This window comes from Heloderma suspectum, chromosome 1 (genome assembly GCF_057233095.1).
Source record: "Heloderma suspectum isolate Gila_16-S chromosome 1, 16-S_ref, whole genome shotgun sequence".
NCBI lineage: Eukaryota > Metazoa > Chordata > Lepidosauria > Squamata > Helodermatidae > Heloderma > Heloderma suspectum.
The window spans coordinates 55,048,014-55,120,102 of record NC_139458.1 but is presented as its reverse complement, the minus strand read 5'-3'; the positions used below and the strand labels follow the sequence as shown (position 1 = coordinate 55,120,102).

The 72,089-nt window shown below is 43.0% G+C and overlaps 1 protein-coding gene across 1 annotated transcript; it reads right to left on the bottom strand.

The window, feature by feature from the left end:
• Positions 1–13,085: 13,085 nt before the first annotated feature.
• EGLN3 (egl-9 family hypoxia inducible factor 3) lies at positions 13,086–62,733 on the bottom strand. The gene is made up of 5 exons (XM_084843900.1): positions 61,897–62,733; positions 25,174–25,293; positions 22,542–22,678; positions 17,349–17,422; positions 13,086–14,646 (listed from the first exon to the last, which is right to left on the bottom strand). The coding sequence occupies exons 1-5, from the start codon at positions 62,494–62,496 to the stop codon at positions 14,609–14,611; spliced, it is 969 nt and encodes a 322-aa protein (XP_084700026.1). The 5' UTR covers positions 62,497–62,733; the 3' UTR covers positions 13,086–14,608.
• Between the last annotated feature and the right edge of the window lie 9,356 nt (positions 62,734–72,089).

The window sequence follows — 72,089 nt, the reverse complement described above, 5'->3', positions numbered from 1 at the left end:
TTAATGTCCCTGATAGCCATGATTACTATCATGGCTATCAGGGACATTAAGATCTTTCCTGTATACAGTCAGGACCAGAAATATTGGAACAAGGATAACTGTTCTGGCAGTTGGCCTCTGTACACCACCACACTGAAATTGAAGGGAAACACACCTAGATGGGAGCGAAGTCAGGACTTTCAGCTGTAATTCAAGGGGTTTTACAAAAGTGAGGCACTAACCATTCAGGAAGGACAGCCAGTGGCATACACACACACCCATCGTTGGTGCTTCAGAAGTAATGGAACAAACCAACATCATTTCAAATGTAAGGATTACCTTTAATACCTGGATGAAAATCCTTTGCAGTCAATGACTGCCTGAAGTCTGGAACTCATGGACATGAACAGATGCTGAGTTTCCTCCCTCGAGATGCTTTGCCAGGCCTTTACTGCAGCTGCCTTCAGCTGCTTCTTGTTTGTGGGTCTTTCTGCCTTCAGTCTTGTCTTCAGTAAGTGAGAAGCATGCTCTATTGGGTTGAGTTCAGGTGATTGACTTGGCCATTGAAGAACATCCCACTTCTTTGCCTTCAGAAACTCCTGGGTAGCTTTTGCTGTATATTTTGGGTCATTATCCATCTGCCATATGAAGCGGCGTCCTATCAGTTTGGCAGCATTTGGCTGAATCTGAGCAGAAAGTATAGCCCTATACACTTCAGAATTCATCCTGCTGCTTTTATCAGCAGTCAGGTCATCAATAAACACCAGTGACCTGGTTCCATTGGCAGCCATACATGCCCATGCCATAACACTGCCTCCACCATGTTTGACAGATGATGTGGTATGCTTTGGATCATGAGCTGTTCCTTTCCTTCTCCATACTTTTCTCTTCCCATCATTCTGGTACAAGTTAATCTTGGTTTCATCAGTCCAAAGAATCTTATTCCAAAACTGGGCAGGCTTTTTTAGGTGTTTGCTGGCAAAGGCTAATCTGGCCTGTCTGTTCTTGAGCGTTACCAGTGGTTGGCACCTTGTTGTGAAGCCTCTGTATTTACATTCATAAAGCCGTCTCTTGACTGTAGATGTTGACAATGACATGCCTACCTCTGCAAGAGCATTCTTGACCTGGCTAGATGTTGTGAAAAGGTTCCTCTTCACCATGAGCAGAATTCTGTGGTCATCCACTTTAGTTGTCTTCCGTGGTCTTCCAGGCCTTTTGCTGTTGCTGAGCTTGCCAGTTAATGCCTTCTTTTTCAGGATGTTCCAGACTGTTGTGCTGGCCACTCCCACTGTTTTTGCTATCTCTCTGATGGGTTTATTTTGTTTCCTCAGCCTAATGATGGCCTCCTTCACTCGCATGGACACCTCTGTGGACCTCATGTTGGGAGTTCCAGTGAACAGTTACCACATGCAAATGTAACACTCAGAACCACCTCCAGGCCTTTTATCTGCTTGATTGGTCATGGGGCACCCAGGAAACAGGCCACACCTGGCCATGCAGCTGCTTGTCAGCCATTCATTCCATTACTTATGAGCCCCCAACGATGGGTGTGTGTGTATGCCACTGGCTGTCCTTCCTGAATGATTAGTGCCCCACTTTTGTCAAGTCCCTTGAATTACAGCTGAAAGTCCTGACTTCGCTCCCATCTGGGTGTGTTTCCTTTCAACTTCAATGTGGTGGTGTACAGAGACCAACTGCCAAAACAGTTATCTTTGTTCCAATATTTCTGGCCCTGACTGTATGTTGGTATACCATCGGAAGATGGGACACCCAGGTCGGAAGATGGTCAAAATGCTACTGGGGCTGACAGGAAGCTCTGGCATGGGCTGGTCCATTAAGTCACGAAGAGTCAGAAGCGACTGAACGAATAAACAACAAAACAAGCTCATCCAGCCACTGTCTTCATAGAGATCAAGTTTAGACTTGTCAGGTGCTAGAGCCAAGTCCCATTGGGACTGTATGGCCCACAGATTTTCATGACACCAAAGAGGGTGGGGGAAGCTTGAGCAGTCAGTCAAAATGTGCCATCTGGCAAGTTTGCTCATGATACCTTGTAATTATTGTAATAATTGTTGATCTTCTGTAAACGCCAGGAGGAACAACTAGGATATTAATACAAGGCTCCATCAGAAACATACCCACTTCAGATACGTAGACATAAAACATGACTCTTTAGGTTCTCTTTTTCTCTCAATTCGACATTTACTGCTTCTATTGATTGACTGACTGACTGACTGACTGACTGACTGATTTAATTTATAGACTGCTTTTCCCTTTACAGTCCCAGGTGGGGTACATACATATCAATAAAATAATAAAGAACAACTACAATTGAAGCTCAGTTCACATTAATTCAGTACACAGCTTCAGTACGGGGGGAAAACAACAGTATCTCACTTCCTTCATCCACTTCCAATGGTGTGGGTCAGAGGTGCATTTTTACTTGCTGATGAAATGTGTACAATGGAGGTACCAGACGTACCTCAGAGAGGAACAGTGGAAGCTGGTGGGTCCAATGTCAGTGGGGCAGTGAATCCACTCTGGGTTTCAGTCAGAACCTTGGATATCTCCTTTAGAGTTCTGACTGAAACCCAGACCGGATTCCCTGCCCCACTGACATCGGAGCCACCAGCCTCCACTAGAAAGGAGGGAATTCCACAATCTTCAAGTCATCACAAGACAAATAGATGAAGCTGAACAGATGAACCTGCTTTATGTTGAGTTGTACCATCTATCCAAGTTTTGTCTACTCTACCTGCAGCTTTCCAACTTCTCAGGCAGAAGTTTTTGTTTCCTAGCCTTGCTGCTAGAGATGTGCTACATTATCCTTGTGATACTCCATTCTGCATGGAAAGGGTGCATATTATTATCGTAACCTGAGAATTACTAGAAAACGACCAATTCCTAAAATGTGGCAACCTTGAATTCTATCTACCTTGCCTGCCCTGCTTCCATGCACTTAGAACCAGATCCCTTCCTATACACTATGCCAGTGCTCTTCAACCTTTCCAGACTCAGAACCTACCTTTAACCTTAATACTGAATTTAGCCATTCAACAGTGGGAACCAACATTAGAGGAAGATGATTTTACACCACCTGAAGCTGAGGTTTTATTCTCTGGGGGTTCATCCCCTCCAACAACTAGGAGGAACCTGTGGGGCTGTTCAGACAACACGCTAAAAACTGCATGGCGCACTGTGGTTTACTTACCCATCCCCAGTCTGTGGTTACTGCGTCATCCTCCAGCCACTGCTGCTAGTTATCCCAGTTGCTGTTGCGCTGGGAAATCGTGCTCACTGGCTGCTCCATTCATTACTATGAGATGATGACTATAGAGTCTGGCCGTGCTGCCTAGAGCACTGCCAGAAGTGGTGGATTTTCTAAGCTGCCGTCTCTATGGTCACTGTGTTTTTGCATGGAGAGGGCATTATTAACAGAGAACCTGCCACACAACACTGTAAGCCCCCCCAGCCCCCCCTTAGCCCCATTACAGAGGAATGGTTAGCCAGGGTGGTTTCCTAGCCATCGTGGTCAGGATTTTGATCCCACACACAACACACTAAACCACCATGGTTTTCTCAAAAATGCGAACCACAGTGGCTTAGTGTGATATCTAAACAGGCCCTTAGGTGTGTTTCACCTAAGATAAAGACAGTTCTGAGTAACAGCTGGATTTTATATTTTCAAAAACTGGGGGAGGGGTGTGTGTCAGCCATTGTTTCATTTGTTTCTTCATCCCAGTGATCGTAGGGGCACTCTCAGATGCAACCTACACCATCACATCACCTGGTAGAGCCTAATTTGAATGCCTGCGGCTTCCTCCCACATTTCATCTTAAGACTCTAACAATGCAGACTTCATGACTTTACCATTAAGTTTGTCTTTTCCCTCCTCTTCTGCTGCACCCCCCCCCCAATTTTTGTAACTTCGTGTGTAATCTAGATATTTTGAAAGTTTGCACATTTTGGGGCGACCTTTCAATAAGCCTAATAAATTGGCCACCCTAATATGGATTTTGGAATGTTTGATCTTACTACCTTTCTCCCTCTTTCTCTCCAACTGACAATAAAGAACAAAGACTAGAGGAAAAGAGCAGTGTTGTGCGGGAAGAGATAATAGTAGAAGCACTCCTCCTGTGAACCACCTTAGGTCAGTTTGTGGCCAAGACTCTAGGGTGTTTGCCAATATCTGTTGACCTGGGTAACTATTGTATGCTGAAAGAGATTAGTATGCTTGCATATTGACCCTAAGGCTAGTCCTGAATTAGTCCTTTAAAAGGTCACTTCTTTGGGGGGGTCAACTAATGCCAATACATCTATGCAGATCCATTTTTACAGAACCAACACAATTCAGGGCAGTAGGATTAAATTATACTTTAATTAGGTGATGTGCTGGCTTGCCACTTGGAGTTAGTTTTAAAGCATAGTGTCAGATGATATCTGAACTATCCTCCATTTTTGTGTGCCATCCTAGTCATATAAAAAGTCATATACCAGGCATACTGAATATTACCTGGAGTTTTTAAGGAAAAGGGAGTGGTGTGACACACTCTTCAAGGTTGTGTTCCTTCTGGAGTGAAGACACTCTAATACAGTGGAGGCTGGTGGCTCCAATGTCAGTGGGGCAGTAAATCCACTCTGAGTTTCAGTCAGAACTCTGAAGAAGCTATCCAAGGTGCCTTGGATAGCTCCTTTAGAGTTCTGACTGGTTCTGACTGAAACCCGGAGTGGATGCACTGCCCCACTCACATCAGAGCCACCAGCCTCCACTGCTCTACTGGAAGACATTCTAATTTCCACAAGCTCCCACCATGGTCACCAATTCAAATGCAACTTAGGGCACAATCCTATGCATGTTTAGATATAAAGAAGTCCTTAAACTCCCAGCATTCCCCAGCCAGAACGTAGGATTGCACCCTTAATAGATCATCTTTACCCCCCCTCCCCCAAGTGTAAGACAACTACAACAATGCCTGCAATATGATAGTACCACAGGTAGAGGAGGAAATGCTTTGGTTTTATACTCAGAATTAGTAAATAAATGGCCAATGTTGGATGTAGTTTTCATGCACTGTATGATCTGGCTCTGTTAAGCTTCCTCCAGAAGCTGATTAGAAGATTTACACTGACGTTATAGGAATGGAAGAGAACTTTCAGAACTGAAGACATCAAGAATAATACCATACAGAAAGGGCAATGATCATTGCAATGCTTCTTCAGCCTGGACGAATTCTCTCGTTGGGTTGATGCTCGCTGTCCTTAATCACAATCCGCAGATAGATTCTTCCAGATGCAAAGTATCACCACAGCAGCTCTGAGGCAACCCAGTCACTCTCTCATCTCTCATTCCTCTCCAGAGAAATCAGACTCCTCTTGTAAAAGCCCCTCCGGCTAGGATCAAGGACCAAATATCTCATATCTTTGCTGTACTGGGAGGATTTGCCTCTGTGGGAGTCCAGCAGAGGAACTGAATAAGATGTTGCTGTTAACTAGGGTTGTCAGCCTGAGAGAATTGCTATATTGAGATCTTTAGTTCAGGGGTTGTAATATTTCCTATAGTCTCCCTCCCTCCCTCCCCCTCTCTCTCTTTTAAAAAAGAACTCTTGTGCTGTCTTTTTTTTTCACAGAATGTCTCTACCAGTGAGCAGTGAAAGGCATTCTCTACACTTTTATATATAACTCAACAGAGTGCTACCTTAACTGTGGAAAAACTTTTCTGTTACAATTGTAACCCTGTGTGTTCGTTTTAGCCCATTCTTTAACTGCTTTCTTTATGAGACAGAGCAGTTTCTTCTCTCCCTGCATCACCACAGGCTCCTAAATTGTCCTCTTTGTGAAGCTTCTCATTTTCCAGATGGACTCCATAGCACTTCCTCCTCTCTCTGAACTGCATAGCACAGGGGCTGTTCTCTCTCTCTCTCTCTCTGTGTGTGTGTGTGTGTGTACATACCCCATCTCTGTCCCTCTTCTTCTTGTTTCCCCATGACCCACAGTCTCATATCTGAGTTACGTATTTCTTCTTGCAGTCCAAAGTATTCGCACCTCTGAGCCTCCATCTCCTACTCTGCTCTGCTTTCTCACCAAACCTCACAGCTTTCTTCATCCCCATCGCTTGGCTAATGTTCTTTCCCCACCCATAGATCTCTCTCTGCAGTTCAGTCTCTCTGCGATCTCCTCTTTCTCTCTTTTCCCACTGCTCAGGTCTATCACTCATGTGATTATCTCCTTTTACCCCTACAGTTCATAGGATTGTCTCTATTGTCTGCACCACCACAGATAATTCTGAACTCTATCAGTTCCCTCCTTATCCTTAAATCCCTCCTTATCCTTCCTGAACACATACTCTCTGGGCTCTGTTTCTGGCTCACCCATGTCTATATTCTCCTTGCCAAGGTTGGTGGCAGCATCATACAAGGCATTCACTCTTTCAGAAATTCTCATAGTTAGTGTGGGAGTCTCAGATGCAAGTGGTTTGTGCAGCAGGGGTCAGTGGCTGCAATAGATTGGGGGCAGGGGCAGGGAATGGATGTCACCTCTACTACATGCCAGTAAATCCAGGGACAGGTGTAGCAACGCAGGTCTAACGATGCAGATGATGCCACCAAATGCCTCTGGGAAGCCCACAAGCAGGACACAAACACAACAGTTTGTGAACCGCCCAGAGAACTTCGGCTGTTGGGTAGTATAGGAATTACATAAACAAATGAACAGCACTCTTCTGCTCATGTTCCCCAACAGCTGGTGTTCAGAGATGTACTGCCTCTACGCTCTGTAAATTTGTCTAATCCCATTTCTAAAGCTTGGTAGCCATCATCACTATATCTTGTGGTTTAACCCATTCTGTGGTGTAACTATTTGCAGGGTTCATTCCATCTGTTCTGAATCCCCCACCACCCAGCTTCATTGGGTGCCCCAGATTCTAGTACCGTGAGGGAGAAAAACTTCTCCCTGTATACTTCCTTCACACCATGCATACTTTTATACACCTCTATGATGTTGCTACCTCACTTGCCTTTTTTCTAAGGTAAAAAGCCTCAGACATTATAACCTTTTCTGACAGGGAAATTGCTTCAGCCCCTTGATCATTTGGTTGCCCCTTTCTGTACCTTTTCCAGATCTACAACTGCAGTCCAGCGGTAGTTTACTATTTTGATGTTGGGCATGAAACTTGTTCATCAGCATTCAAAGATAAACTGATAGCGCTCTAAATAATGGAACTGCCCTAAAGCTTAAGAGATGTTTGAATGGAAAATGAAGAACCTTGTTTAGCATCATAATGGGGTGGATAACATTTATCTATATTGATCAGCATAGCTCCCTCAGTGTCAAGATGGTGTCTTCCCTAAATGTATCCAGGGTTTCTTAATCAGACACCACAGCTTGAGGAAACTGAAACATTCCAGGATTTGCCTTCTACTAACAGGAGATGCCTCTGCCTGATTTTCAAGGATCTCCCCCCCCCCACTGCTCACCCCATTCAGCAAGGTCCATGACCCTTTGGGCCTGGAGGGGCTGCTGTGGGAAGGAGGGGTGGGGAAGTCCACTTTGCACAGCCTGATTTGGACATTACTTTGCCCCCGCCTTGTCTAACCACACACACGAAAGACCCCCCTCCCCCACATGATCAAATAGCCTCCACACAATGATCCCTTGTGACCACCCCTAGGTATACAGAAAAGTGTAGACTCCCCCAATTTCCAGGGTTTTTTGCAATTACAGAAATTGCAGCAGGAGTATATTCATCCATGGAACATTGGTTATGTTGTTGTTATATTTGTTAATGGTCAAAAGATGGTTTTTTGAGAACAGAAATAGTGGCAACCGTGCCAGAGGAGTGAGGTGGATAATGTGGTGGGGAGAAAACGTAATGGGAGATGGCATCCAGATGGGAGGAGTTGAGTTCAGTGGGGTACATGGAGAAGTTAAAGGAGCCTATGGGCCAGTTCGCATTGCCCCAACAGCCCATTGTGAGTTGATGAATATGCAAAGCCCTGGCTGCGGGATGCTGTGGCTTGTCATGCTATCCAAACCTAGGTGGCAGGGGCTATTTGAGGGTTAAAGAATCCTCACACAACTCTAAAACAGAGTGGCTGTGTTCCAACAATGGTGGGGCGAAAGAAACCACTGTGGTTTCTTTCCTCACCCCTGCACGTGCTGTGCACGGACTGCAATTTGCATAATTACTTGTGATGCAGCACAGGTTGCCATGTCTTCCAAACCCAGTGCAGGGGTGCATGACGGCGATGGCGTCTTATTAACACCAGGACCCTACTACAAGCCAGGGGTTGTGACATGGGTAAGAAGCCCCCCCACCGCACACCGCCATGATGAATGTGCAGGTAATAATGCAAATTGTGGTTGCGGACACCATGTCTGGGGGTGGGGGAAGCCAAGATGGCTTCTTTTGCCTGCGCAATCCTCCGAACCCAGTCAATGGGTTATGTGAGGGTTGTTTAACCCTCAAACAACCCCCATCACTCGGGTTCAGATGACACAAGCTACAGCAACCCGCAGCCAGGGCTTGCATATTCATCATGGCAGACAGCATGTGCTGCAGCCGCGCCCCAAGGGTTAGTCAACCGACAGTAGCTTCGTGTCATCCGAACCAGATCTTTATAATGCAAAATGAGATGCTAGAAAAAGGGATGTGGTCTTTCATCCAACTCAAATGAAACTGATTAGAAAATGTCCGCCAGAAGTGTGGAAATGCACTGACACTGAGGCAATAGTAAGTAGCTAGACAAACACAGGGCAGGATAGGGGGAAACAGCTCTTTCCACCCTCTTTTTGGGATAAAAATTCTCTCCTATTGTCTCCAATGGGGGAGGCGAATTCACTATGCCAGGTTGAAGGCTAGCAGTTCTCCCTCAGCTCCCTTGTGGGGGGAGCATGCTGGGGGAGCAAGGGGGCTTTAGATCTGACAGATCCAAGGACTGCACCGACATGCATCTTTCAATCATCAGAGCAGTGATGGTGGAGGAGCAAAGGCAGTGAAGCTTTCCACTGCTGTACCAGCGATGAGCCTCCCTTTCCACAAACAGAGGGGGAGTTCCACATCTTCCGATGGGCGTCCTCAGGGACCTAGGATTGCTTTCTCACTGGTACAAACTTTTTTTTTATTGGCAGCTTCTCTGGGTTGCCTATGAACTCAAGGTTCAACCACAATGGTCTATGATAAATGGATGATTATGAATTACAGTTTCATGTCTCACAGAAATGTCTAACACTATAAATCCAGGTATGCTCCTGGCTTGACAGTAGACACAACACAGAAAAGAATTATTGAGGCAGTACAGAATATGATGTGACCCAGTGTTTATTGACTCCTGCAACCCTTTATTTTATTCAATTTTTTAAAAAATAACATGAACACAAAATGTGGGTTGGATGGTAAAATACCACAGTATGTTTCAATATCCAGCCCACCTGCCAGCAACAATGACCAGCATGCAACCTGGCAAAAAGTATGCCAAAAAAATGCACTCCCAGAGATATTCTTGGGAAGTAAGTTACAGAAGAAATAAAAAGAGATATTTGCCAGCAAATAGATGCACTTTCCATGCAAGCAGTATTAGAACCAATTAAAGTAATACCAATACTATCTAATCAACAGGGTTGGAACAAAACATTAGTATGAGATACAAAAACAAAGATAGAACTTCTGAACTCTTTTTTCAGAAATCACTACCTTGTGGAAACAAAGGAAACATTGAAGGAAATTTGAGATTAGTAACAGCCCTTTCAGCATATCAAGTCTCCAAATATGTATCCAGCTTAAAAAAAATACATAGCCTTTTTCTTAGATGGGCCTGTTCACATGATTATGGAACCATAAAATAGCCCATTGGTTCAGGGTGGCTTATTAGTCATGGCAACAAGCCACCCTCATCAGGTTTGCAAGACATGGCAAGCTGTTCCAGCGAGGGTAATTATGCGAATTCCCTCAGCACGTGACTGGCACAAACACTGAGGGAAATAAACCACCATGACTTATTTCCCCTGCTGTGACTGTGAAAACCAAACCTGGTTGGCCTTTTTTTGCTCAACATTTATTCCACTGTAAACATAGCTTGTTTTGAAAAATGATGTTGCAAAGTGTGCTTAATATGCAAAGAAATCAGATTTGGAAAGACAATTATTGGACTGCATTCTTTTAATGGAGTTAACCATTAATCAATACAGGCTGCAATTCTATGGACGTAATGATGCACACAACATGGTGTCTACTTTTTTTGGACACAGAGACTTATGGTGTCATTCCATGTCATGTTGAATTGCAATACTTTACCTTAGGTAAGAGGATCTGATATAAAACTACAGTGTCTAGTAATCATACTTTATTATTCCTAATGCACTGAAACTATTTCACTCTGCTGTCTAAACCCCCACACCCCTTCCAAGTCCAGCCTCCAACTGATGGCTACAAGGACAGTGATAGTAAAAAGTACCTTTGACCTCTAGACTCTATAAACAAGACAATCAACACTTTTTCCTGTTGTTCCAATAATGTCATTGGAGCTCTGTTACAATTTCCCTAACAGGCTACCTATTGAAACTGGACACAGTACCATGCAAAATGTTTTACCCTTTTTTTGGTAATAATCTGCTTGGTATCATCAAATGTGCATAAATATAACTCAATAAAACATTCAAATAATACTTCACCATTCCTAAAACCTGATGAGCACACCAGCAGTTCAAGTTTTGAAATGCTTAAGTGGTTAAAAGGGATGAGCAAATGGGGGTAGTAGTTTTATAGAAATGAAAAAGAGGCAACATGCCTTTACACAGGATATTACATATAGTTACCATATACGAATAGGCCTCCAGCAAACCACTCCAGGAACGTGGTACTTCTCCCTGACAAGACTTGAGCAGCTGCCGAGAGGCAAACCTCTTCCACAACAATTCCTCCTTTTTCCATTTTGATTTGTATCTCAATTAAGCCAGGAACATTAAGACTGATCCACAGATGAGATTCCTCATACAGGTGCATTAGGGAGGGTCGGGGGACACATGCCTGCCAGGACGTTATGGCAAAATAAGGAATTTGTGTATTCTGCCACGTGTGGATCGGATGGCAGCTTGTTACAAACCTGATGTTGTATCCAGTGCTGCCCTTCCAGTGCTGGCTCATGGATCCAGAGGTGGCTTCCACAAACTGAAGAGGGAGGGAGATTTACACAAATTAATTTCTTTTACTCCAGCAGCCCTATGCCAACCTCTGCCATTCCAGTGGGTCTCCCAAACATCTTGAGCAGAGTTTGGGGGGCACAGGGGCTGTAGAGGTAATAGCAAAAATGTCCTCTCCACCCCCCTTCTATTCACAGAAGCCTCTACTAAATCAAAAGCCTTCTGTGAGCAGGACACCTCTGGATGGAACCTGTTTTCCCAACCCACATTCACACAGATATGTCTGTGATCTTCACATATGCTAGTATACCTGTTTGTTTTTTAGGACACCCATAAAGCAGACTTGAGTGTTATCCGACTCCAACCCATTCACTGCAACACAGGTGCCTGTGGGGTGACCCTCGGATTATGCCTGGACTTGACATTGCTGACAGTGCTAGGGAGATAACCCTTCATTCTTTATGTATTTTATATTTACTTATTACATTTCTATACTGCCTAGTAGCCAGAACTCTCTGGCTTTCTGCAATTCCTCAAGGAAACCTGAAGTGCACCACAGACACCGCCCCCCCCCCCCCGCTGTGTCCCTGAACATGCATTGAGCTGTCTTTGTGAGAGCACCTCAGACCCTGTACTTGGTCATAAGACAGCTTGGGAACCCCAACATAAGTGCAATAGAATTAAGTATGCCTATACTGGTGACTCTCAATTAGTTTCCAGAGGGGTAGCAATGTTAGCCTGTTGCAGCAAAAACAATGGTATTTGTAGCATTTTAAGACTATCAAATTTATTATCTGATAAAGTGGATTATAGTTCCTGAAATTCGATGCCATAAGAGATTTGTTAGTCTTCAAGGTGCCACAAGACCCTTCGCTGTTTTCTTTTGATTAACACTCTCATCTTCTCTTGATTCATAAAGTTTCACTCTGATGTCTATAGAACTTTGCTGGTACATATATATGTAGAATCTACAGCCTTTTGAACTGATGTGAGCTATTTAGGTGTCATCCACAAGAATGGGGGGTGGGGAAGTTTGATCACTCACTAACACAAATGGAATGAATTGGCTCCCATGGCTTATGTATAGGAGTCTCATTTGGGGTGATTACTTCTTCCTGAAATAAAACAGGCTCTGTGTGCTGAAGTTATACAGCAATCTCAAGAAAGTGTGTGAAACCCTGTAATCAAACAAGAAACTTCAAGGGAAAATCTGAGACGAAAGAGAATCATTCAGAAGCATCTTAAAAATGTAGACTTCAAATGCAGACAGGAATATATTCCCTTCCTCTGAATGGAACAAGTGTTGTTTTGCTATAGAATATGCTGCATTTACATGCTGTGTTGCATGTAACACAGATGTACTAAGCCTGGATAATGTCTAAATATTAGTTTTGCTCACTAGCTCAAATTCTGGGGAAGCAGCTTGCTTATCCAGGAAAAAGGGGACATAAAGAGGGCCATCCCTTCTTTAGCTATAGAAAGGGTAACACAGGGAAGAGAACTGGTTGAAGCAAACACTGGTTAGCATGAGAAAGAAAAATGAAAATTTCCAGAGTAGATTAAGTTATTGGAAGGATCTGAAATGTGGAGGAAAATACACACACACACACACACACACACACACACGGAAGAACAAAGCAGAATCTCCAATACAATGTTCACAACATCGCTAGAGATATCAGTGGAGAGTACATTTATCCCCAGAGGTTCTAACATTACATATTTTAGTGAAAAACAAGAATACTTCGTAAAATAACTATTATATTTCTTCCATCCTAAGCATGAGTGCTAAGTGCCAAGTGTTCAGGTTTCTGCTACTGAGAATAGAAAAGTTGTTCATTAGAGTTGGGGTTTTCTTTCTTTTAAAAAAGTGTAACTAGGATAAGGAAATGTGTGCTTGATCATTACTAATCTGTACAACTCATGGCTCAAATGCAGGAAGGAGATATTTTCCTGAAGTAATGTAACAGCTGGGGCTGAATAATTTTTTTCATTCAAATTACATATGCATCGAAATAAAATTACACAAACATCTCACTTGCTGACATGGCTGTATAGCGACTATGGATCTTACTCCAAAACATTGTCATAGTGTGCCTGCCAGCAAGGTAATGCTTTATCATACTGCGTAGGTACAAAACTGGTATATCCCCTTCTGTCAATTTTTCGTTTTGTTTTGCTGGCACAACCCATCTTAAGATTGAACTGTAAGGCTCCAATACTGAACACGCTTTCTCAACGATTCAAACACAACAGCGATTAGGCTTGAGCTGTACAATCCTAGCCCCATTAATGCCAGATCAATCATGTGCGATTGTATACAAGCCTCCTTAGAAGTAATTGCCACTGAGTTTAATGGGGCTTACTCCCATGTAAGCTACTCCCATGCAGAATTGCAGTGTAAATCACAGATACGAAGTGATTCAAGATGGCATCCCATGTCTCTCAGTGGGCCACAGTTATCCATCATCCATTTTGCCAGACTAACATACACACAGTGGATTATCAGAGTTCCATTTCTCACATACAAACCGTGGCTGGTGGAAGATCAGTTAAAAAAAATAAAAATAAAGTTTCACTAGATGAATTCTTGGCATACGTGCATTTAGTATGTCATAAATTTTTCCTAAAACTTTACACATTTGGGCAGGAGTTGGTGGGGCTGACTGCTTCGTAAAATGAACTTTTAAAAAATATGATGAAAATCATACACAGATCCTTCACACTCCAAGAAGAAAAGCCTTTTCACACAGAACAGTGTACAGCTGCACAACTGCGTCCACCTCTGTTCTGGTGCTCTAAAAGGCAAAGTGACGGAACCACTGCTGCTTGGCTTTATAAATGTGGATAAAATCCAGGCAATTTTATGGCAAGTGAGAGGCTTATCCTTTTTAGAAATTAATGAAAGAGGCCAGCGAAGCCAATAGTCTGTGCAGCGAAGTGATGAGGCAGCCCATCAAAAGACCCCACGTCGAACATAAGGAACTTGGCTCTTGACAAATGCGTAGTTCCGTTTTGCAGCTCTGATTGCTTGTGTTGCCCATCTGCAGTCTTACCATAGAGGATTCTTTGTAAAACTCCTTCCCATTGAACTACAACATATAAATAAAGTGCAAATAAGACTCAGGTTTCCCCAACTTTTTTTTTTTTTTTCCGAATTCTTAGTTTCTTTATTATCAGTATATTGCCAACTTGGTCTTGACATTAGCGGGAGGCTTGGTGATAATAGCCACTTCCTAAAGGCCTGGTGGCATTCTTCAGTTAAAGGCAAGTAGAAAACAGGGGTGCTTTATGCCAAAGATGTGTGATACGAAGGTGCCATGAGTACCATCACTGCAATATGCAAATACTAGACAGTGCCAAAAAATAGTGCATTTCTGCAAGTAAGAAGTGTCCAATAATCGCCGGAAACACACTGTGTTGTCTTTGGATCTTATTGCTTGCAAACAGTCCCCAAATCATCACTACAGAACAGTCGCATTGGGTAAACCACTGCTCAGTGTTCATTGAGAACTGCTTCTGTCTTCCCTGCATCTACAAAGACAAATTGAAGACATGATTAAATGCCAGAAGAAATATTGGGGACAGACCTATGCCATGTTTACAAGCCCAAATATTTGACATGTCCTTGATTATTTATTTAAAACCCTTTAATAATGCTCCTTCATTACCAAAGATGTACATAAAATTATTAAAAGAAAACCTAGTGCTGTGCTGAAACCACACTTGTCCTTTTGCAAACTCTTCATTTCCCAGTAAAACAGGCAGTCATTTTTCTGCCACTTTTGCAGGGATGTTGAGAATTTCAGAGAAATCTTTCAGGATGCAGGGCTTCAGTGCTTACTTTACTGGGGGGGGGGGGGCGATGTGTGCTTTTAATTTTATAGTTTTTATCCCATTCTGTCTTTGTAGCTTCTCCGACTGGTTGAGCTTTCTGAAAAGTGAGGCATTTTTGTTTTGGTTGTTGTTGTTGTTAAAAGTCCTTAGAACAAGAAGGAGGAGGAAAGGGAGAACTCCTCACTCAGCTTTCAGGCACACAGCAGGCAGCAGCCCTGGAAAGCTCCAAGGGAGGAAGTCCTGCTTAAGTCCTCTAGGAGGCTTTTCAGTAAGTTCAAGCAGACAGAGGCTGCAAGGACAGAACGAGATAAAAACGTGTAAGATAAGAATGCACACATAACTACCACCACCACCCTCAGCCACGTCTTATAGTAAGGTAAGCACTGAAGTCTTGCACACTGAGACAGCAGCATAAAAACTGTAAAACTAGCAAATACAAAACAATATAAAATTAAATTAGATGGTACATTGAGTTCAATTTCAGAATTCTCCTTAAAATGCTTGGGCAAACAGATGCATTTTTGGTGCTGAAAAGAATGCAAAGTCAGCACTCAGGCGTATCTCTCTCTGAAGGGCATTCCAAAGTTGAAGCACTAGCACAGAGAGAAAACTCCCTTCAGTAAATGCATAATATAATTCCCCCACTGATGGTACTCAGAGAAGGGCCTCTTATGAAGATCTCAATACATGGGCAGGATGGTATGAAAGGAGGCGCCCCTTCAGATATTTGGGCCCCAAGCCATTCAGGGGTTTAAAGGTGATCACCAGTATCTTGAATTCTGCACAGAAGTGAATATGGAGCTGATGTTATTCTTTTAGAATTGATATAATGTGGCTCCATCGATGTCAACTAGTCAGAATCCTAGCACACAAATTCTGAACATGTTGAAGTTTCCAAGGGCAGTTCCACATATAAGACATTACAAGCAATCCATCCACAGCATGGATCGTTGTGGCCAGGTTATCCCTATCCAGAAATGGCAGCTGGTGAACCACCTAAGTTGGTAAAAGGTGCTGGGAGCCACTGAGACCACTTGATGGCTGGTTGGTTCAAGGAGCAATGTTGTATCAAGGAGCACTCCCCAAGCTGTGCACATGCTCCTTCACGGCAAGTGCAACCCCCTCCAGAACTGGTTGAACACTAGCTTCCCAGACCTGGGAACCACCCACCCATCCACAGTGCCTTGTCTTGTCAGGAATCAGGTTCCATTTATTGGCCCTCATCCATCTCATTACTGGTCACGTCAACAGTTCAGCACATCCCCAGCCTCACCTGATCGAGATGACACTGAGAAAGAGAGCTGTGACATCAGTACACTGATACCAAATTCCAAATCCCTCACCCAGAAACTTTATATAGATACTAAAAAACATGGAGGTCAAGATGGAGGACTCCACAGCTCAAATGCCATTAGGATAAGGTTCTCTTTCTTAGGCATTTTTGATATTCATGTGAGCTTTGCTCTTGATTTCAGTTAAGGTCCCCATTCTGACCTCCCTGATATAGGTTACAGAGACAAATGGCTGTTAGAAACCCACAGCCCAAAATGTGCAGGTCACTATGCACAGGTGCTTCATGAACTGTTAATCTGCCCCAGGCATCCAAGGGCCTCAGCTCCACTTCTGTACAGCTGACAAATAGGGGGCAGGGGTGGATCATTTTTTAAATTATTATTATTATTATTGCTTATATTTTTATCCTGCCCTTCCCTCCGAAGAGCTCACAGCGACATATGCAGACTCCCTTTTATCTTCACAGCAACACTGAGAAATTGTGAGAAATTGCTGAGAAATTATTACTGGCCGAGGGTAAGCTTTGCAGCTTGTCAGAGATTTGAATCCAGGGCTTGACGGTCTAAGTCCAACACTCTAAGAACTACATCATACGCTTGAAAACTGCAGCCAAAACCTGGTCTTGCTACTGATTATGGCTCCTCCCTCATTATTATTTTAAAACATTTCCCAAATGCTAATTACCCAGGACAGCTGCAGCCACACATTCCTTGCTATGTGTATTTTGGAGTTTACTTATAAAGAAATCTTATCTCAAATATTTTTTTATAAGTAAAGTCCAAAAGAGAACTGCTAGCCCAGGAGAAGGTTGCATGCATGCTGTTATATCTGAAGATGCAAAGATTGCAGAGAAGCCACTGCGTGAGAGATCCATGGGGGGTAAATGTGTGCCATTCTGAATGCACCACTCAACTGCTTGATGCGGGCTGTTGCACATCCAGCACAGTATATCTGCCTGCAGAAACATGTTTCCACCATATGGATTTAATTTCTGGATCAGGCCATAGGTGCGTCTCTGTGTAATTAATTATGTGGAGCCCTTAATATCATAATATAGTAGATGGTAGTTATGCAGATTTGATGATATTGTAAATAAATGATCGTACCAACTAAATTCCTGAATTTCTTTTTGGCTTCTGCTCTTTCTTCAGCATCAAAATACCACACTGTCATGGCATATCTGTAAAGGAGAAGAAATTGATTTACATCTCTGAATGGTACCCTACTGAGAGCAGAATGCTAGACTTCTCTCCCTCTCTTATTAAAAACAGGCAGCAGAATCAGTGATTTACTGCTACATTAGAAATATATTGCTAAACAACCAAATTGGTCACTGGGTAACAGTCTAGGCATGCACACTGTAACTTTATTCATTTGCATGCAAGGCACGTAGCTATAAACAGGCAGGCAAATATAGCTGGTTTTTATGCCTTCATCTCCCTCCAGTTACAGAAACCTCCAGAGATTAACACATAGCAACTTACCTAAGGTTTTACGTGGCAATATTCTGAAGCATGAAGACCATCAGCTAAAGCCACTTGGTACGTGTCTAAAGCAAACCTCCCAAGGTGCCAGGTGTCGTTAGCATATTATTATGTAAACGTGGCATCAGAAGAACCTAGGGAGGGGCCATCGCTCAGTGGTAGAGCATCTGCTTTGCATGCAGAAGGTCACAGGTTCAATCCCCAGATAGGACTGGAAGAACTCCTGCCTGAAACCGTGGCGAGCCATTGCCAGTCAGTGTCAACAGTGCTGGGCTAGCTAGACCAATGGTCTGACTCAGTATAAAGCAGCTTCCTATCTTCACATGGGCAGAAACCTTTACACAAACCCAAATTGGAGTGACAGCAACCACAGTGGAAAAGCTATGTGGAAAGGGGACCCAAGGCTCACTTCAGCACCACAAATACTTTTTCGAGTGACAATGAGAAAATCTCTGGATTTCCATGGAAAGCCACTGAGCAGAGTTTGCTCTATGGATCTATTTTTATGGGGCTTCATTGAAAGCATCCCCTTCATGGATCACTGCCTTGCTGTGGCAAAGGGGCTTGCGTAACTCAGTGAAGCCATAAGCTATGCCGTGCAGGGCCACCCAAGACGGACAGGTCATGGCGGAGAGTTCTGACAAAATGTGGTCCACTGGAGAAGGAAATGGCAACCCACTCCAGTATTCTTGCCAAGAAAACCCCATGGAATGTATCACAAGGCTAAAAGATAAGACACTGGAAGATGAGACCCTCAGGTCAAAAGGTGTCCAATATACTACTGGGGAAGAGCAGAGGGAATTTCCAAGACGCGCCAGAAAGAGTGAAGCGGCTGGGCCAAAGCCGAAAGGACACTCAGCTGTGGATGTGTCTGGTGGTGAAAGGAAAGTCCGATGCTGTAAAGAACAATATTGTTTAGGAACCTGGAATGTCAGATCAATGAATCAAGGTAAGCTGGAGGTGGTCAAACATGAGATGGCAAGATTGAACATCGACATCTTGGGAATCAGCAAACTAAAATGGACAAGCATGGGCGAATTTAATTCAGGTGACCATCATATCTACTACTGTGGGCAAGAATCCGTTAGAAGAAATGGAGTAGCACTCATAGTCAACAAAAGGGTGGGAAAAGCAGTACTGGGGTACAATCTCAAAAAAGATTGAATGATCTCAGTACGAATCCAAGGCAAACCATTCAACATCACAGTAATTCAAGTCTATGCCCCAACCACTGACGCTGAAGAATCTGAGGTTGATCGGTTCTATGAAGACCTACAACACCTTCTAGAACTAACACCAAAAAAAGATGTCCTCTTCTTCACAGGGGATTGGAATGCTAAATTAGGAAGTCAAGAAATCACCGGGATAAGAGGAAAGCATGGCCTTGGTGTACAAAATGAAGCAGGACAAAGGCTAATAGAGTTTTGCCAAGAGAACACGCTGATCATAGCAAACACTCTTTTCCAACAGCACAAGAGGCGACTCTACACATGGACATCACCAGATGGTCAATATCGAAATCAGATTGATTATGTCCTTTGCAGCCAAAGATGGAGAAGCTCTATACAGTCAGTAAAAACAAGACCTGACTGTGGCTCAGATCATGAGCTGCTTCTTCCAAATTTTCGGCTTAAATTGAAGAACGTAAGGAAAACCACTAAACCATTCAGGTATGACCTAAATCATACCCCTTATGAATGTACAGTGGAGGTGAGGAATAGATTTAAGGGATTAGACCTGATAGACAGAGTGCCTGAGGAACTATGGACGGAGGTCCGTAACATTGTTCAGGAGGCAGCAACTCAATCCATCCCAAAGAAAAAGAAATGCAAGAAAGCAAAGTAGCTGTCTGAGGAGGCTTTACAAGTAGCTGAGGAAAGAAGGGAAGCGAAAAGCAAGGGAGAAAGGGGAAGATATACTCAACTGAATGCAGATTTCCAGAGAATAGCAAGGAGAGCCAAGAAGGCCTTCTTAAATGAACAATGCAAAGAAATCGAAAAAAACAATAGAATGGGAAAGACTAAAGATCTCTTCAAGAAAATCGGAGATCTCAAGGGAATGTTTTGTGCAAAGACAGGCATGATAAAGGACAAAGAAGGCAGGGACCTAAAAGAAGCAGATGAGATTAAGAAGAGGTGGAAAGAATACACAGAAGAACTATACAGGAAAGATCTGAATGTCCCTGATAGCCATGATAGTGCGGTCACTGAACTTGAGCCCGACATCCTAGAGAGTGAAGTCAAGTGGGCCTTAGGAAGCATTACTAACAACAAAGCTAACGGAGATGACAGTATTCCAGCTGAGCTATTTAAGATCCTAAAAGATGATGCTCTTAAAGTGCTGCACTCAATATGCCAACACATTTGGAACACTCAACAATGGCCACAAGACTGGAAAAGGTCAGTTTACATTACAATTCCAAAGAAGGGCAATGCCAAAGAGTGTTCAAACTACCGTACAATTGCGCTTATTTCACAGCCAGCAAGGTTATGCTCAAAATCCTACAAGCTAGGCTTCAGCAGTATGCGAACCAAGAACTACCGGAAGTACAAGCTGGGTTTTGAAGAGGCAGAGGAACTAGAGATCAAATCTCCAACATTCGCTGGATCATGGAGAAAGCAAGAGAATTCCAGAAAAACGTCTATTTCTGCTTCATTGACTACGCTAAAGGCTTTCATTGTGTGGATCGCAACAAACTGTGGCAAATTTGTAAAGAGATGGGAGTACCAGACCACCTTACCTGTCTCCTGAGAAACCTGTACGAGGGTCAAGAAGCAACAGGAAGAACTGGACATGGAACAACTGATTGGTTCAAAACTGGGAAAGGAGTACGACAAGGCTGCATATTGTCGCCCTGCTTATTTAACCTATATGCAGAGTACATCATGAGAAACGCCGGGTTGGATGAATCACAGGTCGGAATACAGATTGCTGGGAGAATTATCAACAACCTCCAATACGCAGATGATACCACCCTAATGGCAGAAAGTGAAGAGGATCTAAAGAGCCTCTTGTTGATGGTGAAAGTGGAGAGTGCAAAAGCTGGTTTGAAACTCAACATTAAAAAAACTCAGATCATGGCATCTGGCCCCATCACTTCCTGGCATATAGAAGAGGAAGAAATGGAAGCAGTGACAGATTTTATTTTCTTGGGCTCCAAGATCACCACAGACGGTGACTGTAGCCATGAAATTAAAAGACACTTGCTCCTGGGGAGGAAAGCTATGGCAGACCTAGACAGCATAGTGAGAAGCAGAGACATCACCTTGCTGACAAAGGTCCGCATAATCAAAGGTATGGTTTTCCCAGTAGCAACGTATGGCTGGACTATAAGGAAGGCTGAGTGCCGAAGAATCGATGCCTTTGAACTGTGGTGCTGGAGAAGACTCTTACGAGTCCCCTGGACTACAAGGAGGTCAAATCAGTCCATCCTAAAGGAATTCAACCCTGAGTGCTCATTGGAAGGACAGATACTGAAGCTGAAGCTCAAATATTTTGGCCACCTAATGCGAAGAGAAAACTCCCTGGAAAAGACCCTGATGCTGGGAAAGATTGAAGGCAAAAGGAGAAGGGGAAGGCAGAGGATGAGATGGCTAGATAGCGTCACCAATGCAATGAATATGAACTTAAGCACGCTCTGGGAGAGAGCGCAGGACAGGAAGGCCTGGCGTGCGATGGTCCATGGGGTCACGAAGAGTCGGACACGACTGCATCCAGAACCACAATGGCAACGTATGTTGAGCCAGCAGGGCAACGTTGATTTGCATGCTATTTTACACAAAGTCATGCATATGCATATCATTTCCATGAAAATACTGAATGCCAATCAGTAGGTGGTCAATATAGCACCATTATTCTGCAATACCTTGCTTTTGATTTTTTGTTTTAAAACCCTAAACTTGGGAATCATTTCCTCGGAAACAAAAGCATGTCATTAAAAATGTATGGTTTTAAAAAACACACAATGATAATGAATCAAAGCTCCATAAATACTTTTTTCACTGCTTATATGAGATGCATTTTCTCCTGCGCATTCCTTCAATAAAATTCCGTCTGACTGACTTGAATGACTTGGCCAGAATATTGGTTTATATAGCCTGGCTTCATCACACCCAGCATTCCCCAATTTGATGCCCACCAGATGTGTTGGATAAAAACTAGGGATGCAGGATAAATTAGTTCAGCTCATATTTTAATGAGAACTTGCCTAAATTTGCACTTTTGAACCACTATGCGAATTGAAACTCAGTTATTCTTTAAAATACACACTTTTCCAAATTTTGCAATGGAGTTCTCCAGTCAAAATATGCATACAAAAATGTGTATATTAAATGACCATTATATTAGGGAAATTGTTTGCAAAAAATTGTGTGTATTAGTAAAAAAATGCATACAGTAATGCATGTATTAGGTAGGAGAAATGTGGTCAAAAATGCTTATGAATTTTCATGCAATTTTTTAAAAAAAAATCTCAGGGTTTGGGACACACCAAACTTAGGACTTTAAAACCACACTTAAGAGCTTAAGACTGGAAAAATGAGAAACAGAAATGGACAGATGCATCCATCCCTATTACATCGTCCATCAGTGGCCAGGTTGGCTGGGGAATGATGGGAGTTCTAGTACAACACATTTGGAGGGCACCAGATTGGGGAAGGCTGATCTATCCTGACTGGCAGTAACTCTCCAGGTCTCAAGTAGAGAGAGATTCTTCCCAGATCTGCTACCTGAGATCATCTAACTGGAGATCCTGGGATTGAACGATGGCCTCATTCCTTCATACACATGAACAAAACCCACCCATATCTTCTTTACCTCGTTGCATAGGAAGGCTGCACTTCATGCGGGTTTCTTCGGTCCGACCAGAAAAAAAGTAATCTGTCAAATATGGGTTCAACATCCGCTACGTAGGACTTGCCCTCGGGAAATATTCGTAGAATCCCTCCATGAAGCTTAAATAGAGGGGAGTGGGGGTGGGGGAAGAGAGAACAGTGTTCATTTTACACAGCATATCTTAACATGGCTTATTTTCCTCTTTAGAAGGGATGATTTAAAGAAAATGCTACTGTACATTTACAGCAGCCAGGGCAACATCCTCTGGCAGAGCAGCCATCACATCAATTGCCCCGTTTTGCCATGGGGAGAGCAGAATGTGGGAGAAGGCCAGCATTTCCTTCTTTCCTCCCACTGACTACCATGGGAATAAACTAAGCCAACCAGAGGGCTGGCATAGAGCTGTGCTGTTTCTGTGGGTGTATTGGGGAAAGGGGCTTTCCACAGGGCATATCCCTGACCCTGCTAAGCCCTGTTTTCCCCTGCTCTGCTGGTGTAGCATTGCCAGCAGAACATCTATGCTGGCAGAGATTTCCAGTGGCACGGGGGAGGGGCATGTCATTCTGATGGCGCCTCTATCTCTGCTGACGGAACAGCACTTATGCCACTTCCTGTGGCCCCTTAGCCAGCTTTCTGGCAGGGCTTGGACTGCACCCTTCGTATAAAGTGAAAGCAAAAATATTACTGTTAAAAACTGTTTGGTAAAGGTACACAGAGCAAACTGCTGTGAGCACTGACATTTTCCCATTAATGGAGTTAGAAACAATGATCGACTATCGATAGGATAAATACACAATTTTTTCCCAAAGAACAAATATATTCACAGACAGATACTACACCTATGAATGGATTCAACAATATAAAGGGCTTTTTTCTGATATATCAGAAAGCTGTTTCTTTTTTTACGGGATGCCCGTTCTATTGTTGATGTTATTCAGCTTCATTTACCATCACAGTTATTAGGCTTCATAATAATTTGTACATGTCCTAAAATGAACAAACTATTAATACAAAAGAAAAAAGAATGCTCCTTTTGCCAAGCCTTCAGAACATGAAGTTCCATGGTCCTCAAAGGTATCGTCTCATAAACTTCCAGGGGGGGGGGGTGGTACAATGGGTTGTGATTAATGTGTTATAACAAAGATTCGTCAAGGTTTTGTCTGTGGCACACAAAATTTGAGTAATTTATGTAAGCCATACCTCTGTTTACTGCTCTTAATTGTTGCTATTATTTCACTTAAACAAGTGATCAGTTGGAGACCCTAGGGCACATCCTCAGGGTAAGTGCTTATGATTTGGCTCTGGGCTTTACTTCACAAGGAGTGAGGGAAGTATTAATAGAAAAGACAGGTAGTTTCTTCTGAGAAACCCCTTCACTGATGCCGGGAGTCTAACCATGCAGACTTCAAAGCCAGCTCTAGCCCCACAACCCCATGGCCAACCATGAGGACAGGGGACCAATGGCAGCTCAGGCCTTTAAAACACATGCAGACTATGGAGTTTTCAGGCGTTTGATGGCCACCTATGAGCCTCCAAAATAAGCCCAGGTTTACTACCAAGTGCACATTCAACAGGGGATCACAATCAATTATGGCTCCCACGTGTATGATACATGTGTTTACTACATTCAGACTTTTTACCTTTAAGGTAGAAACTTTAAAATATTTTAGGGAATTGGTCCTATTCAGTTGAAAGCTTGCAAGTTACAATCAAATCTCTGGGAGGCAGAAACCTATTTCCTTTGTTTATTTGCTTTCTTTTTACTTAAAAAGGAAAATGTATGCATGAATCTTCTCTCTCCTACTCCAAGAGACATTTGGAATCTTATTATGTCATATAAAAGTAGATGCTCAAGATTTTCTTGGCACCCTGGAGGGCTGAGTGTTCATGCTCTTTGTAGTGGGCATTTTTCCAAATTCAGGGCTTTGAAAAGCCATGCTTTTGACAAGTAGCAGCCCTAATGGCATAATGCCAACTCCTTTCTCTTCAGGTGTATCACAGCAAACCACCTCCAATTCCCAAACAGGTACGATGCTAGCAAATACATTGCTTTTTATAACGTTACAGCATGGGACAGGAAGAGAGGGCTTAGAAAGGAACAAATACAAGTTTGCATGACCTTCTTATACACAGTGTAAGATGAGGAGAAAAATACCCTTTGTAAGCACAAATGCTCCTTTAACATTCCTCTTCAGAAGTTGTTTCATGGGAGGGAGGGATAGTTCAAAGGATGAGAGGACCACGAACTATCCTGTCATTCTTTACTGAATCTGCTTTGGCAGTCAGAGTCCATCCGTTTCTTTGTGGCCTTCATTATTTTCATCAAGCTAAAACCTTCATTATCCATATCTTTAAACCAATGACTGCCACACTGGCAACCCAGAACCTCTGAATGGCTACCTGTCTTCCATATGCAGTGTGTCCAGTGGAAATAAAAACAAGGTGCTTACTATTAATGGTGATTAGATATCCAACAGGGATGGTGCTGTAGTTAGAAATTCCACGTTGTCCAGTAAAATATGAAAGATTATGAAAAGAGCTACACTGAGAAATCAAGCAGTTTCTGGGGTGGCCTTCTTTGCGTCTGCATCTCAAAATGTCATGGCCTACATACCTTTGAGTCCCAGTTCTTGTTCAGGTAATAAATGCAGGTAATACAGCGCCCATCGCCATTGGGATTGTCCACATGACGCACGTAGCCAGTTCCATTCCCAGGGTAGCAAGCTACCATTGCCTAAGGGATGAAATATGAAGAGAAAGAACATCAGTCAGGTTTTTCATAACTTCCACAGGCTTTCTATTTACTCTTTCGGTGCAAATCAAAATATAATTCCAAGCTTTTCACACTGTCATTGAATGGTTCCTGTAGGTGCTAACAAGATTATTCATACACTCCCTGTTCTCCAAGGTAATCCTGCTCCTGTGAAATCAAGAGCAATGCTCTTAAGGAGTAATGCTCCTGGTGAAGAATGTGAAACTAATTCTTATTTCAATGGATTCACTAATAAATTTAGGTTGGAGATTAAAAGCAGGTGAAATTAGAGGAATAGTTGATGAAGTGGCTGCAGAGAACTGAAATCATTTTGTAAAATTCAGCAGTATTAATTTAGGAATAAAAGGAACAAATGTATAAATAAATAAATAAAACATTAATAATTATAAATACATTAGTAGTAAATAAATATAAAAATAAAAATAATAAATACATAATAAACAATAAATTCATTTAGGAATAAAACTAATAAATTTAAGTTGGAGATTAGAAGCAGGCAAAACTGAGGAATAGTCGACGAAGTGGATGCAGAGAACGGAAATGTTTTGTAAAATTCAGCAAGATTAATTTAGGAATAGTTGTCCCAGGGCACTGTGCAAGCCCCCACTGGAACGAATGAGACGTGAGCAAGTACTGTGTGAGGGTGGCTGGCTGGCTGGCTTGTGATCTTCTGGTCTGTTCCAGTCATAAAGTGCTATGATTTAAGGGGCCTAACTAAGCATTACACAAACATGCACGCAGTAATCCCACAACTACCTTTCCCCTCCACCAGAAAAAATGATTGCCCTCACGAATTATGCATTTGGATCTGAGCGGGGGCAGGCAGGGGAAGTGGCAAGAGCGGGGGCAGGCAGGGGAAGAGGCAGGCAGGGAAAGGATTATACATCCTCTCTCCCACACGATTTTTCTGATTCATTTCATTTATTTATTTGATTTGTACCCTGCTTTTCTACCAAGAAAAATGGCACTCAAGGTGGCTTATAATCATAAATAAAAACAATAAGACAAATGCATTAAAACACAGGTAAAAAGATAACAGAATAAAAACAACATCCAACCGAACATGCCAAAATTGCCCCAGTTACTCCAAGACTGCATTTAATGGTACAAACTGGGACAGCCAAGTTTTTTTACACATATTTCTCTCTAATGTATAGTTTAGCCTTAAATATTGGAATGATTTGTCTTCAAGGGGCACAGTCCACTAAGACAGCCTTTCTCAACCTAGTGCCCTTCAGATGTATTTTGCCACACAACTCTCATCACCCCATCTAGCATGGCCAGTGGCCATGCTGGATGGGGATTATGGGACTTGGAGTCATAGAATCATAGATCATAGAATCATAGAATAGTAGGGTTGGAAGGGGCCTACAAGGCCATCGAGTCCAACCCCCTGCTCAATGCAGGAATCCAAGTCAGAGCATCCCTGACAAATGGCTGTCCAGCCTCATTTTGAAGGCCTCCAGTGTCCAACACATCCAGAGAGAGCACTGGGTTGAGGAAGGCCGACTAAAAAAGATGGAAGCTGTGTAAAGCTTTCTCTTTACTGGGGCTAGTGCAGGAGATAGCCATAGCTTAACTTTTCTTATGGGAAACAAGCTGTGAGCTCAATGCTCTAAAAGCTCAGAATTATCTCTGTTTTTATTATCTGCCTCTGAACATGTCAGTTGTCCCTTGTTTGAAGGAATACCCTTAATCTTCTAAATAGGTTATTATGAATGCCACTTATTTCAGCTTATTTCAGGTATCATAATGCCAGGTACCATAATACCATAATTCTCCCAGACTCCCATTTAAAAAAAAAAAAAAAAGTGCTGAGGCAATCCAGTTTCCTCCCCTCAGGATGTTTTGTATCTAGCACCCTGAAGGGAGTAAAACTCCACTGCCTTAGGTCCCAGCAATTCTGCCAAGTTATACAAATCTCTCACACTGTGCATGCATGGGACTCTACATGTTTGCTGCCAGAAAGTGAGCCACAGAATCAGCCAAATTCTTTCTCAGAACCATATTTCTTGTTCTGAATATTTTCAGACCTGCCCATATTAATTCTCATTTGGTTTAGTTTAACAGCAAAGCGAAAATGAATCCACCCACCTAAGAACCACAAGGCACCACTGAAGATGACAAGAGAGAATGCACGTCTAGCAGGGGGCGGGGGGGAGGGGGAGTTCCTCACAGCACGTACACTTCTAGCCGGGTTTTACCACTAGAAAGATATTGGAGGCCCAAGGCCACCATTCCTGGTGATCGTAATCACCGCCACCAATTACTGCAGCTCAAGGGACTCCCTGTCTGAGGAGGCAGGTGTTTGTAGTCACAAGGGCGTATTCTCACCTCACCTGTCTCTGTGGGGAACATCCACTGCTGCCCCTGAAGCAGGTGGTGTTAGAACCATACACCACAACCTGGTGAGGGGCTGTGAAAGAAGTTGTAGTCAGAGGGATCATAGCTCGGTGGTAAGAGTGCATGCTTTGCCTTCAGAAGATCCCACATTCAATCCCTGGCATCTCCAAATAAAAGGTTCCCTTGATGAGAAAGACCTCTGCCTGAGAGCCTGTGCCAACCAAAATAGACCATACTGGGCTCGATGGAAACATAATTTGAGCTGATATAAGATGACTTCCTATGTTCTCTCTCTTCTTCATAATGTCAACATCAGCTTTCCCCAGCCTGGTGATCTCCAGGTGTGTTGGTCCACAATCATTCTCAGCCAGCATTAGCCATGCTGGCTGGGAATGATGGGAGCTGCAGACCAACATGTCTGGAGATAGTCAGTCCTCCTAACAGTGGCTTGGTAATGGATTAAAACAAGAAAGCCTCGGTGTCTAAATCACTACTTAGAACAGGAGTGGAGAAAGTGTGGCCCCCCAGATGTGGTTGGACTGCAACTCCCACCTTGCCTCACCAATGACTATGCTGGCTAGAATGGATGGGAGTTGCGGTCCAACAACATCTGAAGGGGCACATTTCCCCCACCCCTGACTTAGAACATGGTTGCCTAGATTGATAGTAGGTACAGATAATTTATACATGTATAATATGGGCAATATAGGACAACATACAGCTCACCAGCTATACAAAGGAAATGGTCTTGGCATGTTGCCATGTTCATTCAATTAGTCTTCATACAGCCTGGGCCTAGACATAGTGTTGGACTCATATTCAAAAGCATTTTGCTTTTGAATTCTAGAAAGGATGCAGCAGTCAGAATATTCCTTCCGCCCTTCCTTCCCTCCCGACCTCCAAATAAAAACCCAATAACGGTTTAGTTAGACAAGTCTGCCATCTCGAATTTTGCTTAGAAATCACAAAAGGATGATTGCAATGTAAACAACAGAGAACAAAAATTTTGCAAGGAAGAACTAGTAAAGTCTGGCTCTTTGTTATGAGACGAAATCACTAACTCTGAGAAGTTAATACTTGAAAGGACGACTGTAAATCCAACTGATCATCTTCTGCTTCATTATTTATTTCACTCCAAAGTCCCAATCCACCAGCTTCCACATGCTCCTGCAAATGTTCCTAGCTGAACAGATGTTTGGCTATAAACCTTGACCCTGCTAATTACATATTACATAGGAAGAAAGAGGGCCTCAATTCTGGTCCCCTTGAACAGGTGACTGGTGCATTCACAGCTGACCTCACTGACCATCTATACAGTGATTACACATCAAGACCTGAATCTGCAAAGTTCCTTATGGGTGTGAACCCTTGGATTCTGGGTGTTTTTTAACTAGTTCCCCATCGCTGGGTTAGAGTGTGAGATAAGAACTCATGGACATCCAAACCGTACTGGCCGTGAAGCTCATGGGGTCATGCTACATAAGGAAAACAAAAGGGGGAATCTATGCCATCCTGAGCTTCTTACAGGAAAAGTGTGATGTAAGTAATTTTTCAGTTTTTACTATGAGAATTCTCCATCAACGGTTGTTTCTGCTATGACAGCTATAGAAACAGAGCCTGAAAATCACCTGTAAATGCTGTAACAATGCAATCCTAGGCATATCTACTGAGGAGTAAGCCCCAGTGAGTTCAATGGGACTTACTTCCAAGGAAACACATATAGCAGGGTGGGCAACATATGACCCAGAAGCCACATGCAGCTCCTACTGCCCCGCAGCACCAAATCATAAAAAGTTATGTTTAAAAAATGGTGTCCAGAGCGATCACTTTGATCTGCAAATAAGCTAATGTCGACCCTTTTGCTGCCTCGTACCCACTCTGATGCCATTTTAAAAAATACATTCAGCGCTGCAGGGGAGGTGGGGTGGCTCACCCGGGAAGGAGGTGTCTGTGGGGCAAAAATGGCTCCCAGACCTCCCAAAGTTGCCCACTCTTGGTGTACAGGACTTCAAGTGGCATTTGAAGGCTGGGATTATGCCATTAAAGGCTGGGGTTTAGCACCCATAATATATTTTTAAAGCCCTTCCACTGGAATTTCTACTGGAATTTTAATGGGGGGACAGACACACACACACTCCTATTGTTATCAGCCTTGCACCTAAGGAATGGGGTGGGATATACATTTAAATACATAAATATTTTGCGTATTAAATATGCAGCTTTACAAAAGATGGATAAGTAGAACAATCACCTCTGTGTGTGTGTATTCATGTTAAAAAGTCACCATCATCCTGGCAGCAGAATGAGGGCAGACAAGTAGTGCTGAAACATCATAAACTTTCCCAAACCACTGGCACTGTTTGGATGAGGGCTTGAACAATTAAGGGAAATCATTGTGGCCCTCCTAGAGCCTGTTGAAACAATCTCAAGTTTTATCAGAAGTCTGGCTGGACTAACTCCAGCACAGAAGAACCTGGCTTCCCTGTGGAGATACTAGTTGTTAGTACCTCTTTTTGATTAATTCAAAAGCAAATAAGGAAGAGACGGGGAAAGAAAGAGGACCTAGAATTATCTAAATGTAATCTAGCCTGGAATTGCTGCAAAAAATGAAGGGAACTGTGTTGATGGGACCCACATACCATCACCTCCCCACAGACACGCATAGTCAAGCCAAGAGCCAACCCAATGGCAGAAATGGCTCACTTTGCATTTTGATAGCTGTGATTACTGATGCATAAAACCAGTCTTACAATAACCTTATCTCCTGTTTTAATCTTTATGTTTTATGCCATTATTGGAGTTGTATTTCTAATTGTTGTATTCTCATGAAACGCCCTGGAATCCATGTTTGATTAAGGACAACAAAGAAATATTTTAAAGATATAAATGAGACAAACAGAAGGGCGCAACCTTATTCCAAATAGCTTTGTCCGTTAAAAAACAACACCAACAATGGTGTGTATCTGAAACAGATTGGGGCTGTGTTCTTATTCTAGATCAGGGGTGGGCAACTTGTGGCCCCCAGATGTTTTGGCCTGCAACTCCCATTGTCCCTCATCATTGGCTGTGCTGGCCAGGGCTGATGGGAGTTGTAGGCAAAAACACCTGGAGGGTCATGAGTTGCCCACCTGTGTTCTAGATCAACAAAGTCAATGGCAACTAGGGATGTCACCAGAGTTTGCCTGAGCCTGGCTTGGAAAAGAACTCCTTGGGCTCTTAAAAGCCCACCTCAAAGGAGAGATGGTCTTTAACCACCCACAACACCACCGCCTCACCAACCCCTCTTCTGCCTCAGATGCTTGAAAAGATTTCACCCCATCTCAAAGCACCTTTCCCACAGTCTCCTGTTACTTTAAATCAGGATGGCCTGGGGGTGGGGGGAAATGCCTGGGGGGCACTCATAACATAAGCCCCCTCGATTGGCCTGAGTAATGAAACACTTTCTCATTGATTTTTTCAGGGAGAAATTGGCTCATTTTCAGGGTAGTCACCCAGAGAATGGGTGATGGGAACATGCCATGAGGCTGTTCCAGATGTAGCAGTGGGAACATAGCCTAATCAGCTAGCACAACCTTCCCCAACAGGGAGCCCCTCAGATGGTTTGGACTACAACTCCCACCATCCCTGATTCATTGACCATGCTGGCTGCGGCTGATGGGAGTTGTAGGCCAAAACACCCAGAAGGAACTGTTCTGCAGAAGGCCGTCCCATGTCTGCTCTCAACATCGACACAACAATTTATGGCACAGCATCTCACCAATGTGGGCGTCTCCACACCTACTCCTATTCAAACTCTGGCATCCCCAGTCAAAAGGATCTCAGCTAGGAGGGCTTGGCCCTAAGACCTTGGAGAGTTGCTCCCAGCTAGATAATAGTCTGACTCAGAAGGAGTAGCACCATCCATTCACATATGTTTGCTTGGCTTGCCCAAGCATTGAAGCTGTCCCACCCCACTCAGGGGACTCCAGGAAATACAAGAGGTATTGTGAAAAACCAATTTAAAATTGAGGAATGATTAACACTGATCAAAGTCTAATGCACATGGAGGCAGAGGCTTAATGGACTCCTGGTGGGAATTTCCTCTTGCACTCACCCTGTACAATGCACACGCTTGGGTGAGTAGCGGGCGGGACGGGGACAGGGCTCATTGAAGGGCACAATCAAGACTAAGTTAAATCCCACTGATTACAATGGGAAACAGCGAACAACACACTTAATTCGCCCCATGAAATCAGTGAGACTTGCATTCGCTTAGCTTTGGCTAGAACACGTCTAAAGCTCCCGGGTTTATTTTTAGGTTACAATACAAATGGGTGAAAGAAATATATAAATAAATTAAGTCAGCAACCTGGGCTGCAAAACAGATCTCCCGAACTGGCTGCATTTGGTCCCTTTGCATTTTCAGCACAAAGCTAAATGCTCAAGGCTACAAAAATAAAACTGAGATTGAGAGGAATTCACTAGCAATAGAATCATAATTTTGCTGGCCGTGAACATCATGGTCTCGTCTAATTATCAAAACAATTAATCTTTCTTTTGTAAGAAGGGTGTTGCCTTGCTCTTTTAGCCCCGGACTTCAGCATAGATGGTGATGAATTATTTATCCGCAAGCATCCTGCTGCTCGTGTACTCTCGGTTCTGTTTGCCCCGCAATCCTGATTGTTAAACGTTTCTTCTTTTTTAAAAAATGTTAAAATGGCATGCAACGGATGTTCCTTTTTATGTCCACAGAAGAGAACATAATTTCGAAACCCATCTACTGCACGCCGAGAGCAGCCCGCCATCACAACCTCGAACGTTAGAGGCTGTTGAAAATTAATTTATTTTCTGTCGGAGTAGTCTGAGTTAGCCTCCAATTAGCAGAAGTAAACATTCTTGGTGCATCGATGTATATATACACACACACACACACACACACACAAACCCAATAGGAGCTCTTTTGGTTTAGGGAGACTTCCTCGGAATTGCTGTGTGATCTGGCTCCTTGCCAGCTAGATGATGGCTTAATGACAGTGCTACGTGCAGAGCGTGAGGCTATCAGCAATCAAACACAAACTTCACTCCAGAGTACACTTCACAGAGAAACTTCACAGGGGGAAGGAAAAAGCACACACAACACATAGGGAGCTTCTTATTTCTGATTCTTGCTGAAAGCTGCCTTTTTTCCCTTCCCTCCTCCCCCTGAAAAGCACACACGTACAAAACCTTTCAGTTCCTTTGTGTTTCCCACATGCTTCCAAAGTCAAATTCAACGGGGAGAGGTGGGAGGGAGATTCCAAGAACCGTTTTGCCAATTTCTAACTTCAACGTTATTTTAAGCATTCCAAGGAGAGTTGCCGCTTTTATTTCTCTGGACAGGGATCTTGTGTCTTTAGCAGCTGCATGACAAACTCAAGAGGGAAAACTTTCCCTCTCATTACCTCTCGGGGCAAGGAGAAAAAGCTGCTCCTGTTGAATATCTAGTTTGTCTGGCAGCTGCATGACAGACTTGTGAGAAAAACAGGTGGCAACTATTCCCCCCAACATACATTGCTTCCCCCACCCCAGATGATAAAGCAGCTGGGGTGAAGGCTAGAAATGCAATGAACAATTATTTCTAGATCTCCTTCCAATGGTAATGTTCACAAGGAAGTCTGCAGTTTGTTTGTTTTTAAATACAAATCTAAAGTAAATTGAACAGCATAAAAACCATTTAAAATTACATTAAAAGAAACACACATCCCCAAACATGTACCAGGGCAATACCTTTACTAGGACAACCAAAATATCACAAAATAGTGTGCAAGCTATCAGGTTCTCTGAATCCAGCTAGATGGTAAACAAAGGAAATTGGGGGGGGGGGATGGGGGGGAAGCTGGTTGATGTTGAAGTTACAGTCTTAAGTTGGAATGCAAAAGGATGTAGCAGACATTCAAATTAGGTTCTAGTAGCGTCTATGATAGTTTCCAGTAAAAAATAAAGACGCAATCCTTTGCATGTTTAGACAGAAAAAAGTCCCACAACTTCCAGCATGCCCCAGCCAACATAGCTGAATAGGGAATGCTGAGAGTTGTAGGACCTTTTTCTTTCTAATCATGCATAGGATTGCACCCTAAATCACCAAGTCAGTCCCCAAATGCCTGGTGGAATAAAAATGGCTCTGCCTGCCTCTGAAAAGGGAAGAATACACATGGGGGAGCACATCCATGGCTCTGAGATCACCATAGAAAGGCCCCCCACTTCTGGTGGATGACTAAAGTTTGTTCCTAGATCTGGAGCAGGGCCTCACTGACAGATCTTAAAACTCTTGTGGGCCACAGGACTACAGCATAGAAACAGAGTTGGGAGGTGCCTAAGGGGTCATCTAGTCCACCCCCTATTCAATGTAGGACCTACAGTGCAGGATGTAACTACAGCCACCCAGTCTCTGCTTAAATACCTCCAGTGAAGGAGAGCCCACCATCTCCTGGGTCAGTCTCTTCCATTATAAAACTGTTCTTACCACTAGCAGGTTTCTCCAGACTAGTCAAAATCTGCTGCCCTGCAATTTCCACTCACTGGTTCTAGACCTGCCCTCTGGAACAACGAAGAGCAGGTCTGCTTCACCTTCTCCATAACAAGCCTTCAGATATTTGAAGACCACTGTCATAAAGCCCTGCTAAGACACTGTCATGTCTCTCCTTAATCTTGTCTTCTCCAGGCTAACAATATCCTGCTTTCAATTGTTCCTCACAGACATCTCACCATCCTGGTTGACTTCCTCTGGACACGCTCTAGATTGTTAATATCCTTCTTAAAATCTGGCACTCAGAACTGGACACAGTACTCCCGATGTGGCCTGACCAGCACAAAATAGAGCAGAAATATTACTTCCCATGATCTGAACCCCATGTAGACTAAGGTTTCATTAGGATCTGTAGCAGACACATTACACTGCCGGTTCACAGTCAGCTTGTGAGGCCTTCTCTGCAGTGGCACCTCTGTCTCAAGGGACTTCATTTCCAGAGCCCAATCTGGGCATTTTTTTAAAGACAGGTGAACCTTTTCTTTTTAGGCAGTTATTTATGCTATCAATACTTTCTCAAAACTGCAAGCCTAGTCATTCACTTGGGAGTACACTCCCCTGGACTCAATACTTCTGCGTAGTAAGGTATACGACTGCACTACAGGACATGTGGTTTTTTTACACATGCATTTTATAATTTGTTCTAAAGTATACAAAATAGTCGTAAATACACAAATATAAACTGAAGTAAACAAAAGGAAATAACTTAACAAATACCTAAAAAATAACTGAAAGGGTGTTCAACGTACTGAAGAAAAATCCTCTAAGCAAAATGAGAAACAAGAGGTTTTTTTAAAAAAAAATACTCAATATAGTTGACAAACAAAAGGTGGTGGAGTATGCTATGCATATTTCCCCAAATTTAAATATACATATCCCTGTCTTAAAGGAATACACTTATTGGTTGGTAATTGTAAATTTGGTCCTGTTTAACCTCAGAACCGGCACTAAATGGGTCCGAAGCATCCCAGTAAATAATATCATTTAGCATAGAATCAAACTTCAAGGTCTTCTCGCCCAGGGGTCAAGAGTCTGGAATATTAAGCTGGTTATGAGTCTGAAGTCTTCTAGGGGCTCTCCTTGTAGGTCTCCCCCAGATAAAATCAGCCATCTTTACTCTTTGTTAACCCTTTTAGTACCAGATTAACAGTAATGACTCACTGTCTTGAGATGAAAGAAAACTATGAAGCCAAGGCATTTTTCTTGTCAGCAAGATTCCTAGCAAGTGGGACTTGATGAGTACGTTTGTACATAACTATCACCTCCCATATCTTATCACTGGTGCCTGGAAGGCTGATGGGGAGATTTGCAATTCTTACCTATGCATGGTTTAGCAGTACTATCAAACTGCTTAAAGAGATCGTTCCTATAGGATGCCAGGTCCACTTTGCTTAAAACGGAGTAGCGTGGCTTTAGGATAGAAGAGTTCATGGCAATAGTCAGCAACTGGCAGCGCACATAGTTTCTATACAAAGGTCAAGGATCAATCCCTGGGCTAGGTTGGGCTGGGAAAGACGTATCTGAAGCTGCCATCTCGGTGATGGTTGTGGTTGATGGGAGTTGTAGTCTAATACATCTGGAGGACAGCTTGTGAGGCCTTCTCTGCAGTGGCACCTCTATCGCAAGGGATTTCATTCCCAGAGCCTGGATGGGAAGGCTGCTCTGGACAGTGGCTGCCAGTCAGAGTAGGCAATACTGAACTAGATGAGCTAATGGTCTGACTCAGTACATGGCAACTTCCTTTATTACTAGAACCGCTGCACAGTAGGACATTCTCACCAAAAATGGGAAGAGTGCCTATTTGGCCACACCCCTTCCATCAAAAGTGGAAGAAGTCCAAGTGCATCAAATTGAATGCCCTGATATATTATTACATTTATATCTCACTTGTCCTCCAAGGAGCTCAAGGTTTCACACATGCACCCCTCCAGCCCATTTTATCCTCACAACTACCCTCTGAGATACATTAGGCTGAGAGATAATGACTGGCTCAAGGTCATCTAGTCAATGTTATGTCTGAGCATGGATTTGACCCTGGGTCTCTCCCCAGTCCTAATCAGACACTCTAACCACTACACCATGCTGTTTTACAGTTTCTGTTATAATTTAATTGTGGTATTTTTAGCATATTGTAAGCTGGCCTGGGCTTGCTTTACGGAAGGAAAGATGGGACAAAAATATTAAAAAACAGAATCATAGAATCATAGAATAGTAGGGTTGGAAGGGGCCTAACAGGCCATCGAGTCCAACCCCCCACTCAATGCAGGAATCCAAGTCAGAGCATCCCCGACAGATGGCTGTCCAGCCTCGCCTTGAACGCCTCCAGTGTGGGAGAGCCCACCACCTCCCTAGGGAATTGTCTTATTGCTCTTTTTCATATTGAAGTTTTTCCTGATGTTCAGCCGGAATCTGGCTTCCTGTAACTTGAGCCCATTCTTCCATGTCCTGCACTCTGGGATGATTGAGAAGAGATCCTGGCCTTCCTCTCTGTTGCAACCTTTCAAGTACTTGAAGAGCGCTATCATATCTCCCCTCAGACTTCTCTTCTCAAGGTTAAACATGCTGAGTTTTTCCAGTCTCTCCTCATAGGGATTTGTTTCTAGTCTCCTGATCATCCTCGTTGCCCTCCTCTGTCCCCTCTCCAGTTTGTCTGCATCCTTAATGTGTGGTGCCCAGAACTGGACACAGTACTCCAGATGAGGCCTAACCAGTGCTGAGTAGAGGGGAACTAGTACTTCCCGGGATTTGGAAGCTATGCTTCTATTAATGCAGCCCAAATAGCATTTGCCTTTTTTGCAGCCACATTGTTGGCTCATATTCAGCTTGTGATTGACAACAATTCCAAGATCCTTCTCGCTTGTAGTGTTGTTGAGCCACGTATTCCCATCTTGTAACTGTGCCTTTGGTTTCTTTTTCCTAGGTGCAGAACTTGGCATTTATCCCTATTCAATGTCATTCTGTTGTTTTCTGCCCAGCACTCCAGTCTATCAAGATCACTTTGAATTTTGTTTCTGTCTTCCAAAGTATTAGCTATCCTGCCCAATTTTGTGTCATCTGCAAATATGATCAGCATTCCCTGCACCTCCTCCTCCAAGTCATTAATACAAATGTTGAAGAGCACTGGGCCCAGGACTGAGCCCTGCGGTACCCCACTCGTTACCTCTCCCCAGTTTGAGAAGGTCCCATTGATAAGCACTCTTTGAGTCCGATTCTGTAGCCAACTGTGGATCCACCAGATTGTTGTTCCATCTAGCCCACTTTGAGCTAGTTTGCTCATCAGGCTTTCATGGGGCACTTTGTTGAAAGCTTTGCTGAAGTCGAGGTATATTATGTCTACAGCATTCCCACAGTCCACAAGGGAGGTGACTTGATAAAAAAATGAGATCAGATACATCTGGCAGGATTTGTTCTTGACTAATCCATGTTGGCTTCGAGTAATCACTGCATTGTTTTCAAGGTGCTTACAGATGGATTGCTTTATCATCTGCTCCAGAATTTTCCCAGGACTGATGTCAGACTGACTGGTCTGTAGTTCCCAGGTTCCTCCTTTTTACCCTTTTTGAAGATGGGGACAACATTAGCCCTCCTCCAGTCATCTGGCACTTCACCCATCCTCCATGATTTCTCAAAGAGAATAGACAGCAGTGCTGAGAGTTCTTCTGCCAGCTCCTTTTTTACTCTAGGATGCAGGTCATCTGGCCCTGGAGATTTGAACTCATTCAAAGGAATTAGGTGTTCCTTGACCATATGCCTGTCGATCTCAAGCTGCAATCCTGCCCCTTCAGCCTGTACTTCACCTTTACCAGGGGAGTCATAGACCCTCTTTTGGGAGAAGACTGAGCCAAAGTAGGAATTGAGCACCTCTGCCTTTTCTTTGTCATCTGTTATCGTTTTGCCATCCTTATTTAATAGCTGAACAACCATTTATTTCCTCTGCCTTTTACTATGCACGTAGCTGAAGAAAGCCTTTTTGTTGTTTTTAGCATCCCTCACTAACCTCAGCTCATTCTCAGCTTTAGCCTTCCTGACACCATCCCTGCAATTCTGTGCTACCTGCCTGTACTCTTCCTTTGTTACTTGGCCTTCTTTCCACTTCCTATATGTGTCCTTTTTTGTTTTCAGGTCATCCCTAAGCTTTTTGTGAAGCCACATTGGCTTCTTCTGTTGTCTTCCACCTTTTCTTCTTGTTGGAATTGTTTGTAATTGTGCCTTGAGAATTTCCTTTTTTAAAAGCTCCCACCCAAATAAGTAGAAAGCACAGGTTCTCCTGCATATGCTCCAGTGAAATTTATGAGATCTGTTCTTGTGAAGTTCCCATTCATTCCAATAGGACTTGTGCAGGAGATTTTCCCAGTGCATTACACCCAACGTAGTCACTGTTAATATTCAGTGTAGACAGAGAAGAAAACAAGTCTTCTGTAATGAGGCACATGAGGTACAGTGTCCAAGTGCTAAGCTTCGCAGGAAAATAACTGCATAAGTATTCAACAATTAAAACCCCTGCTTTTTTAGGACCAGAGTTAAGGCTACATCCTGTTGGCTCCACAAAGCCAAGAAACTGGAAGCTAAGGGTTGGTGCCTTCGCAGGCATGCCCCACAGTCAGTAATGATGTTGTGCAATGTCACAAATTGTGCTTGTTTACAACTTACCCTCCATGTACCCATATTTTTCCTTTGTCTTACAGCCCCAAATCAGATGGGGAGGATGAAGTGCCAGGGACCAGCCAAGATACTGGTCCTGTATTGCCTTATGAAATATCTGAGCCTGACTGTGTTGCAGGCTGAAAGTGCAAGAAGGCTGGTTTAACCCATCTCGCCAGCTACTGATGTAAGCAACGAACAGGCATGGGTCAACTCACAACAGGAATCCTCTAGCAATACACTAAGACTCAGATGCTCCATAAGGCAACACAGGACTAGGACCACGTGGGGCATCTTTCAGCTATATTAGAGATAAACAACTTGTGGCCCTCCAGATGTTTTTGCATGCACTCCCATCAACCCAAGCCAGCACAGCCAATGGTGAGGGATGATAGGAGTTGTAGGCCAAAACATTTGGCTGGCCACAAATTGCCCATCCCTGAGCTATATAGAGAGTCAGCAGAAACACTGAAATATAAACAAAGAACAAATCAGCACAACAAAATGACAATCCAGCTGTTCAGCTTTGAAATCTTCAGATTTAGAATGCAACATAAATACAAAGTGATTCCCAAGAGCTTCTCAGGGTTGATCATCATTAATCACTTCAGAGGTGTGAAGGAACCCAGGGAAAGTAAGTGATTTTCCAACAAGTTAGTGACAAGAGTCTAAAAGCAAACCAAGACTGGCTGATTCTTGAACGCAACTTTAGCCACTAGGCAAGATTACAAAAAATTCAGAATTCAGTGGCACATTTTGCACATAATAAAGCGCCCAGAGGAAATCACAAAGGTTCATATTTGCAGAGTTCACAAATGTTCTGCAATTAGGCTCTATCCCAACAATTGCTGCCCAATGCAGACAAGTAACAATCCATTTGTATTTTACTTTTTAAAGTTAGATACAGGTCCCTGAGTTTTAAATAGCAAAATATACATGCAGTGGGGGAATTGCAATTGTGAATGGCCACACTGAACACGGACACAGTAAACAGGAAAGGACTGGAACCTCTTTCTCTGTTTATAGCAAAGAAACCTGGCCATTTACATGACCTTCACAACTGACAGTATTGTGTGTTCCATATATATAAAATCTACACGCACTCACACAAGAAGTTCATAAATTTAATTTAACTCACTTTTAAATCTTTAACTCCTTCTTTAAATCCCACTTTCTTTAAAAATTGTCCTGGTTTTTGGGAATCTTAAAGTGGCCCATCTTTCTGCCATCATTTGCTTCATCCTTGCTAGTCCTTTATTTATTCCAACCCTAATCTCCCTCTTTACCTTTCTTCTGTCCATGTTCCTAAGCTCTGATCCTAAGCAGACTTATTTGAAATAGCATTCTATTGATTTCAGTCAGATTTGCTTTAGTGGTTATATGATTACATGAGAAGGGACCAAATCACAACTGTTTTCAGTACAGCAGACATTACTGATGCTCAATAAATGTTAAAATAGCAAATATAAAAACAATACATAAACCACTTAGGCTGCAATCCTATGCATATTTAGACAGAAGAAAGCATAGTGGGAGTTGTAGGACTTTCTTCTGTCTAAACATGCATAGGATTGCGCCCTTAGTCACACTGTAGTGCAGAGGTACAGAATCTATTTTAGACCAAGGGCTGAATTCCATTTTGGAGAAATTCTCAGGCACCACATTCCAGTGTTGGGTGGGGGAGAAGGCAAAAGGGCCAAGGATAAAAAAGCCAAATACACCAGCATATTTTAGCTTACCACTCTTACTGTCAGTAACTAAGTCTTATGAGAGGCATTTCAACCTTTTAGAATGAGAAAAAACTCACTGGTGGGAGTAACCTGGAACATGTAAGAAGTTTAGCTTTGTCAGTATCCCCAAGTGCATCTCTTTACTCTCTCCCATATACATGAATTGTTGCCAGTCTTATGAAGAAAACTAACGTGATTCACTTGGAGGTACAATGTGGTGAGAACAAAACCTACCCTCCACCTTTGACGCGGGGTGGCCTGACCTTCCCTGATGGGATCATGCAAAGGGATGAAAGGCATCTCTCTGAACTATACAAGATCTTCTGACATACAGACCTCATAATGATGGGCGTAAACTTCTACTTCAATTACAAACTGTGTTAACTGTGAAAGCCACGCTATAAAATCCAGCTCTAGACTAGATAGGGGGTCAAGTCTGTTGCTAATGCAATGAGATTTATATCAATGGCTCATTGGTGTTACCTGTGTAATCAATGAGAAATAAATGTCTTAAGATGTATAACCTACCATGGAAGAATCCTGATTATTTCCTAGTTCATCGATCACACTGGACACTGCTACAGGAGGAAAGCAAGAGTATTAATCTCCCAACCCAAGAAGCAATGCCTCCCTACCTTTTTTCAACTGAGATTTTTTTCCAATGGAGATATATATATATATATGTCCATGTGCTTTGTCCTTTGGATACTGACTCTGGAGAAATGCTGCCACCATCCCTGCTTTTATGTGTTTTATTTGCTTAGGCTACACCCACACTTCAGAACAGGATCATTCCAAAGGTTAAAAAGTGAGATAGCATTGGAATAGCCTTCCCCAACATGTCATTCCCCCAGATGTTTCGGACTACAACTCCCAGCATTCCTGATCATTGGTCATGTGCTGACTGGGACTGATGGGATATGAACTCCAAAAGATCTGGAGGGTACCAGGTTGGAGAAGGCTGTATTGGAACAAGGACCAGTCAACCCAAACATCAACAAGCCAAATTACGTGGGGAGAAAGACTCTCCCATACTCCATTAATATGGCGAAGTGACCCCAGTGAAGAAGGATCCTATTCTCCCCTTTATGTTCAAACTATTCAGAAGAAAATATCTATGGCAACTCAAAGGAACAATTAAGTGAGGCTAGGTTGGCTAACCAGCCACATGGAATGCACAGGGGTTGCACAAGACAGCTGACTTGGGAGAAGCACAGGCTGCTTTGTAAAAGCTATCTTGGGTTCTGGAACCAGAAGCATGTAGAAAAGGGCTGTAGTTCATTGGTCTGATTCCACTTTGCAGAGGCACCTCTGTGCTAACTGCTGCTGCTTCTGAACCATTGCTCCTTAACTTGTCCAATGGGATTTTTACAATGGCACCAAAAAGACTAACGTGTCCCACCGTCCAGTGGAAACTGAACCTCCAAAGCTGACCAGACAGCTCACCATTTGGAGGGGGGGGGGGAAATGTATTTACCATGTTCATCTTTTCTTTCCTTGGGCCACTTTGCATGACATGACAGCCCATCCTGGGTTAATTTACCTGCAAGGAGCTGTGGCAGGTGCCAGCCACCATTATGAATATGCAAGCCCTGGCTGGGAGTTGCCATGGTTTGCTGTGTCTTCCGAACCCAGGTAGCGGGGGTTATTTGAGGGTTAAACAGTCTTCACATAACCCTAAAACAGACTCTGGGTTATACAAGGGTTGTTTAACTCTCAGAAAACCCCTGCTGCCCAGGTTCAGATGACACAACAAGCCACAACAACTACCACCTGGGCTCTGCATATGCATAATGGTGGACAGGACATGCTGCAGCGCCCTGAGGGTTAATGAACCACCAGTGGGCTGTCCTGTCCTCCAAATCAGGCCAGTATAGCTCCCTGAAGGCCGAAGGGAACTTTCAAGAAGCCCTGCTATCAGCAAACCTCTTGACAGGAAGAAGTTTCCCCCAGGGCAGAAAAGCTTATCATATCAAGGCCTTGCTTCATACTTAAGTATCTGACAGTTGTTTAGATACTTACAGAAACAGACTGCAAGCACAAAGCATGTCTATCTATCCCTTTGTGCAGCACTTAATACAATGTGGTGCCCCATCTATTCTGCTTCCCAGGCACTACTGCAAATACAGGTGGCAGTAATACCTATATATCAGGCAATAAAGCAGTCCCTAATATAAACTGGATGCTACCTAACGCCAAGTCGTAACTAAACACTGCAATCAGTGAAACAATTATTTTGATTATAATATTAGCTAGCTGTAATAGATGTGTACTGTCAAAAATGGCTTTTGTTGCTACTAATCCTACACAGATTAAGTCGAATTAAGTTATGTTTGTATGGAAGCAAGTCACGGTAGTTTCAACTAAACTTATTATGAAATAGTGCCTGCAATCCAGCATGCAGCATGACAGCATGAAGGCTGGCCCCAAATCCAGAGTGGATCTTGATTTTGTTTTCTGAAGAGCAATAACTCCACCCCCACTGCCCATGTTACTCGCCACTGCCGTTTGGAAAGCAGAGGCAAAAGTAATGTGGAATTGGAAAGGCTCATTTCTCCGGATCAAGATCAATGTGTTATGGGGGTTCCTGCATCCAATTACACATGATCAAGTTTGTCTGAGGCAGATGGGGCAGAAATGTATGCAAAGGTCTATAAAACAGCAACCTTGGTTGTTGAATATAATCTTTGGTAAAGCATCTAATTTTAATTGTCAAGCTTAAGAATTCAGCATTTGTAGTCCATAACGAATATAATATCAGAAACATAACTGAGTCCAAAAGCAGATCAAATTCATGCAAGTAGGATTATTAGAAACAGATATTGGCTACAAAGATTAATATCAGGGATGGAAAATTATTAATGTAATAAGGTGCTGGTTTGGAGAAGAGTTGGAAGAAAATGCTGGGCACCAACATGATGTATGTTCAGGAGATCTGAAAACCTTACATTGTTACAAATAGATGGATGTGAAAAATGGGAAATGGATTATGCTAATTGTACAGGGGAGACCTTTTAACGTTGAGGAAGATGGTTATAGCAGGCAGCAGCTGCCCAGTGTTTATTATCAACTTGTGCACACACAATATTTTATGAACTAAGTCTCCTTGAACAACTTTTTTTTAAGGCAGCAGAGTGTAGTATAATTTATTTATTTATTCATTCATTCATAAATTATTTTTAGGGTGCCTTAAGGGGGGAAGTTATTTTGGCACCTGAGGCACAATCACTTCTCCTATGCCCTGACAGTAAAAATACTATAGTAAGAAAAAAGAATTAGCTGCCCTTTCATGACACCCCAAGTCAGCTGCCTGAGGTAGACACCTGAGGTGGACTGTTCCTAATGGTAGGCCTGGCCTTGTACTCTGCTCACTGCTTCCACGTAAATGTGCAGAAGGTTGCAGTCTTAACTACTCAGTGTCTTCTCCCACTGATCTTGCTCAGAAAGCATGTACACACAAGGAAATAGGAATCCATATTAATCAGAAAAGGCAATGATAAAATATCAGTTAATACTATAAAGAACAAAATTACCAACCCAAATTAGATGCATGCAACATGGAAGAATGTATGTTACATGGCTTAGCATCATGTCAGACTGCCAGCACCCATTCAATAGTTACTAGACTTTGTTAAAAATCTGTTCAGAAAACCCATATTACAGGAAATCTTGTTCATTAATAAATGGATTCCGCTTACGCGTGCCTGATGCTTCATTAATACAGAGGGACAGGGAGCATCTCTTGTATTTTGATAAGAGGTTTGATGCAAGTGGATAAGCAAGAGTTCTGGATGACTTGGACAGTAGGATTCCACTACAGGTTCTCTTTAAAAATTCTGTTCACTTCTGACATAGAAATAATATTTTAATTGAACATTCAGATCTACTTTAAAAAACCCAGATCCAACTCAAAATAAAATGTTTTCATATAAATATTTGGCGACTTGTATCTCAATGGGCATTTAAATACTAAGGTAAGGCAATATGACCCCCCAAAATACTACTGGACAGCTGAAATTGGTTTGGATCCCAGCAAGAAAGCTGTCACTCAAATGACAGAGGTTTATCCAGTCAAGGCCATTAGCTTGGGTAGGTTTTGTATCACATGAGTTTAACTTTATGTGAGATCAACTGCCCTTAAATATAAGAGAATATTAGTACTTACAAACAGATAGGACAAAAAAGCATTAAGAGTTCTGCTCAAAAATACTGCAGTATGATATGCTGTTTTCATACCGAAATCTATTTTAAGTACACTTTTTTCTTAATATTTTCAACAACTGTTTTCAATAATACAAATATTTTAAAGTGGAAAGCCATTTTAAGCATGAATGTCCACACAGGATTCTGGATAACCATGAGTTATTTCAATGTATGTGCTTTTAGGACTGTGCCTCAACTTCTAGGTATACAATGTTTTAGACAAAGGTATGCCCAAATTATAATCTAATATCGAACAAGGTAGTAGATTTAAAAACAAAAAAACAAATATAGACTTTGGTTTCTTGAAGGCTGAGTTCATGAAGGTTTTGAAAACTACGTATCTTGTGCTGCAATCTTATACCCACTTTCCTGGGAGTAAGCCCACTGAACACAATGGGACTTACTTCTGAGTAGACATGTCTAGGATTACATTCCTCATAAAGTACAAAAATGTAACTAGAAGTGTACATCCTGTTCTTCTTTATTACATATTTTATACAGATGACCACTGCTATTAACTATTACAACAATGGAAAGAGGGAAATGAGTTAAAAGCAATACATTAAAGTATTCCATATATTTTTCTAAATTAGTATGCAAAAGATTCTCAAATGATTAGGAAATATCACATTTTCTATATTAAAAAAATCATTATCCATTCAATACAGTTGCATTTTCTATTTTAATGGAAATTTATTCCACTAGAAAGATTACTCGGATCAGACATGGTATGGTCAAACACTGCAGACCTGCACCATCCTTTTCTGCAATGCTCAGCCTGGTTGGTAGTATTCTTCCTGGGGTTGTTGACCCAGCATTGGCGATGTTATAGTCATTAGACCAAGAAACACAATAGTTCATGTATTGATTTTATCTAGCTATACTTGTTGGTACAGAAGTATGCAAGCTTCTCAGTCATACAGACCACTTTATCAAGTATAAATCTGTATGACTCAAGAAGCTGTGCCACCAAAAAGCTGATATAATAAAATGGATCAGGTAACCTAGGGTTTTTTAATTCCTATTTTTTGTGATCAAGACAACAACTATATCAAGAGGAACCTTTCCATACCGCATCTGACTGAACGCTGGATTGTAACAGAGAAGCAGCACCGGAATTCAGGAACCAACCGGCCATGCAAGCCAGCGAGTGGCTTGCCTAATTGTCACAAAGCACGCCACAGTTAAGCCAGAAACTGCCACTAGACCCAATCACTAATTCATTCTTAGAGTCTGATCATGCACCAGGAGAGCCTAGGATGCACATTACAGGCATGTGGTAGGGAGAGGAGCCCAGGAACGTAAATGCAAAGCAGCGCAGGCAGGATTGGTCCAGCTCTCTATTCAAGCTGCTAGTGGCATCCATACCTGTTATAACACTGGATGTAAAATCAGAACTTAAAACAACAGAACTATTAATTTCCACCTGCTCCTAATACCCCATTAATTCCTGTCTGACCCAAGATGAAAGATTTATGCAGATACTGGTGCCCGCCCCAGCAAGCCTTGTTTTTCTCACTCCCTCATGCCCATAAGCTTGCAAAGAAAGAATGACATTTACCGAAGGCACCTGATCCGAGAAGGAAATAAAGATACCAAAGTAAATTGTTAACTCAATTAGACACCTGGAATTCCTTCTGCAAACAAACAGGTTTGCCTTTCAGCAGACGCACTTGCCTGCATCAATCAGTGTAATGAACATCCATGCCTTTCCGTTCATTAGGGACATTTTTAATGCATTATTCATTTCAAAAACATTTGTGTGTGCGTGTGTGTACGCGCGGTGAAATGAATTACATTTCAAGTATATAAGCAGAGCCAAACTATCTGGGTTTGGGAACACAGGAAGCTGCCTTATACCAAGTCCACCGAGCTTAGTATTGGCTACTCTCCCCACTGACTGGCAGCAGCTCTCTGGGATTTCAGGCAGGGGTCTTCCTCAGCCCTACCTGGAGATGCCCGGGACTGAACCTGGGATTTTCTACACTAGCCTTTCCCCAACATGGTGCCCTCCAGATATTTTGGAGCAGTGGACGCTGGTGGCTCCAATGTCAGTGGGGTGGTGCAAAGCACCTTGGACAGCTCCTTTAGAGTTCTGATTTAGTTCTGACTAAAACCCGGAGCGGATTCACTGCCCACTGTCATCGGAGCCACCAGCCCGCACTGACGTTGGAGCCACCCGCCTCCACTCTTTCCCATCAGCCTCAGCCAGCAAGGCCAATGGGCAGGGATTATGGGAGTTGTAGTCTAAAACATTGGGAAGGCATCTCATTGGGGATGGCCGTTCTACATGCAAAGTATGTGCTCTACCACAAAGACTTGGTGGGGCTTGCATAGTGTAGAACACATAGATTGCCAGATCTGGAAGACCTAAGTTCAAACCCCATCTAAGGGAACATAAATCAACACTGGAACTTGGTTTCAAGAGAATCTGTGCCCCAAAAGAGGAGACACTCCATGATGATGCAGGGCTTTGCCTATCCTTACCTTTTGTAGGCTGCGGTACCCCCACCCCTCCAAGGGATTAGGACAAAGTATGCACTGGTGCTGCTGCATGAGTTGTGAATATCTAATACAATGAACTTGCAGATTTGTTTCAAATGAGAAGAGGTATATAAATATTGCAAATAAAGAAATAAACACCCCCTGAAGTTGCACTGTTAAGTCAGAAGCTATTGAAGGGTGCTTTGGGCAAGTCATTGTTTCTCGGACTAAAGCTTACTCTTTAGGGTGGTAACAGTTAGGAATTCTTAGCAGGGCTTTATGCATAGGAAAATGCTGTCTACAATAAAAAAAAATAAACCGATAAGGAAGCTACTCAGAAAGGAGTCAAACAGATCAGCAAATTCTATCAAAGGCAGGTCCCCACTAAATGGATTATTGGCATGGTCCTATGCACTCAGAAGTAATTTCCACTGCATACAATGGGGTTTACTTCCAAGTAAGTGTGTACAGAGTTATAGTGTATATGTACTTATTCAAAACATACACACATTCCTTTGTGGAAAGTAGAGGAATGAATCCTAAAGGAAATTTTGCACTAGTATAATTTCACCAGATGAATTCAACATCACTTAGTATTACTGAAAAAGGTTTTTTTTTTAAAGGTCAGAATATATGAATAGTTTTCATGAATTCTACTATGTCACAAATGGCTGCTAACCTATGCACATTTCGCTGGGAGTAATCTTTTTTGAATACAGTGGGACATACTTCTGAGTAAACATATATAGGATTGTTCTGCATATCATACATTTCAACACTTGGCCTCAACCCAGGTGTTTTCATGTGCCAAAAGATACTGTGTGCTAGCAGTTCTATGTGCTGAAGGAGGCAGGCATGCTGATCAGAGGCAGATAGCAATTTGCTGTGGGAAGTAAACATCCACATACTACAAAGACGGGATAGCCAAGTTGTGTTTGCTTCCACATGAACAAAGGGTTGCACATTTGGAGGGGAAGAAATGGATCTTCTATTCCTCACCTACATGGGATGCTCTGGTTTTCCATACTCATTGGATGTCCTAGTGGGTTGCATAGGCAAATAGGAGATTAGTGGTAGCTGGGGGAGACAAAATCTGCTATTGTATCTGCATTCAGCAGGACTAAATGTGTGTTATATGCCTCTGAGTTGTCAACTAAATATTGTGAAATCATTCCCTCTATTCCCAATGTTCAGGCATGAACATGTAGCCATGTTATGGAGCCAAAGCACCACCATCCACACACAAGAGGGAGATATCAGCAGACTTGTGGGGACCCCATAGTTTGCCGAAGTCCAAAAAAATCTTTAGGAAGAAACCCCATTAAGGAGTACCATGGAGGAGTAGGGCATGGCTGACTGACGAACACTGAACATGGAGTTCTCTACGCTGCAACATTTTGTTGCAGATCTGACTAGCAAAATAAACAATTACCCATGGTCTAATAGCTTTGAGTGGTGGAAATGTTCAGCAGATTGGCCAGATTTTTTATGGTTGTGATAGAGGTGTGATTCTGTTCATATATATTAGTTCCACATATTAAGGTCTATTTCCCAAAATAACTGGGGTTTACTTGAATGTTGATCCATTGATTATATTGCGGAATCTCCTGGATGTGACTATCAATGTGCCACTTATTATATTATGTTTTGTTACCAGCCAAGGTTGTACTGGCTCAATAGCTGGGGAAAACTCGCAATTCTAAAAATAAAAAAGTGGCTCATTAACATTTCAGAGATTGCTGAAGCATCAGCAGGGAAGAGTTGCTGAAAAAATGGATCCAACTGGGGCTGAATTTGGGGGAAAAAGGGACTTCATGTATTGTATACAGAAATGTGTGTTGTAATTAGATTAGACAGGAATATCAGTTTGTAATTTGAATTTTTAGTAAAAAATATTCCTACACATGAAAATAAAGTAATTAACAATTATCTGTGTGACTGCTTGTACTGCAGATACTCAGGGTTCCCAAACCTATGCTTATCTTGCAGCATTAATGGGAAGTTGTGTGTGTGTGTGTGTGTGTGTGTGTGTGTGAGAGAGAGAGAGAGAGAAACTGATGTGTGGGAGGAAGGGAGCTTAACCCTTATCCTGTCTACCAGTCTCCCCTGCAACCTTTCCTTCTGGCCATTTTTCAACAGGTTTTCCTCAGCTGAGCTCTGAGACCAGAAATAAGACTTGCAAGGTGGTGGCGGGAGAGCCTGGAGAAACAGACTGCAGGGGAGAATCAGAGGGCATATAAAGCATCCCACCAATTACCTCTTACATATCTACCCCCATATTCATGTTTCCTCAAAAAACCAACCAAACAAACAAGGGTTTAGAAACTCATATTTATTTGATTTGTATCCCACCTTTTAACCAAAAAATTGCTCCCAAGGCCATTTGCCTGGGTAATATGTAGTTATATCATTTTACTCAAGTCCTTCTGGATATTTTGAAAATTCTGATCCTACAAGTATTCATGCATTTTAAATGGTTATCCAGGATGATAAGAGCAAACAGCATGTTTTCAGGTCACCTAGAGTTTACGCAATTTACCCAATTCCTTTGCAAAAGAAGGAGAAAAGAAGAATAATCAATTGCAATGTGACTGATCAGGGCCCTGATTAACAACCTAATTAAAACCAAGGCAACCAAGTAGATGGGAAGAGTCCAGAGTCTTCCTGCTTCAGCTGAAGACCTGGGCAACCTATACTTTGGATCTCACAGAAACAAGAGTTAAAAGCAATGCATATTTGCAAACCTTTTAATAACCCAGATCAAAGCTGGGCGATCAAACATTTTAGAGTAGAACCAACTGGCATGATAGTGAAAGGGCAATTTGTGGTGGTGAGACACCCAGAGTACTGGGATAATCAGGGAATTAAGTTCTACTCAAATAACATTCCATTCACAAAGACCTTCTTGGAGGGCACACCATGAAGATAATCAGATTTTGGGGAGATCCTTCTACACTAGTGCCAGCATTCATTCTCACAAGCAGGTGACGGAATCAAGTTCCATTGTGGTTCAATCAACGTTTCCAGAAGAGCACTCACATTTTATATATGACTTATATCAATCAATCATTCTATAGCAAATGCCACTTTACAATTATAATCTCATGTATGATCCACAACAACACTGTGGGATAGGTCAGGCTGAATGGTAGAGAGAGAGTTGTCCAAGACTCACCCTTATTCCTGGAATGCCCTCCCAGGACATCAACATGGCACATCTCTCTCTCTAATCCCCATTTTCAGTGAAGTCTTCAATTTAATCCTTCAGTCCTCACCTCCTACAAAAACTAAGCTTCAATATGTGTAACCACATTACCCCGTATTTTCCTCTTGGCCTTACTTGTGCCCATCCTTCCTTTCTCTTCTTATTAAGATTGTAACTTTCTTGGGGCAGAAACCGGCCATTTTTGTTTATGTTACACTATCATATATCACAGAGCATTTATAGTGGTGTGTGTATATACACACATATGTTCTATAATATATTTACATTTACACATGCACGCGACTACTTCTTGGCAATTCAAGAATTTGAACATAGGTCTCCTGTATCCAAATCCAACATTCTAATTTCCGCATCACCTTAAATAACCTCAGCACTATTCACCCCTAAAAAATATGCTTTTGCAAAGCTAGGCGTGCAATGTTGTTGCATAAAAAACTGAATAAAAGTGCATCAAATTGCACACACTTTTAATGCCTCAGCTGCCATTGGTAAAAACTAATACAAAAAACCCTATTCCTGCATATAATCAACCAGGCCAACTAATCTTGCTTGACAAACACAGATATACACATCGGTTCTGACACAGAGCCATGGCAACTGCTCCAGGATCTCTGCCAAGGCTGAATTCCTCCGTCTGATATCATAAAATGACTTGTCTGTTGTATTTACAGTTCCAGTGGCTCTGGACCCAGTCTGATGAGCACTGGGCATCCTGGCAGTCATCCAGGAGAACAGATTTGAACCCGACTATTACACCAGAACATGTGCATTTGATTAGAAAAAAGAAAGACAAATTATGCATATTTCTCCAGGATGGCAGTTTTCATCAGACCTTCCATTGTAAACTAATTGCAAAGCATGCTGCTTGGCAAGTATCATCAAAATCCTTTGTAACCTCTAATAAACAATTATAGTTCCAAAGGCGGTGCTCCTCAGCATCCTAATAATAAATTTCATGCGCTGCTTAGGTTTCAGGCCCAGAAAAGGAATAAGTTTACACTTCTGCAGCATATATTTTTATGCGACTAAACATATATTAATAGTAATTCCTCACATCCTTAATTAGAATAAATTTTACGCACCACTATGAGAGGTAGATATTATGGGGTGGACCCAAATTAAATTAGCTGTACTTAGGTTGCACTGAAATCAATGTGAAAAGTTAGTCAAGACTAACTTATGTCCCATTGATTTCAGTGGGTCCACAGAGCAACTAATAGTACAATCCTATACATGTCTACTCAAAAGTCAGTGGATATAGGATTACAGCCTTATTCTGGATCAAACTCTTTGTGTATTCATTACTTTTCATTGGACTTGATAAGAGCAAAGGAATAATTTCAACATAAGTCAAGAGTAGTGCTAGAAGTAGGCACATACGAGGCTATGGGATCTCTTAGGAAAGGCAGGCCTTAACCCTGCGCTAGGCCTTTCTCACAGGCCAATGCCACTTCCGGTGCATGCCAACACAGATCTGAGCTGGAGCACCTCTGCACCATGCCCACTCGACATCCACCTGCACTGCTATTAAGGTTTGACTCTACACAAAGCAGGGGTGCAACAATTTTGCAGTGCAGAGGCAGCTTAAAGGTGATTCAATCAACTTTGGGGATCTGTACCCCTTCAGATATGCATCGAGGGACCACTTGTTTGAAAGCACCTCCATTCACCCCGAATGCTGAGTGCTGAGCCCTGTGCTACCTGAGATTCTTTACCTGGAGACCTTCTGCATGCAAAGCATATGCTTTAACACTGAGCTGTAGTAATTACAGTTAGCACTAATGTACAAACCATGGTTTGCAAACCCATTTCAAGCCATGGCTTCAAATCATAGGGTTGGATCCAGACTAAGTTAGTCTTCTTTAGTCCCACTGAAATAAATGGGACTTAAGCTAGTCACAACTTGTCCCACTGATTGCAATGGGACTAAAGCATGAGTGACTTAGCCTGGATCCAGACCATAGTTTGGTAGTTAGCACTAACCATCATTTGTTCAATTTGTATGTCATGGCTAATTATGGTTAGACTGTAACCTGGAAATGGAAAAGGGAGTAAGTAAGTGCACAAGAAGGAAGGTGGTGATGGAAGAGGGACCATGCACGCTGGGCTCTCCAAACCATGGTTTGGATGACTGTCCCATCCAAGCCAATGTTTTACAGGGTTTTTCAAACTTTGAAGTAACAATGGCAATTTGTGTGTTGAAAAATTAAAACAACTTAACTATACTGTAGGTAGTATGAAGCATAAGAATAGATTAGTAGAGGCAAGGGCATGATTAAAATATTCCACTGCATCCCTAGTGAGAACAGGCGATTTAACTTCTGTGTTCAATTTTACTTTAGACAGTCTGCTTAAGGGAATTCCAACATTAGGAATTGCATGTGTTTGTTGCAGTCCTGAACAACACTGTTTAGTTTTTACAGTAAAATGTTGAGTCTTCTGCCTTCCATTGGTAATTGTTGATGGTTGACAGTATTCCTGCTTATAAATCATTTCCTTGAATCCTTGGAGTAAAGCATGGATGGGGAACATATGGCTCTCCAGATGTTTTTGGATTGCAACACCCCTCACTATTGGCTCACTATTGGCTGTGCTGGCTAAGGTTGATGGGATTTGTAGTCCAACAACATTTGGAGGGCCAGATACAACCCATCCCTTCCATAAAAGTTAGCTGCTAGTACTAATTTTATATAAGCACCCCAATGTAGATTGTAACACTGCAGTATTAGGCATGTCTACTCAGAAGTAAGCCCTATTGAGTTCAATGGGACTTACTCACAGATAAGTGGGCATAGGATTGCAGACTAAAGCAGCAATCTTAAATTTATGGCATTTTCAGAACTGAGGCTTAAATTAGCTTCTAACATGAATATACAACGTACCTTCTAACATGAATATAAAACCTACCTTGGCTGAAATGTACATTTGATTTCTTTTTCAGATTCACACCCCAATGAAAAGCATACATATATGAGACAAAAAGAGTAAGGCTCAGAGGCACTTTTTAAAGTCATGCATTAAAAAGGCCTAGATTATAACCTCAAGTTAGTAGATGTAAATTTAGTAAATTCATTGCTAATGTTGTATTCTGTAGTAGAAGTTTACAGCCACATTCAATGAGCTATTACACTGAGGCCTGGTAAAGATGTAACATTGTTCCATCTACTATTCCCCCTTCATGGATCACTGCCTTGTTGTGGCAAAGGGGCTTGCGTAACTCAGTGAAGCCATAAACTATGCCGTGCAGGGCCACCCAAGACGGACAGGTCATGGCAGAGAGTTCTGACAAAATGTGGTCCACTGGAGAAGGAAATGGCAACCCACTCCAGTATTCTAGCCAAGAAAACCCCATGGAACGTATCACAAGGCTAAAAGATATGATGCCGGATGATGAGCCCCTCAGGTCGGAAGGTGTCCAATATGCTACTGGGGAAGAGCAGAGGGTATTTCCAAGTAGCGCCAGAAAGAGTGAAGCGGCTGGGCCAAAGCCGAAAGGACACTCAGCTGTGGATGTGTCTGGTGGTGAAAAGAAAATCCGATGCTGTAAAGAACAATATTGTTTAGGAACCTGGAATGTCAGATCAATGAATCAAGGTAAGCTGGAGGTGGTCAAACATGAGATGGCAAGATTGAACATCGACATCTTGGGAATCAGCGAACTAAAATGGACAGGCATGGGCGATTTAATTCAGGTGACCATCATATCTACTATTGTGGGCAAGAATCCCTTAGAAGAAATGGAGTAGCACTCATAGTCAACAAAAGGGTGGGAAAAGCAGTACTGGGGTACAATCTTAAAAATGATAGAATGATCTCAGTACGAATCCAAGGCAACCCATTCAACATCACACTAATTCAAGTCTATGCCCCAACCACTGATGCCGAAGAAGCTGAGGTTGATCGGTTCTATGAAGACCTACAACACCTTCTAGAACTAACACCAAAAAAAGATGTCCTCTTCATCATAGGGGATTGGAATGCTAAAGTAGGAAGTCAAGAAATCACCGGGATAACAGGCAGGCATGGCCTTGGTGTACAAAATGAAGCAGGACAAAGGCTAATAGAGTTTTGCCAAGAGAACATGCTGATCATAGCAAACACTCTTTTCCAACAGCACAAGAGGCGACTCTACACATGGACATCACCAGATGGTCAGTATCGAAATCAGATTACGTCCTTTGCAGCCAAAGATGGAGAAGCTCCATACAGTCAGTAAAAACAAGACCTGGAGCTGACTGTGGCTCAGATCATGAGCTGCTTCTTGCAAAATTTCAGCTGAAATTGAAGAATGTAGGGAAAACCATTAAACTGTTCAGGTATGACCTAAATCATATCCCTTATGAATATACAGTGGAGGTGAGGAATAGATTTCAGGGATTAGACCTGATAGACAGAGTGCCTGAGGAACTATGGACGGAGGTCCGTAACATTGTTCAGGAGGCAGCAACTCAATCCATCCCAAAGAAAAAGAAATGCAAAAAAGCCAAGTGGCTGTCTGATGAGGCTTTACAAGTAGCTCACGAAAGAAGGGAAGCAAAAAGCAAGGGAGAAAGGGGAAGATATACCCAACTGAATGCAGAGTTCCAGAGAATAGCAAGGAGAGACAAGAAGGCCTTCTTAAATGAACAATGCAAAGAAATCGAAAAAAACAATAGAATGGGAAAGACTAGAGATCTCTTCAAGAAAATTGGAGATCTCAAGGGAACGTTTTGTGCAAAGACAGGCATGATAAAGGATAAAGAAGGCAGGGACCTAACAGAAGCAGATGAGATTAAGAAGAGGTGGCAAGAATACACAGAAGAACTATACAGGAAAGATCTGAATGTCCCTGATAGCCATGATAGTGCGGTCACTGAACTTGAGCCCGACATCCTCGAGAGTGAAGTCAAGTGGGCCTTAGGAAGCATTAGTAACAACAAAGCTAGCGGAGATGACAGTATTCCAGCTAAGCTATTTAAAATCCTAAAAGATGATGCAGTTAAAGTGCTGCATTCAATATGCCAACAAATCTGGAACACTCAACAGTGGCCACAAGACGGGAAAAGGTCAGTTTACATTCCAATTCCAAAGAAGGGCAATGCCAAAGTGTGTTCAAACTACCGTACAATTGCGCTTATTTCACATGCCAGCAAGGTTATGCTCAAAATCCTACAAGCTAGGCTTCAGCAGTATGCGAACCAAGAACTACCGGAAGTACAAGCTGGGTTTCGAAGAGGCAGAGGAACTAGAGATCAAATCGCCAACATTCGCTGGATCATGGAGAAAGCAAGAGAATTCCAGAAAAACGTCTATTTCTGCTTCATTGACTATGCTAAAGCCTTTGATTGTGTGGATCACAACAAACTGTGGCAAATTCTTAAAGTGATGGGAGTACCAGACCACCTTACCTGTCTCCTGAGAAACCTGTACGAGGGTCAAGAAGCAACAGTAAGAACCAGAGATGGAACAACCGATTGGTTCAAAATTGGGAAAGGAGTATGACAAGGCTGCATATTGTCACCCTGCTTATTTAACTTATATGCAGAGTACATCATGAGAAATGCCGGGTTGGGTGAATCAGAGGTCGGAATTAAGATTGCTGGGGGAATTATCAACAACCTCCGATATGCAGACGATACCACCCTAATGGCAGAAAGCGAAGAGGATCTCAAGAGCCTCTTGTTGAGGGTGAAAGTGGAGAGTGCAAAAGCTGGTTTGAAACTCAACATTAAAAAAACTAAGATCATGTCATCTGGCCCTATCACTTCCTGGCATATAGAAGGGGAAGAAATGGAAGCAGTGACAGATTTTACTTTCTTGGGCTCCAAGATCACTGCAGACGGTGACTGTAGCCATGAAATTAAAAGACGCTTGCTCCTGGGGAGGAAAGCTATGGCAAACCTAGACAGCATAGTAAGAAGCAGAGACATCACCTTGCCAACAAAGGTCCGTCTAATCAAAGCTATGGTTTTCCCAGTAGTAATGTATGGCTGTGAGAGCTGGCCTATAACGAAGGCTGAGCGCCGAAGAATTGATGCTTTCGAACTGTGGTGCTGGAGAAGACTCTTACGAGTCCCCTGGACTGCAAGGAGGTCAAATCAGTCCATCCTAAAGGAAATCAACCCTGACTGCTCATTGGAAGGACAGATACTGAAGCTGAAGCTCCAATATTTTGGCCACCTAATGCGAAGAGAAAACTCCCTGGAAAAGACCCTGATGCTAGGAAAGACTGAAGGCAAAAGGAGAAGGGGACGACAGAGGATGAGATGGCTAGATAGCATCACTGATGCAATGAATATGAACTTGAGCATGCTCCGGGAGAGAGCGCAGGACAGGAAGGCCTGGCGTGCTATGGTCCATGGGGTCACGAAGAGTCGGACACGACTGAACGACTGAACAACAACAACAATCTACTATTCATGCTTAGGGGATTGGGAGCACACTATGGTCATGCCCATCTTTTCCTTCCTTCTCATGCATGAATCCACCTCCCTTCCATTTTCAGGGTAAACCATGATGTAATGTTTAATCGGCACTGAAATTTTAATTAGCCATGGTTAGATCCAAACCAGTTTATCACAGTTAGAAGTGGGTTTGCAAACTGTTATTTGACCATGCCATGATTAGTCAAATGCAGGTGCAAACACAAAGCTGCACTACAGAGTTCTGACAGAGTTCAGCCCGAGGGAGCGTGAGGAAGGGCCCCGATATATTATAACAGCCATATTTAATTGTGAAACAGGTTGGAAGAACATACAAACATGAGACTGAATTTGCATTGTGCAATTCTGTTTTGGTTATTTGTCCTCGCTGTTTGTTCACGTACATGCTCCACCTATTTAGACACAATGATCTGTGGAAAACTGTGATATACAGCACATTTTATGACAATGAATTGCACTGAAACATCTGATCAGCAACAACTAGTTGGAACAGATGGATGAACTGTTGCAAACAACCAAATCAATCAAATGTATTTGAATACTGTATGTGCACAAATGGCTGCAGATCAGCTACTCATCCATTTGCTCAGTATACTTAAGAATTCTTTCCAGGGAAGCAGAGTCGAAGAACTTCTTTGTTGGCTGGGAAACTTGATCTGCAAGGCTACAGTAGGTTGATCTTCCACCTTTTGAGCTGTATGAGTCTAAGCACCTTCCCACAGAAGTCCCATTTAATTCAATGGGATCCACCTATTCCCTAGTAAATGTACTTACACTTGCTAACCTTAGGTAACTCTCCATAGCTGAAAATATAAACAGATTGTGGCCACACTTACACAAATAGCTAGTCTGAGAGCTTATGACTATAAGGGTGCAATCCTAGGCATGTTTAGACAGAAAAAAGTCCTACAACTCCCACCATTCCTTGGGAGCTGTAGGACTTTTTTTCTGTCTAAACATGCATAGGATTGAGCCTCAATTTAACTTCAGTTCCACTGTTATGATAAGTAGAAGTAAATCAAAGAACCCTATATACTAATAATGAACTCATTCTCCAAGCGTAGATCCTTATGACCCCAAACACCATCAACCATACACAAGAGGGAGCTGTCAGAAGGCTTGGGGAAACTCCAAGGCTTACCAAGTACAAAACATCTTCAGGGGAAAAAACTTAAGGGGGGGGGAATCCCCCAAAACAGCCCAATGAGGAACAATGGCCACAGAATGTTGACTGATTGTTAGGAAGAAAAAGAAATTAAAATTGGGGCAGGGGAGAAGAGAGAATGGAATGGAATATTTTTGTGAACTGCCCAGAGAGCTTCAGCTATGGGCCAGTATAGAAATATAATAAATGAAATGAAATATCCCGGAAAAGGGCATGGCTGGCTGAGACACCACACTGCAACTTTCTGTTGCAGTTTCCACTTGTGAGTCTAAGGGCACAATCCTATACATGTTTAGACAGAAATTATACAACTCTCAGCATTCCCCAGACAGCTATGACTTTTTTGGTCTAAACATGCATAGGATTGCATCCCAAATAATTAAGCCTAAAGAGAAGACTTATGAGTACTCTTCTGTAGGCTTAGTTTCTACCTAAAGGAGAGTTCCAGTAACTCCTTTTTGTTCATTCTTTAGCATGTGGATTCCCAAAATGATAAACAATGCAGGAGTGAGGAACAACCTCCTGACTAACTTTTCAAGAACTACCTAATGTGGTTTGCGTTTGTGCAGATCTCTATATCACCCTCTTCAATAGGAAAGGAAGCAAAATCACTGAAATAATTTATCTGATACTTTCAACAAAGTTTGAAATAAACAGAAAAGGTTACCAATATAGCTACTCTCTCATGCCCATTTTATCAGGAATTGTGTTAACCCTATAAGTTTTCAACATTTTCTAGCTGCTACCCTAAACGCACAGTAAGCTTAACTGAACTCAGTGGTACTTACTTCTGAGTAAACATGCATAGTCTCAGGTTGTAAGAAACTAATAGAATGATAGATAACTGAAGTTTGAAGCGGTGCAGTAGCTCCATGAAAGCAAACTTCAAACATGAGAAGGAATGCACACTATGGACCCACACCTCTGCCACTTTCCAGCAGAAATTTATTAATTCCTGTGGATTTTGTTTATTTACTCAGCTGTGCAGTGGCCTCTGCTGGTACATACGTGCATAAATTAAGGATTAACTTTATTACCTCTCTAAAGACAAGATAAGCTGCTCAAGGGCCTGACAAGTAGTCAGCATATGAGCACCACAATGAACAAACCTGGAGCTTAGTGAAAAGTGACAGGAGAGGAACTTGTTAATCTAATTATGTGATGGACTTCTACAAACTCCTGACACCATTCAAAATCATTTTGCTTTCCCAAAGCAGTGCTAGGAAACTTTTTCTATTGATTTATTCACAGAGCTATATTGCAATTCCTGTTAACTATGTGTGAGAACATTCATTTTATTGTTAAACACACACCTGCATTTCTACTTTTAGGAGACAGATTGTGAACCACACCACTCACTAAAATCAACTTAGTTGCTCCAGTTTGACCTATAAACTCAGTTCATTCATATACATGTCCTGCACTTAAAAAGTGGAAGATTCAAAAACTCCTGAGAACATTTACTTGGAGGTAGTCCTATTGGCTACAATGGAGTTTATTACAAGAAACTTTTTAGGATTGTGGCTTTGGAGGGGAGGGGACGAGAGGAAACGGATCATTACAAAGATTCCTGGCATTACAGTTACCTACATTTGACACTTTAGGATGGAAAGATTAATTCCAGCAGCAATAATAAAATAAACGAAGAGAATCACTCACACACACACACACAGCATTCAAAAACCCCATTTAAAACTCTTACCTTGGACCTTTCTTTGACATAGTATTTGCCCAGTCTACTTCCACAGTACATCACCAGCCTGTCTATCAGTGACAAGAGGAAGTTGATGGCCTCACACCCCTCCTCAGTGCCCGCGATCCACTTTATCTGGTCTCCCCTCAAGTGCCTTTTGGAGATGCCATTACGCTGGCCGGCCAGCTGCCCATCCTGCAGCTCCCCGTGATAGTGCATCTGTTTCACGCGCTCCAGGACACAGTCCCCTACTAACTCGCCCAAAAAGTTGTCCAGGTAGCAAAAGCCGATATCATGCAAACAAGGTACAATGTAGTCCAGGGCAATTTTCTCTAGATCTAGCCTCATGATATGTCCCAAAGGCATCTTAGGGAAATGAGATTAATCTCTCTGCCCCCTCTCTAAAGTCAAGAGAGCAACCAAGCAGCGGGTCGGCTGCCCCTGAAACGCTGGGCGCGCACGTATCAGCAATTCTAACAAATGGAATCGGCCACACACACCAGCGTTTCTGAACTCTTGGATTTCAAACAAAAGCAAGCAAGCAAGCCGAGTCTGCACCAGGCTAGCGAGAGATCGGTGGGTCCAAAAGTTTTGCTAAAGTTAAGGCTTCGGTCTTCCGCGCAGTCTTCCGTCACCTCCGCAGTTCCTCCCAGCCCCGGGCGACGCAAGGCTGGTCCTGGCGTGGACGGCAATTACACTCCTCCCCCGGACTGACCTCCACCCACAGCCAGGAGCAGCACCTTGGTGGATAATGGTTGCAAAAGGCAGCTGCCGAAGCCCTCTTCTATTTGCGCCAAGGCCGGGAGATCATTGCGTGAACACCCCGTGTGCTAAAGGAATCACCCCCGCCTTTGGGGGGGGGGGGCGAGTCCAGCAAACTCCTTCCAGTTTATTTACCACGGCTGCAGATGGCCCCTCTCTGATTAATACGTCTGCTACGTGCAGAATGTGTTCCCACTTCAACCGCGAGCGGCACGTGGGTGGAGCCCCGACCCGGGGACAATCTCTCTCCCCGCGCCCGCCCCCTCCCACAGCCCGAGGGAGCGCGAGCCCAGCCAATCAAAGGAGAGACGGGGCGCGGCTTCGCCGCAGAACTTCCAACCCCCACAGAGTTCACGGCTGGAATCGACGCGTGGGAGAGGGGGAACAGAAAGCCGCGTGTCTGGGAGAGGCGTGGCTTATAGTTCAGCAGGCGCCGCCCACACACAGAGGGGGTGTGGCCTCCGCCATTGAGGAATCCTGCCCCAGCATGTAGGCTTCCACTACGGTCACATACTACGGGCCAATGTAAACAAACGGTGGGGGAAAGGGTGTAAAGCGCGCAAGTGCCCGTGGAATTTCTCTTGGCAACTTCATTCTGACTGGGAAGGGGAGTAAGTTTGCCAGTGCTTATTGTCATTTTCTTTTATTTATCGGAAGGCGTCTTCCGCCTTCAACACACCTGCCATCCTGTAGACATATTAGCGTATTAGGCGGGTGCAAATTGCTTTGCAAACAACGTCGCCCGTCCGTAGTACCAATTCTCGGCTTTTAAAAGTCGCTCGTTACAGATAAAGTATTTGAGCGCAGCCCTGATTCATCCCACTTAAAAAGAAGGAAAAGGTTCCCCCGTCCATAGCCCGAAAGAATAAAGACCGGTTCGGCATAGCAATACAAACGTTAGCAAGAGTCTTTTATATCCGGTGTCTTGGGTTAATTTTTCTCCCCTTAAAGATATCTTTCAGAAATTCTGGTTAACAATTCTCAGGATACGCTTTTGCTAAGGGGGGGGTGGGGGGGCGTGAGAGACAGAACCCAAAAGCAATAGTTGTTCTCAGTGTCGTTAGATTACCCTTTTTTGTCCGGTTCACAAATACGGAATCACACGTGTCCTGCGACGTCGTGTGATCCCTGCCACTTTCAAAGGTATTTTACAAAGCGACTAGAGAGGGATTTAGAAAAAGAATAAAACGGCAGGAGGAGGAAGAATGTCAAGCATGCAAGAGTGCCCAGAAAGTGCCCAGTTTAAGATCCTGAGTGTATGGCATGGCAGAGAGATCGGAAACTTTGGAGAAGCCAAGAAGTGAACTTTGCACAGGCGGACCTCGGAGACCTGGTACCTGAAGCTACTAACCTTGTGTCTTCCTCTAATTTTGTACTGCCCCAGCTTCCCATCTGCGTACATGATGAGCTTATCCATTCTTTTCAGGAGGTAGCCTATGTGTTCACAGCCAGGTTCACTGCCCTCTACCCATACAATCTGGTCCCCGCGAATGGCTTTGCTGCCGCCTGCTTTCTGGCTCGCTAGGGCGCCGTCCTGGAATTTGTCACTCAGGTGCAAAGCCAGGACTTCTTGGAAGATTTTCTCGGCCATCCTGTGCCCCAGGAAGTGGTCGACAATGCACAAGCCATAGGCGTTCATGCAAGGCACTATGTAGTGTAACACTAGCCTCTGAGCGTCTCTGCGGGCCTCTCGGAGAGGAGCCCTCTTAAGAGGCGGAGGGCTGGAGGACAACGCGCCCTCGGCGTCCCGGGCCTCCCCCGAGCTCGCGGGGCGTCGGACGGCTCCCACAGAGCCCTTCGGCGGCCCCTCGGGCTGCTCTTCTCGCCCGCCGCGGCCGCCATCCTCGGGGCGACGGATAAAAATCTTCCTCATGCTTTCTACTGAGTCTCCACTGAGCTCGGCCGGGGGCTGGTCTGGTGCTGCTGCTGCTGCTTCCCCGCCGGAGGCCATCTGCGGGCAGATCAGATCCCCCTGGCAGACGGCATCGCCTCACCACGGCGGCCACACGCTGCTGCTGCTGCCGCCGCCGCCTCTGAGCCCGGCCCTGCCCGAGCGAGCTCCACGCGGGAAATGCCATGTTCGCCCCACACCGCCGGATACTACAGAGGACATGCCGCTCGGGAGCGTGCACACGTACCAATGGGAGCGAGCGGCGCCTCGCCTCGCCACGCCTCCCTCCTCCCTCTCCTGCCTCCTCCTCCTCCTCCCGCAGCCATCCCTTGGGGACACGGGCTGGGAACACGCGAGATCCAACGAAGCGCACGAAAAAGCTCCGGGGCAAGTGCTGGACGTGCAGGGAACGACTGGAGTCTGGGATTGTTACGTGCCCTCTCTTGCTGGGAACGACAGACGTGAGTCACAAAGAAAGCTCGAAAACACTGGAGGTCTCCATTTATTCACCTGGACGGGCCCGGCCTTTGTCTCAGAAACACGTTCCCCCAGGCGCCGGCCCCACCCAGCCCCTGCACCCGCCGCTCTTTCTGGAAATCAAGCAAACTGCCCTCAGCTTATTGCTGGTCCTCATCGTAGATGGAAGACAAAAGTGCCTTTAGGGCCCCGTCCTATGCCTGGCTGGCTGGGGAATGCTGGGAGTTGTAGGACTTTTTTCAGTCTAAACATGCGTAGGATGGGGCCCTTAATGACTTTAATGCTGGGCTTGAAAAATGTAACTCTTCTGGGCAATGGTGATAGTCTTCACAGCCGCTCTGCAGGAGTTAAAGTTTCGAGGCAGTTCGCGATTTCTAAAAAGAAAAGGGCGTGCTGGATTGAAGGCCATTCTCTCAGTTGGGCCCACCAAGCCTTGTGCGTGGAGACTGGCAGTGGTTTTACTCTGTTGTGATGAAATTGCAGTCTGCACATGGACGAAGGCACTCCCTTATGAGCTCATCTGTGGCCATGAAGATTCCTAGCCTTTTCTTGGCGTTCAAACTCATACCAGCCTGATCAAATAAGTAACTCTCATTAGTAATTCTGTTTCACTGAAAACAAATCCAAGTGCTTACACTTCCTGGTGTAAGGGCAAATCAAATACACACACACACATATCCTGTTCAATACCACAATAGTTTGGTTACCAGCCTTGAACTCAAATGCATATAGTGCAACATAGATAATCCTATTTTATTGAATATCAGTCATGTAGAAGTCTGTATCAAAATGAATAAAACAAAGACATATCAAGGCCTCATCAGTGTTTGCCAACCTTTCAAAAAAACACCTGCATGCCTACTCCTTTCATTTTACATCAAACAAACTGATAACCAGTATGAAACAACTTTCACAACCACTTTTTTTTCCTTTAGTAAGTGACAGAAAGCATTTATGGGATTACTGTAGCGGAGTCCACAGCAGAACGTACATGCCTCCAACTTCTCTACATTTTCACTGCAGTGAATTTACTACCTCCACAGTTTGTAATATATGACCTTGCAGACATAAAGTTGCTCATACTTTAGGTAGAAACTTAAGAGTTGAGTAGAGAGACTATTTCCTTTGACACTATTACTCTTCAACTACCTTCTGGATCCTCTGTGTCCTGTTTGCATTTCAGAGCTCTGTTATCATAAGTGTTGCTTAAAATAAGGCTGTGGATGCATATCTCATAACAACTGGTGTACAAGTGTTCTCATTTACAGTGATATGTTCCAGGCTTGAAAAGTATCAGCATATTAAATAGAAAAAAATCTACAATTAATAAATCATGTCTTCAATGTAAATAGTGTCAATTTGGAATCAACTGAATTCTGAACTGAAATTCAGTAAGTGTATTTCCTTGTCTTTGAAGGGTTTCGCCTGTCCTCCTTGATTTATAGTGGCAACTTAAAGAACAGGTCCCAGCGCTGGTGCTTAAATTTGAAAAGAGAGAAATAGAGACTTGCTATAAATCACATTTGATTGTGTTAAGATCTAGGTTTCTTTTTAAATATGCTTTTCTTCAGTCTCCTCGTCTTCTGCATTGTGCACTAGTGTTTCAGAAACTGAACACTAAATCCTACTGATAGATATATGGCATGGCATACAAACTATCTGCTGGGATGCATCCATACTTCACCAATTAAAGCCTCCATTTATAAGCATCACGGATGATGTGATGGAACTGAAGATCACTTCAGGTGCTAAAGCCTGATAGTTATGATTATTGGATATGTTTGTTTGTCTGTGTGTGTGTGTTTGTGTATGTATGTATGTGTGTGTGTGTGTATATATATATAGTGTGTGTGTGTGTGCGTGCACACACACGCGCGCGCTTGGTAACTTTTCAAACTTCTTTTTAAAGCTCAAGCATTGATACTGAAGTACCATACTCGCCACATATTGTATACTTAGCATGTGCATTTAGGCATGGAATATATTTTACATTAGCTGTCTTCTGATTTTTAAATAGTGCCGTAAAATCAAACCTCTATGATGACTACTCATCATTTGTTAATTAGGTAACGTAATAGATTATGTTCTCTGGCTTTCTCAAAATGAGATTCCCCAAATCAGTGAAAATTGTTTGGGACTCCTATAACAGCTTGATCTGTAAAGTACTTTAGCCACAGCAGTATGAACTGCGGTGTGCACTTAGCAGCTAAAAGAGCATCCTGAGATTGGCAAATAGGGCTTAGCTGCCTTCCCATTCTAACCTCTTACTATTCAGGGAGAGATCAATTTGCTCCTGGGATACTCGGTGTGAAGAGACAGACATATATTCTAAAGAGCAGTGGAAGTGGTTTCAACGCACATTCTCTGCATTCCAAGGCATTTGTTTTCATTGCAGAGAATATGTGTTGAAACCACTTCCTCCACACACAGAATGTCTCTCTTGATGTTCGTCCTCAGAATACCTGCTGTGGGGAAGCTGTTGGTGATTCAGAACAAATTTAATCTACCCCAGTGTTGTGTAACTACCTCTGTACAGAACCTAAATACCATGGTTAGGTTAAAAGACGCGCCACAGCACCAGGGCTGGCAGCAGCAACGGCAGAGCCGGGCAGCCCACTTGTGGTGGGCTCTCCCCTACCACTTGGCTCAGATTTACCAAGTGATGGCAGCAGGTGGGTAGGAAGCCACCATTTTAATATTTCCATAATTCCCGGCAGCAACACCATGTCAGGGCATTGTGGGGATGTTAAAATGGTAGGCAGCTTGTAAATGCCTTCTGCCAATTATATTTCTGCTGCTACTGCACACCATGTTCCCAGTGCTAAAACCTCTGGGTGGATGAGCCTCCTCCTGGCTAGGGGGGCCTGCTCCGGACTGAGTGGGCTCATGGAATGGCATTTTGCCAGGGGGGGGGCCTTGCCTTGAACAGCACCAATGGCTGTTACTGTAGTAAGAATTGTGCCTTTGTACAGTAGTTAGAGCCAGTAAACTAACTACACGCTCTGTTAGTGAAACAGCAAAGCATAGAAATAAAAGACAAAGAAGAATATTCAGCTAGCTGTATTTATTCTTGCCAGAAAGTATGGGATGCTACGGCCTTCCTTTGTTGTTGTTGTTGTTCAGTCGTTAAGTTGTGTCCAACTCTTCGTGACCCCATGGACCATAGCACGCCAGGCCTTCCTGTCCTGCGCTCTCTCCCGGAGTGTGCTCAAGTCCATATTCACTGCATCGGTGATGCTATCTAGCCATCTCATCCTCTGCTGTTCCCTTCTCCTTTTGCCTTCAGTCTTTCCCAGCATCAGAGTCTTTTCCAGAGAGTTTTCTCTTCGCATTAAGTGGCCAAAATATTTGAGCTTCAGCTTCAGTATCTGTCCTTCCAATGAGCAGTCAGGGTTGATTTCCTTTAGGAAGAGGCTATAGAGAAAGAAAAAAAGACAATGGCAAATATGGCTTCCCATTGGCCCTCAGCCAAGTCAATAGTCGGGTGGTGCCAGCGTGCATACATATCAGTGCAAATCTTCATGTTATGCTTGGAGATCCAGGATTGATTTCCCAACTTTTCTTTGTTACTCAATGCAACCATTGTTAATTTGATTGAGGAAGTGGTGTGAGAGCTGGGAGTGCCTTCCTCCTGTGCAGATTTCCCATTCTAAATTGCCCCCACCAAGTTGCTGTTTCCATCTTAAAGACAGGCTTTTTTGTGCATTTTTCTTCATTCCAAAACACTGAAATGCCTCTCCTAAGGCTTAGTTACTGGCAGCAAGAGATTTAAGCTAAAACATGCTGGTATTTTTGGCCCTTCCCGTTTTGCCTTTGGCCATGTCCCCTTGCCTTTGATTATGCCAACCACTGGTGCGATCAAAGAAAAGAAGGGGGGAAAAGAAAACACAAGTAGGGGGAGGAAAAGGATTAACATTTCCATTTCAAATATATACATTCCTATCCGCAGTCCATATATCTAAATTAGCATCCATATGACTTTGACTGTTATGGGAGATACGGGGAAAAAGAAAACACAAGTAGGGGGAGGAAAAGGATTAACATTTCCATTTCAAATATATACATTCCTATCAGCAGTCCATGGTCCATGGGATCACGAAGAGTCGGACACGACTGAACAACAATCAGCAGTCCATATATCTAAATTAGCATCCATATGACTTTGACTGTTATGGGAGATACACTCAAACGTAGCAAGAGCAGTAAGATCTCCAGTCCATTGAGTGATAGGAAGTGGGTGTTTTTACTTCCAAGATTGAAGTATAAGAGAGCAATCCTATGGCCCTAAACAGGCCTGGGGGCCATAGGATAGTTCAGATTTCTGGATCTGAGGTTGGAGTCTGACTTCAGACCCAGGAGTCCAAGATTAGATGGGCATCCCGATAGGTTTGCGCCCTAAGTCTCTTTGCAACTGTAAAGGCTCTCAGTATCCATTTTTGCTGTCCATCTGTTAATCCCCACATCACAGGGATGTCATTTAAGAGTGCATGTACATCTGCTATTATCACAGATTTTTCAAGAACAAAATTTATATGAGCAATGCCTTCCAAACAAAAGGAAGCCGCTATAGGACATGCCCACATCATATGCCTTGGGAGGCATTGTCCTCATTACATTTCCAGCATCTGGCAGAGCTAACGAGCCTCTTCTTAGGAAGCCTCTGTGGTGTCCAGAAATATAATTTTTTGTTGAATCAATCTCAATTTTAAATCTACAGAAATAGCACATATAGAAGCTAAGGCAACTTTACATTGATTAAACTGTATTTGTTGTTGTTGAGTCGTTAAGTCGTGCCCAACTCTTCGTGACCCCATGGACCATAGCACGCCAGGCCTTCCTGTCCTCTGCTCTCTCCCAGAGCGTGCTCAAGTTCATATTCATTGCATCGGTGATGCTATCTAGCCATCTCATCTTCTGCTGTCCCCTTCTCCTGTTGCCTTCAATCTTTCCCAGCATCAGGGTCTTTTCCAGGGAGTTTTCTCTTCACATTAGATGGCCAAAATATTTGAGCTTCAGCTTCAGTATCTGTCCTTTCCAATGAGCAGTCAGGGTTGATTTCCTTTAGGATTGAGATTAAACTGTATATAACATTCCAATTCCTTATTCCATGCTATCTGTGACCTTCTGAACATTTACTGTACTACATTCCAGAAGACTTTTATAGACAGTTGACACAAGTATCATAGCGTCTTACTTCAGGCCACGCGGGCTGTTATACATTCTGTGGTGGTCTTGCGTATGTTTATATCGTTGGTATAGTTGGCCTCATAATCACTGCATGCACAGTTGATCTGTTACCATGTCTAATCACCATGCCTAATCTAAAGACATAGTGCAGCCATCCAAATACGTGCTCTTCTGCACACATAGAGTTATGAGGAAGGGAAAAAAAGGTTGTGTCATAAATACTTCCTCCACAGCCTACTAAAAAAAACCCAACCCAAGCTTCCCCATCCCCACCCCCATGGTTTCTTCAGCCTTTTAGAGAATGGAGCCTGAACTACCAGTAGAGGTAGGTAAATCTCTAAAATCCCCTTTACCACAGAGTGAAACTGATATGGGATATTATTGCAAGCTTATTATAATGGTTGGGCAGCATACGTGACTATCTTTAGTAAGAGCCTGTTAGCATAGGTAGCGTGCGTGCACAGAGGTGAACATCATGGCTTATTTATTTATCACATTAGTATCCTACCTTTCCTTCAAGGAGCTCAAGAGAGTGTCCATGGTTCTGACAGCACCCATGGTTCCCCCCTGCCCATTTTATCCTCACAACAAGCTAGTGAAGTAGATACAGTTAAGAGACGGTGGGTTCACACAACATGCTAACCCACACTTAGTGGTTGAGTGTGGGTTGTTGTTGAACTGTAGGTTGTTTGTTGAACCGTGGGTTAGCATGTTATCCAAACCCAGGACATTTTTCACAGGGTGGCTTGTGACCATGCATTACGGCTTATTTTTCTCGACCAAGCCACTTTGAGAACCCATGGTTTGTTGTTGGATTGTTCAGGGTGGTTCCCTCTGCAGGAAATGTCCTGAGTTCAGACAATATGCTAAGCCACGTTTCAACAACCAACCCATGGTTCAACAACAACCCACACTCAACCACTGAGTGTGAGTTAGCGTGTTGTGTGAACGCAGCCAGTGACTACCCCAAGTTTATCCAGAGAGTTTGATTCTGAGTGGGGTTTTGAACCTGTGTCGCTCCAGTCCCAATCTGACACTTTAACCCAGCCTTCCCCAATCTGGTGCTCTCCAGATGTACTAGACTGCAACTCCCTTCATCCTCATCCATGCTGAGAATGGATACTGTCCAATACATCTGGAGGGAACCAGGTTGGGGAAGGTTGCTCTAACCACTACACTGCACTGACTCTGAGGCAGTGGAGGATGGTGGCTCCGAAGTCAGTGGGGTGGTTAATCCGCTCTGATTTTAGTCAGAACCAGTCAGAACCCTAATGGAGTTCTGGCTGAAACCTGGAGCGGATTCACTGCCCCACTGACATCGGAGCCACCAGCCTCTACCCTTCTGAGGCTTATGGCTTGTGTTGCTGTGGCTGAAATGGAATCCCATCTTGGCTGTGCAGAGGGGCAAGTGGTCTCATTGTGCTGGATTCGAGGACTGGATCTTTGAACCTGCTGCCTCAAGTCAGGTCGAAACACGTAGCAGATTAAAGTGGTAAAGAGGAGGCAGAATGCAGTAGAGGTGGTAGAATGGAGCCTACCACTTTAAATTACAAGTGGGGGATACCACTTCTGAATGCTCCTCCATGTAAAACAAAAATTCCACACACAAAATTCTCCACAAATCGAAAACCAGCATATCAGGGAGAAAAGTTCCAGCCCAGTCCTTTGCCAGCACATTTTTTATTTGCATGGAGTTTTTAACACAGGAGAACATTCAATAATCCCCCGCCCCAGTCTGAAGGAATGCAGTTCATTCTAGCATCACAGCATGCAACCACCTTATTTTGGGGTGTGCAAACTAGACCTCAAGAGAGCATCACACACACACACACACACAGCATCTGTTCCAACTGGGTACCAATTTATGGATACTAAGTATGAATAACTATCCTTAATAATCATGTACAGTCTAAATGGAGCTCACTGTGCATAAATGACAGCAGCGTTGGTTTTAAAATTAAGCTGCATCGATTCTGTTTAATGAAAAGCCTGACGTCCTGACACAGTAGTTAGTACTCTGCAGTGTGTCCAAAATTCCTGGATTCAAAGTACGGCATCATTTCTGCACTTCAGAAAATTCTGCTGTTGGCCACCCCACTGTTCATAAATGTGATCTCCGGATAGCCATGGGGCTCGTTCCCCTTCTTTTAATCTTTTCTTGTCTCAAGAGCTTTAACAAATTGCCCTATTAGCAACAGAAATCAATTGGTTATTAGGTAATTACCATAAGTAAAAAGTTAGCAGCGAGCATTTGGGGCCAGCTATCATGCTTTCACAGCTTTCAACACACGCTGGGCAAATATTACACTTTCAGAAAAATAAGAAACCTCAAAAGTTCTTATCCTAATGTTTAAACAGTTTGGAAACAGCACTAGAGTTTCTGACATTTGGTTCACAGGCTGTTGACTTTCCAAATGATGTCACCCTTCAGCATGTAGGCCTCAGTATCCTTAGAAAATGATTGATGCTAATCACAATGTGGCTTTCCTCAAATAAATTCTGCGGTTCGTGTGTACGAAGAAATGCTGCTCTCAAAAGTGGTTCCAAAAAGGAAAAAAAAATACTCCTAGTAATGCGGATTATTACAATTACACCCCCCCCACACACACAAATACATACGTACATGATTAATTTATCAGTGTCAAGTAGCTTTTTGTAAGTGTTGAAATTATTTATTGTGTTCTCTAATAACTTAAGGGAATCTTGAAGGGAAATTGTCATGCTACAGACAGGATTGGGACTACTGTAGAATAAATTGAAAAGTTCAAAAGTTAGGAAAAGTGTAAAAATAAGGTTTTGAAGAGTAAATACTTTCTAGAATAACAGTAATAACATGAAAAACACACTAATTTATTTGATAATGTCCTCATTCAGATAAGCATTAATCTATTATATTAAAGTAAAGGGATATTATATAATTAATATAATTATTCCATGGATTTATTTAAGCTGATTAGAAAAGAGTCATATTCAAATCAGAATAGTTTAGTTGTTCAAACTGTTTTTAAAATGTGCAGCTCGTAGCTGCAATATTTTACAATACACAGTTATCAAGAGATAGAAGCTGCCCTTGAGGTCAATTAGACTCTGCTGCTCACAAGTTATGCTAACAACAACATGTTTCTGTTTGTTTATACCAGAGGCCCACCAGATGTTGTTGGACTTCAGCCCCCATCACCCCAGCCATCGTGGCCAATGGTCAGTGTTGATGGGAGTTTTAGTTCAATCTCTGGAAGGCCACAGGTTCTCCACCCCTGATTTATATCCTTCCTCCAAAACTAAGGCAGCTTATAACATTGATAAGCCAAAGTCCCTCACTAAAGGCTCCTGAGTAAACTTAGTGGTCATGGGGTAAGAGCATGGATCCTTTTATCAGTAACTGGTAAAAGATTTGGAAGCATAAAGTAGGAATAAATGGACAGGTCTCATAATGAGGCAGTATAAGAAGTGAGGTCCCCTTAGGATCGGTATGCAGACTTGTGTTTTGTTTTAACTTGTCAAGAAAGGGTTTGGAATTAGATGTGAGCAGTGTGGTGGAAAAATCTGTAAATTATGCACAATTTTTCAGGATTGTGAAAAGTTCCAAAAGGATCTCTCCAAACTGGGTGAATGGGCAACAAAATGATAAATGCAGTTCAGTGTAAGTAAGCTTAATGTGATGGGGTGTGAGCTGATTAGTCTTGGGGTCATGGTGGATGCTAAAAAAATGTTAATGAGTGTGCAGCAGCTGTGAAAAAGGCGAATTCCATGTTAGGAATCATTAGGAAAGGGATTGAAAATAACACTGCCAATTTTATTGTAATGCCTCTATACAAATCTGTGGTGCAACCACACTTGAAATACTGTTAGTTGTGGTCACCACATCTCGAAAAGGACAGCATAGAGTTGGAAAAGGTACAGACAATCATCAGGGGGCTGAAGCATTCCTCTGTGAGGAATGGTTACAACGTTTGGGGCTTCTTAGTTTAGAAAAAAAAGACAAGTAAGGA

Bases quoted from the DNA above. Each gene is read 5' to 3' on its own strand.
- EGLN3 (XM_084843900.1), bottom strand. From the start codon at position 62,496: ATGGCCTCCGGCGGGGAAGCAGCAGCAGCAGCACCAGACCAGCCCCCG. The intron at 22,679-25,173 runs GTATGTAGGCCA...CCTCTATTTAAG, and splicing joins ACAAGAACTGGGACTCAAAG to CTTCATGGAGGGATTCTACG. The intron at 17,423-22,541 runs GTAAAGAAGATA...TCTCCTTTACAG, and splicing joins CAGCCTTCCTATGCAACGAG to ATATGCCATGACAGTGTGGT.